The sequence below is a fragment of the Desmodus rotundus genome, chromosome 11, assembly GCF_022682495.2.
Source record: "Desmodus rotundus isolate HL8 chromosome 11, HLdesRot8A.1, whole genome shotgun sequence".
Lineage (NCBI taxonomy): Eukaryota > Metazoa > Chordata > Mammalia > Chiroptera > Phyllostomidae > Desmodus > Desmodus rotundus.
This window is the reverse complement of record NC_071397.1, coordinates 15,200,784-15,272,872: the sequence shown is the minus strand read 5'-3', so window position 1 is coordinate 15,272,872 and position 72,089 is coordinate 15,200,784. Positions and strand designations below refer to the sequence as shown.

Genomic DNA, 72,089 nt, shown 5'->3' with positions numbered 1-72,089 from the left:
CTATAGGATGCTCCATTTTATAGACATGGTGTAGAAAGGAGTAATTGGCGAGCTGAATTGAATATCATGTCCATCTGTCCCTGACAGAATAATCCTTATCAAACTAAGAATGGCAACTTGTTAATATAATGACATAAATATGATTAATTATATTATTAGGTAGTATTTTATAACACACAAATATGGTATATATTTATACCAGTAAGAACATATTTCCATAATTTGTTGTTAGAATAACAATCTCCTAGAAAAATGGAATGCATTTAGAGGTAGTATTTACCTGAGTTGCTGCCAAATATAATTTCTAGATCCTCTATAGACAGAGAATGGACCAGGCATTGTTTCATTTGCTGAAATAAGTACACTTCTTAATATACTTTTTAGTTTCAAATTTTGTTTGTTGTCAGAGCTATACATATTAATTAAATTAACTATATTTTTAAAGCAATTTTAGGTTTATAACAACATTGCCCAGAAAATACAGAGAGTTTTCATATACCCTGTATCCCCACCCAGACACAGTCAATAAATAGTCCACTAGCAATACCACACAAGAGAGTGGCACACTTATTACAATTGATGAACCTACACCGACCCAATATTATTATATTATTTTTATTTTGTTTAAAGTTCAAACCACATAAGTACTTCAACAGCACACGTGAAGTGTTAGGCAAAAAGTTGACAAACTTGTTCACAATGAAACAAATAGTAAATATTTTAAGTGTTTTTCTGTATCATAACTATTCAATCCTGCCATTGCAAAAGCAGGATAAGCATGCCTTTTAAAATGTGGGCATAGCTCTGTTCCAGTAAAACTTGATTTAAAAATTAAGTGGGCTGGACTTGACATACAAGTTGTAGTTCGTTTACTCCTGCTTTAGAATGTGAACTAAGTCCCTAGACAGGTCCTGATTTCCAATTTCAGCTCTCCTGCACACTAGCTGTGTGATGCATGCGGAGCATGTTTCCAGTGTGTCGTTTTGTTATCTCCCTTAGTCCTCCAAATAACCTCTAGAAATGTCTTAATCTCCTGGTAGCACAAGTGAGAATTGATAGCTCATAGAGGTCAAGCCATGCCCCCAGAGCTTCCAGGTATTGAGGAACAAATCTGGAAGTCTAATGTAAGTCTTTTTGAATCCTTCGCTTTCTGTTTTTCTCAAATATGGTGTTTTGTCTATAATTCTCATATATTTTTGGAATAAAATTCTAGGTCAAATTTACAATCTTAGAGGGCAGTAAGAAAAAAAAAACATGGGTCAGAGCAATATTTATGATTCAGGGGAAAATGTGCACTTTACCATCAAAATTGCTTCTTCTGTTGAAAACACAGGGTTCTCACCTCCACTAACAGTGATCGCCTCCTACAATTAGCCTGGGAAATCAAGGACAGGGTACAAAAAGGGAAGAGGAAATGTGCCTCCTAAATAATTGTTAAATTTTAAGAATGGTTCTCTCAAAAATTCAATGATAGTTAATTTGTAGTGCTTTTTAATTTTTTTATTGTTGTTCCACTACAGTTGTCCCCATTTCTCCCCATTACTCTCCCCTGCCCAACCCCCCCACCTCCCACATTCCATCCTTGCTCCCATGCCCTGTTGTCTTTGTCCATATGTCCTTTACACATGTTCCTTGACTTGACCCTTTCCCTTCTTTCCTATTATCCCCCTCACCCCCTCTGATTGTTGTCAGTTTGTTCTTTATTTCCATGTCTTGGGTTTTATTTTGTCTGCTTTTTTTGTTGATTAGGTTCCACTTATAGGTGAGATCATAAGGTATTTGTCCCTCACTTCCTGGCTTATTTCACTTAGCATAATGCTCTTCAGTTCCATCCATGCTGTCATGAAAGGTGGAAGTTCCTTTTTTCTTTCTGCTGCACAGTATTCTATTGTGCAAATGTACCATAGTTTATTGATTCACTCATTTACTGATGGGCACTTAGGCTGTTTCCAGCACTTGGCTATTGTAAATAACCCTGCTATGAACATTGGGGTGCATAGGTTCTTTGGAATTGGTGACAGGATTCTTGGGGTATAATCTCAGCAGTGGAATCACTGGGTCAAAAGGCAGTTCCAGTTTTAATTTTTGAGGAAATTCCATACTGTTTTCCACAGTGGCTGCATTCCCACCAACAGTGTGCTAAGGTTCCCTTTTCTCCACAGCCTCACCAGTTCTTGATGTTTGTTGATTTGTTAATGATGGCCATTCTGACTGATGTGAAGTGGTATCTCATTTTGGTTTTAACTTGCATCGCTCAGATGGATAGTGATTCTGAGCATCCTTTTATATGTCTCTGGGCTCTCTGTATGTTCTTCTTCGAGACGTGTCTATTCAGGTCTTTTGCCCATTTTTTAATTGGATTGTTTGTCTTCCTGGTGTGGAGTTGTGTGAGTTCTTTGTATATTTTCAAAATCAAACCCTTCTCTCAGGTATCCCTGGCAAATGTATTTTCCCATATGGTTGGTTCCCCTTTCATTTTGTTGATGTTTTCTTTAGCTGTGCCGAAGCTTATCAATTGATGGAGTCCCATTTGTTTATCCTTTCCTTTATATCCCTTGCTCTAGGGGACATATCAGTGAAAATATTGCTGAATGGAATATCTGAAATTTTCCTGCCTATGTTGTCCTCTAGGACTTTTATGGTGTCACAACTTATATTTTAATCTTTTATCTACAATGATGGTTACTTTTAAGTGTCAATTTGACTAGGCCCTAAGATGCCCCAATATTTGGTTATATTATTTCTCACGTGTCTGTCAGGGTGTTTTCTGGATGAAATTAACACTTGAATCAGAAGACTGAGTAAAACAGAATGTACTTTCTAGTACGGGTAGGTGTCATCTAAGGTGTTGAAGGCCTGAACAGAACAAAAAGAAGGAAAGGAGAATTTGCTCTCTTTCCACCTGCCTACTTCTGAGCTGAGCTACAGGTCTCTTGCATTTGGACTAGATCTTATATTACTGGCTTTCCTGGTTCTAAAGACTCTGAACTGAAACTATATCACAAGCTCTCCAGCTTACAGACAGAAGATTATGGTACTTCTCAGGCTCCATAATCATGTGAGCCAATTTCTTATTAAAAATCTATATAGAAATAATAATAATTAATAATAACAACATAAACAAAATTTATTGGTTCTGTTTGTCAAAAGGAACCTGACTAATATAGCATTATGTAAACCTTCTTTCTAAGTAAATCATGACTAAAGTTTCCTCCAGACTGGGCCACATGGACTGTCTTAATCTCATGGAACTATATACCCAGCATCCTTCTCTGGATCAGTGTGGAAGGTGTAGAATCACTCCCTTTAGAGCACAGACTTAGGCAGACTGCAAGTGTTGCGTCTTCCAGCCAAAGATTCATCTGCAGAAGTAGAAGCGGTGTCCTCAGGTAATGTGCTGCTGCTCTACCTGTCCCTCTTGGACAATTCAATACAATTCAATTCAATTTGAATCCCTAGGTATGAATAGAGCATCTGTTTTGTTTTAGGTTGAGTGGCACAGAGGATTCAAAAAAATATAAATCCTAATCACTGTCAACAAGGAGACCATGATAACACAATTTGTAAACAACATAGGAATAGTGTGATAACATGTTTAAAATCAAGAAACATTTTGTTTAGCATTAGATAAGCACATTTTTAGTATTTATGAAATACTGCAAGTTCTCTAGATACAGTCATGAGCTAGGCAAAGAGAAGTGACATATCTCTCTCAAATCTCTTTCTGTGCCTCAAACGGGAACTCTCTGGAGCCAAAAAGGGCTTTTAACAGACTCAAAGTGAGTTTTGAAGATGTTGTGTTAGGACATGAGAGGAGCTATAGGTTGAAGTGTGTGTTCCATAAAGACATATTGAAGTCCTAACCTCTAGGACCTCTGAATGTGACCTCTTTGGATACAGTATCATTGTAGATATAACTAGTTAAGGTGAGGTCATTTTGGAGTGAAGTGAACCCTTAGTCCAGTGTGACTGGTGCCCTTAAGAGACATCAGGGAAGGACAGCCCTGCTCCAATGGAGGCAGAGATTGGAGTGATGTATCTGCAAGCCAAGGAGATGGAAGGGTTGTTGATTAAAATCAGAAGCTAAAGGAGTCAAGGAACAATTCTCTCCTACAGGTTTTAGTGGAAACACGGCCCACCTGACACCTTGATTTCATACTTGTGGCTTCCATGATCATGAGACAATTTTTTGTTGTATGAAGCTACACAGGTTTTAGTACTTTGTTATAGCAGCCCTAGGAAATAAATACAGGGGACGGTAAGATATAGGAGTGATAGGCCTAATTTTAAAGCCCCATTAATCTGGATTAAAAGCTCAGCTTCATCATGTCCCTTATGTTTATTTCCTCATCTGCCTAATAAAAATTCCTCCCAATGAGAAGTTCCCTCAGAATTAATATGGAGTTTAGTGCCAACACACAGCCAATGCGAATGTGCTCCAAGATACCCTGATGCATTGACTAAACCTAGATTGACAGTCAAGGCTACTGTGGGGATTTAACAGAATTCCGACCTCCTTCAGAGTTGGTCCCTGAGTATCCCAAAAGTACAGTGGCCAAAGCAAAGGTGGAAATAAGCATGTTTTCAATTTACCTATTGTTTTCCAAGACGATGAGGCATACAAGTTTTCTGCCTGTGAAGACTGAAAGTTGGGAGTCACTTACATTGTGACTGTATATCATTTTCCAAATCCAGAACAAGGACGCATGTTTATGGAGTATGAGTGAACCTATGGTAACAATGCAGCTGATATCTGGAATCAGAACTGATAGGTACTTTGGGAGTTCATGGCACTACATAAATGGACCTGTGACCTGGACTTCAGTAATCACCCAGGAACTCAGGAAAAACATTCGTTGTCTGTACAGGCTATCAATGTTGAGATTCCAAAAGAGCACACTCTGTGTAGGCTTCGGAGGCTTACTGCAGATCAGTGAGGTTATGCTTCCATAGGCCAGCTGCAGAGACAGGAGAACCGCCATACATTCATATCTTCATTGGTCAATGACTTTAATCGGTCTCCCACTTTTCAGGTACTATATACTATGCTAAATAGAAAACCACTTATGTTCAAAACGTGCCTCAACTAATCATTATTTTAATATATCTACCTGGGATACCTGCCTACAATAGTTCTATAGAGAGGATTAATCACTTTTTAAAAATAATTCACTCTGAAAGGAAGAGGCTTCATAAACACAGAATATAATTTTATAAAGACAAAGTCCAACTGGAAGGAAAGTGGTAGAAATAAGGCCAGGAAGTTCCCAAGGAGAGGAGGACCCTGGACTTTCTCCCAAACCTCTTAGAAAAGCCACTCGAATCTATAAATTCAAATGATGTTAGTGCGAAGCAGAAAGGAGAAAAACTACTCCCTCTGAGGGGCCAAAAAGAGGACAGAAAACACAATTATGTTTAAAGGATCTGCTAAAGTCAAAACTGGGTTTACATTCCACTTCAGTAATGGACACTAATAGATACTTTTACAGGCTCTAATTATTTTCCAGTTAAAAGTATTGCTGTATATAAGATAACTGTGTGAGGCAGAGTTTGGAAAAAGAATGGAAGGACTGAGTTAATGAGGTGACGAGTGAAGGTTAATAAATTATTATTCAGGTTTTTAGATAATTGGCATCACTTGGGAGCAGGAGAAAAAGACTGAACCTGGGAAGAGGTGAACTACTGTGCTAGAACACTTTAACAAATGACCCACTTAACACCAATTATCATGCTAGTTTGCCATTACTCCTAGTTTTGTTAACTATCTTGCTATCCTTTAGGAAAATGTGTCACACAAATGACACAATGAGATTAAGTATAATAAATTCAAGACAACACTTTTGAAGCCAAGCCTCCCTTATTAGGGCTTATTTTAAATAAACCTACCAATTTGTGGTTCGTGGTTAGGCACCCTTGGCAAAACATCGCATTTCTTTGAAAGCTCTACTTCCTTTTTTGCCCTTCTAATGTACACTTGGTAAAAATTTTAGATGCTAACTTGTTTATTTTTTAATTCTTTTTAAATTTTATTTTCAAGTACAGTTTACATTCAATATTATTTTGTATTGGTTTCTAATATGCAACAATCTTTATTCCAAAAAGCATTTATTTTGGCTTCTTTATCGTGCTACTTTAAGTGATCTCTTTAACTAATAATAGTGATTGCATGAACTTTATTTTAGTATTTTGTTAATGGCTACATACATATTTAAATGTATTATAAAAATTCTAACTCTTGGGTTATCTACCCCCTTCCCAAAAAGATATGAAAATTTATAAATTATTAAATATAGGTCATCATACTGAATCTTTGAATACTGATTTAATGAATCCTCTTACTTTTATCTAAATTAAGCTAAGTTGTTTTGTTTTGTTTTACTGAATTGGACCTCAGCTCTCTATGCTGGTAGAGAAGGCCAGTTGGAAAGGTTTTTTTTTTTTTAATATATTTATTGATTATGCTATTACAGTTGTCCCATTTCCCCCCCTTCACTCCACTCCATCCTGCCCACCCCCTCCCTCCCAAATTTCCCCCCTATAGTTCATGTGGGTCATACTTATAAGTTCTTTGGCTTCTATATTTCCTACACTATTCTTACCCTCCCCCTGTCTATTTTCCACCTATCATCTATGCTACTTATTCTCTGTACCTTTCCCCCCCCCTCCTACTCCCCTATTGACAACCCTCCATGTGATCTCCATCTCTATGGTTCTGTTCCTGTTCTAGTTGTTGGAAAGGTTTTAACACAATCTTATCAACATGTGCAAGGCCATAGAGCTTACCCATAGGCCGACAATCTACTTCTCACCTTCCTTTCAAGTCTGAGTTCAAGAAGCAAATCAACATTATCGTTTGTACATAACAATGGAAGTTCCGCCTTTGAACACACAGCTCCTGCTTTTAAGGCTTACAGGAGCCACATTTGGAGAGACACAAGAGGGGAAACTGGAAATCCTACCAATTGAAGAGGCTTGTAAAATTAAGTATTGCATTCAGTCACTACTGCCACTAAATTCTACAACTTTATATACTGTGGATATCTGCTGGGATTAGGAGGAGTTATTGTTTGAGGTAAACTAATCTTGGGACTCGGATTTCATGGAACACGAGAGATCTTGACAGGCTCCATAGGCTTCTTCTCCACCCTGATCATTGTATAAATATGTAGAGCAGCCTCTCCATTAGTGGGTGAATTTATGATAATTTTCTCTCATTCTTTCTTTCTGAACCCAGCCTCCCAAAGAATCTGATGACCCCAGTCCCAAGAAAGTATCATTCAGAAGGTTGGAAGAGTTTGAACTCTGCACAGAGTCTGGAGTGTAATAGATGTTAAATAAGTATATGTGAATTATGGACAGCATGAAAGACCCACAAGGACATCTTCAAAGTCCATTATAATGGGTTGCATACAGGTGTTTTCTGTTCGAATGCTCATTAGGCAGCTTTGGTTATTGTTGGTATTGATTTATTTGAACCGATTTCCTCCTTTAAATTAGAATTAGAAATTCATTGAGAACAGAAATTGTTGTATACACTTTCTATACGATCCCATTGAGTTGGATTATAAATAGCAGTATCTCCAAAAAGCTTAGAGGAGGAGCTCAGGTGGTTGGGCATTGTCCCGCAAAGCGAAAGGTTGTTGGTTCCATTCCTGGTCAGGGCACATGCCTGGGTTGCAGGCTGGTCGAGGCACATGTGAGAGGCAACCAATCTCTCATATATTGGTATTTTTCTCTCTCCCTTTCCCCCTCTCTAAAAATAAATAAATAACATCTAAAAAAACCTAGGGGAGGTTAATTGATATGGTTCGAATGTTTGTGTCCCTCACAATTCATATGTTGCAGTGCTGATGCCCAGTGTGAGGTCACTAGGATGTGGGGGTTAGGGAGCTCATGAATAGAATTGGTGTTCGTATAAGAGGAACCCCACAGAAGTCTAGCCCCTTCTGTCATGTGAGGACGCAACAAGAAGTGTCTATGACCCTGAAGAGAGGCCTCACATGCCCATGCTGACATCCTGAATTTCAAGCTTCAAACTTTCCAAACCGAGAAATCAATTTCTGTTGTTTATAAATATCTGGTCCGTGGTATTTTGTTATAGCAGCCTGATTGCACTAAATCAACGATGACAAGAGCTAATGTCGGAGTGTTTTCTGTTTGCTAGGTTGATGTTCATGGGGATAATAACGCCAAGGATGACTGAGACTGAGGCCAAGTGCATAAATAACTGTGATAATAACTCATTTTTATAGATATGCTAACACATTTAAGCTGTGAGAAATGTTATATTTAAGATGAGAATAACTTGAAAGGAAAATGGATGCCCTCCCACCCCGAGTACAATATCGACTTAACTACTAACTAAATAATGGCCTTTATTTTCTTTAGGTGAATCCAGAAAGTCTCAGTATCTACTCCAAACATCCAGATTCTAACCCTTTCAAGCTCTCTACATTGCTATAATGTTTCAACAACTTTCCAGTGGTAAGAGCCTCATTTTTTTTTTTTTGCCACTGAGATCTTCTCTTTCTTGTCTAGAAATTTTATAAAGAAAACATGATTGGATTAAGATTTCCAAAAAGAAAGAAAAACTAATAAAAAGAACAAAGAGAGAAACTAATTAAATTTACGCATATATGTAGCAAAGGGTAATGTCCTTTTAACAGAGTGCCTTTCCTTCAAGTTTATCAAAAGTAGCTTCTCCCCTTTGATAGGATGCTTTTGGTTTAACACATGCCAGTCTGGCCACTCCGTTACAGAAGTGACTTTCAAATGTGCAGCAGATGGTAATCAAAATTGACTGGAGGCTTTTGAGGATGTGTGTTATGATTAACAAGACATGGACTGCACAACTCAGAAATTAAGGAGTGTCAGGGGCTCTTAAAGAAGGATCCGATGATAATTTGGAGTGCTAAGATTAGGTGGCAACACAAACCACTTCCAGAACAGCCTGGAATGTGACAAGACAAGACATGCGCTGGGATGATAGAAGTAGTTACCAGAGTCATGTATGAATGACACTTCCTGACTTCTCACGTTACCCCTGTGACATGTTAACATACATCTGAAATATTATAACGCCTGAATAATGTCCTTCTGACAGCTCCCAAACATCCACGTGCAGAAGTGCATTTGCAGCTCCTAAGTGTGCAAGAGGTGGGAAGGAGGGTAGCTGAACCCCGCACACGCTCCCGAGGGCTGCCAAACCTCCTCATTGTCATCAGGATATGAATAATGGCAGGCATCAATCATGCAGTTCTTACAGCACTTTGACAAGAGTGGTTTGTTGCTAGTTTTCTGTGTGAGATTATTCTCCCCACACTGAATGTCCTGCAGCGTTCAGAAGAGTCAATGGGCTAAGACAGTGGGGAAATGAAAAGAAGTGCAGCATCTTCATTAGCATAAGTCTTGCCTCCAACTCCTGGAATTTCAACTGGGAACTCATGAAGCAAAGGCATATATATATACACATGTGCACACATACATACATATGTGTGTGTGTGTGTATAAAATCTCCACTTTCCCTGAAAATGAAAGAGAAAATGTGGTGTTCGCTGATTTGCTTCCATGCTATTATTTGAGATGTCAGAACTTTCTCAATTCTAATTCCTCCATTAGTTCATTCAATTCTTTTCTTCCAGTTAGATTGCTATAAAAAGGTTTCTGGGGTCCAACCTCAGGCCTCATGAATAAATATTAGACTAATAATCAATGGCATTTATTAGAAGTGTATTTAGTGCAATATACCTTTCTAAATACTTTGCAGTTTCTGACTCATTTAACCCTAACACTGATCCTATAAATTAAGCATTGATAATTTTATCACCATTTACAGATAGGGAGACCAAAGCACATAGCAATGTAAGTTGCTGAACTGTACTTAACAAGGTCAAATTGTCTCCTTGACTGAAGTCTTTTAACTCTTATGCTTTTGTGTAACTCCCTTATTAGTCTGCACTTGCCCCAAGAGGAATACCAGCTGCAAAGTCCCTAAAATCAATGTTCTTTACTGTTATAGAAGGATGTATTGAACTAATAGGTGAGTGAATGGGACTTTTGCAGAGTTGTGTTGATAGTAAGGGGAAGGGGGCCACAATACTCATACTGAACCTACTGAACTTGTCCCATAACACCCCCAGTTACTGAAGGGACTTGAACAAAATTATTTCTCCCATCTGGAATCCAATTTTTCTTCATCTATACATAAAAGAGACTGACTAGATTATTTTTATGGTCACCTGTAAATCTAATATTCATATAAACATAATATTTTATAGTAAAGTGAAGTATAAGAATCTTAATCCTTTCCTAGGTCTCGGCTAACAAGCAATTTTCTCAGAGATGCATCTAACACTTTATATAAAGCAGGTATCATTTTATCCATCATTCCAGTCTTCGTTGATGGTAGATATGTATTTATTTCTTTGTTTTATTATCGGTTTATTATTTGTTCTATTGTTAGTGAAAACTATATCACTTATAAAGAATTGTTACACTCATTAGCTTCATAATAGCCACAGTGATAACTAAGCTATTTTTTAAGTTTGAAAACAATCGTTTGTTGTAAATTTTTTTAAATGTGTAAAGAGCTACAGGCATTTTTTCTTTCTTTGTTTTTGACTAGATGATACCATTTTTAGCATCTATAATTTTACTATTATCTATGTGGTAGGTTGTGAAACAAAATGGCCTCCACAGTACTTTTACAGTTCGTGCAAAAAAAAAAAAGGTGGAATCTGTTTCCTCACCACTTGTATCTGGGAAGGAGAGGTAGGGGTGTTAAGATTTGTATTAAGCGACAGAAACTGACAACAGTGAGATTGTGCCAGTTCCAAGCCCAGACCATAAGAGGCCTTGCAGCTTGTTTTCCAGATACCTCTGGGGAAACCAATGCCACCATGCTAATAACTCGTGTAAACCTACCAGATGATGAAAGACCCATGGCCCAGTCACTCTCGTTGTCCCCACTAATGGCCAGTCAACTACCAGTTATGTGAGAGAGGACTTCTGGGACTGACCAGCCCTAGAGAATGTGCCAGCTGCCTATAGATGCATGAATTACCTGGTCAAAATCAGTTAGAGTAGGCCAGATCAGAACTGCCTAGCGGAATCATGAGCTAAATAAGTACTGGTTGATTTAAAGCCACTCTGTTTTAGGGTGGTTTGTTACACACACAAATAGATAAGCTTACATACAATAATATTCTGTAAGCTTACTATGATGTTTTGGTCATTTATCTCAATCAAATAGGGGCAAGAACTTCACACTAATTTTAATTCTTGTGACAGTATTCTGCAGATTTTATTTTCTTTGTCTTTTTGCAGAAGTTGATATGAGGTTGTAGGCTCTCTCTAGAAGCCAACACTTTCCCACATTTTTAAATTATATGTTTAATATGTAACATAACCGGCTTTGTTGTAATTATATATTTTATAAAACAAAAAATATCTTTTACACGTCTTTGAAAGAATCCCTTGTAATTAAATTTGACTTTTAGTAGATGGCTTTTGTGGCATCCCTTCTGAATGATGGCACTTGTTTGCTTGTACTTGCTTTCTTCCAGACTCTTGATTTAACTCAGTGTTCTCGGGTCACCTGAAAAATGGCATCTGCATGAACGACTGTATTACATAGTTGGCGTCGGATTCTCTGTACTTGGATTTCATCAGGCTATTTCCTTTTATATCATGCACTTCAAGCTCTCACATAGAAAAATTTAGCATAAACTGAATTTTGTTCATTCTTTGGACAAAGAACCTTACTAAATAATTTTGCTCCAGCTTGGAAGGCATGCTTTAAAAAGCATTAACTCTAAGACTCTAGTAGATCAAACAGAGATACAAATAGGACTAAAAAAATTGTGCATATCGATACTTAGATTGTAAAAATCAACATAAGCAATGTAAGTTAGAAATGAATGAATGAACGAGTGACTGAATAGGTCTCAAGAATAGATAATATTGATTCTAATGCCTTCCTTCTCCAGGGCCCGGTATTTCTTTTGATGTGGTCACTTTGCCAACATTATAGCCTGACGCAGGCTCTGAGGTACACTGGTAAAGTCATCTGTGTTACATAATATTTTAAATGCGGGTCTCAGCAGGCTCACAGCTTTTCAAATTCCCTGACAGAAAGTTAGGTTGACACGAGACTGCATGATCAACCAAAGAAACTGAGAGGAATTCTATGAATATCTGGATAAAGAGTTCACAAGGGAACATAGTCGGTCAGGAAGAGATTCCTAAAGTGGGAAACGTTGCACAAGAACAGACTGATCAGTTTGATTTGGTCAAAACTGAAGGAAAAGTTTGAAAGAAGTGAAAGGGTAGGAAAGGCTAACATAGGTATTTTTTGAGCAGTTGACTGAAGGAGGAATAAATGTAACTAAATCATTAGTAATTCTATCTGTAAGTCTGAACAGAGGAACATCATTAGAGCAGGAAGTGGGGGGATGATGGGGAGTTGGGAGGGATAGCTTAAGTCAAGGGGTAGTGAGAGGAAGGGTGAGAAGCAGTACACAGAGCAGTGAATAATTGTTGGCTGAATAGGATTTAGCTAGAACTTTGTTTAGAACCTAAAAGTGTTTCACTTCCTGCTAGTGATATGCAATATTCATCTATTTTTCTCTCATTTTGGGTTTGTGTGCAATCGTCATTGTAGATAAGTCAACCATGTCATAAAGCTGTCATTGCATAAGGTAGTAAATATAATTGACTATGGAAACTGTAAAGTGCTGCAGAAAATGTATAACAGTCATGGCAAAAATAAGCGTACATTTGGCTATTCATACTCCAGAAATCAGTCTGTGTGATACGGAGTGGTAGGTACCTGTCATTATATGTTTGTCCAAGCCCATAGAATGTGCAACGCCAAGCGTGACCCCGAATGTGAACGACGGGCTGTTGGTGAGGATGATGTGTCAGTGTAGGTTCCTTGGTTACAACAAATGCACCACTGCAGTGCCAGGTGTTGCCAGTGGGGAGGCTCTGTGCATGGTGGCTGCAGTGCGGAGATGGGGACTGCCTATGGGAAATCTCTGTACTTTCTGCTCAATTTTGCTGTAAACCTATAACTGCTCTAGAAAATATAGTCTATTTTTTTAAAAGTAAATAAACAGAGTAGTACAACCAAAAAATAAAAAATAAACATTATTTGTGCTTTGCATAAATTAAAGGGGAAAACAAATAAATATGCAGTGAGACACCACAGGGCCCACTCAATCCAAGGGCCCCGTCGGCATATTCCTTAGCTCTCACTGAGGACAGGCCCTCCCAAACAACGGGCAATGTGTTCGTGTGCTGAGTGTTATATTTTTATGTTGCTGCATTTGATGGGGTCTTCTCTTCCCTCAAATATCCATCACAAACAGACACTAGAAAGATGGATGATTTTTCTAAAAGAATTAAAATTTCTTTATCACTCTAGGCATCTTTTACTTTGTTGTTGTGTCTCTCTTATTTTGGTGGTTCATATTGAGTGGTTTCTCAGGCAAGGCTGTGACTAAAAATAATGATGAACCTGGAAAAAGAAAATGCTACCTGGATATGACTGTAATTCATGTTTCTGATGCTGTACTTCATGGCAATTTATTATTTTTTTATTGTAAACTGCTGGGAGTGGAGAAGCACATATGGAGCTTAGCGAGAATTACTGTATCCAGGAGTGTCTTTGACATTGTTTTGAAGTTTGTTGTAAGTGTTATTTCTATGTTTAAAAAGGCACATCAGCCATAGACAAACTTAATGAATGCCGCACAATAGGGTAAGTTGAGATGTCTGACTCACCCTAACTTCAACCGTGTGTCTGGATTCCAGGTTGTTGAATGGGAAGTTTACATTCTTTTGTTGGGATGCAGTGATTGAGAAGTGACCTTGCCTGATTCTGAGCTGCGGCGTCCCTACATCCTTAAGGACTTTTTTTTTCCTTCCTGAGTCCAGAAATTAACCACATTTTAAATTCATTTATTGTTGACCCAATAGCCTTTTTGAACTTTATGGAGGAATCAATAATGAGCTAAAAACTAAATCTGGTAATATAATCTAGATGTCTTCTAACACTGGTTTCCTAACTAAATGGAATCCGCAGTAACATTTTGGGGGGTGAGGGTATTTTATCACTGATATTGTTTAGAATCACTGGCACATAGTGATAATAACAAGCAGATTGGCTTTTGTTTACTGTTGCTTTTAAACAATCTGCACTCCCTGCACCCCTCTACTGCCTGCACCCTTCAAACCACGCCCACTGACGTGGCCCTGACATTCTATTGCTCTATTGCTACTCCCAATTAATAGCTCCCTTCCTGCTTTTGTCTCTTGCCTAACTAATTTTAAGTTTATTTCTACAATAGCTAACTTCCACTAATCCTTCCTGTCCTTACTTCGTGCGGGAGTTTTCAGTAGACTAGACTCCTTGGGTTATACTAAGTTAGAAGCCTGATGTTATAAACTCCCAGTGCCTGGAATATGCTGTAGTTATGTGACAGATCACCCTGCCACTTTTTAGTGGTCAGTTTGCTAGTGTATCTTTTATAGTACACTAGAGACTCTGTGAAGGCAGGGACTACTCTCCGTTCCAGAAGTAGTCAGTCACTAAGTAGTTAAGTTAATGAATTTCCTCTCCACTGCTCAGTCAAAAAGTAGCCCTAACAAGTATGGGCTGATTTGCTACTTTCACTCCAACACTGTGTCAGGATCTACCTTTCAAATTCTCTGGTTCAGAAAAGCCTACTCAGGTTCTATTGTGCCCGCCTTTTGTGACTGGGCCACACAACATGAGAATGGATCATCACGGGCAAATACTAATCAGCAGCCCTGTGTCTGCAGAGAGAGAAACTAGGGGTGGGGAAGGGCCATGCTAACAAAAGATGCTTGTTCCTGTTCCCTACTCAGTCAGTAACGTGTTCTCTCTTTTCCTTAACTGATGAAAAATTACTCACACTGCAAGCTTCAGGGAAACTGTCTTTTCCTTCAGAATATATTTCCAGGCTTGCCCTCAACATTCCTTGCCTCTTTTGAGTATTCTCAAAATATTATTTGCTGACTTTTTGTGTAAACACGTCATACTTTATTAAAATCTTTTTTATTCCAGTTTCTTCCACCAAACCATAATCTTTTTAAGATTATGGGCCTATTGTTAATGTATTTATGAATTCCAATATCCTAATTTAGCACCTGTCCATAACAAATATAAAAAAATACCTGTTGAATTTTACAAAGCAGAACTGAAGACTGTCCACATATAATGTTGATTGGAGTGAACCTTGGAGGTAAACACTGGACTATTAGGTGGACTGTCCTCAAGCCATCCCTTTTCGACTACTGTGATACCTTTCTTAAGGCAACCCCTCTCTCGATAACTTTTTCGGTTTGCGTAACCCCTGCCATTCGTTCCTATTTCATAACAGGTAACTCTGTGGGACTTGGTCTCTGAGGACTTGTGTCTGAGGCAGATGATTCTTGCAAAGTGAGAGATAAGCAACATCCCAAAAGCATTGTCATGTTCTAGATAATATTTCTATTTCTTGTGAGAGACCCTGTATCTTTGACTGATGTTTTTGATGCAGGGGAGACCATGTATTGTTTTATTATTCTTTTCCATTACATCTTGTAGAATGGCAACCCACCTAAATTATAGCATCTCTTACTTTCTTTCTAACAACACAGTCTCACAGAGAATGCACTCTGAATTTTTGATCTCAAAATTTACTCCTTGGAAAATAGTTCACAAGAAGTCAGCATTTCTTCACAATTTATAGAAAATAATTCTCCTTCCCCCTGAGCCATAGAATATTTCTTCTTAGAACTTTTACATAACTCAGTGCTCAGTCTCACATGGGGTCCTTTCTGCTCTGAGATACCTTGAGGAGTGAAAACTTTTATGGTCTCCTGTACATGTTAGAGGTTATAAAGTTATATGAATCTAAATTTCCCTTCCCCAGAAAATGAGAAAACAGAATTCATCACTGACTGGCTATCATGGTTAGGGGTGGGGTTCTTAGCTATATATGTATCATTATCCAATTTGAAAACTCTAGCAAAGTACAGGTAGACAACACTTATCTATATTAGTTGAACAATAAAATCCAAAATAGTACAAAAAACAATGGTTAAAGGAATATTGTTTATCATACATTGAGCATTTAGAATGTTCACTCCATACTTTAGCGTATTCCTCAGCAAGATGTAAATAAGGAACTGAGGCACAGAAATGTTGAGAAACTTTCGGAAGCTCACACAGCAAGTGAATGACACAAACCAGGATGAAACTTATATATATTCCAGAGCTCGCCTTCTCGGCCTCCAACTGTAAGGTACCCACACGGTACAGCACTTTCTGCCAGTGAATGTCAGTTTCTGAATACCAAAGGCCGCATCTTTGCTCCCCTTTCCCCATGCAGTGCTCAGCCCAGGACCGTATGATTCTTAATTACATTTTTATATCATAAGCAAAAAAAAAATATTGGAAGTATATTAAATGAAAGAGCTGCCCCATATTCTATAGCTCACATGATACAAGTAACACTGAACTTTTTCTTCAATTTTAGATTTCTTTAAGCTTACTGAAACAAAGTATTTAGGAAAAGCACTTTAAAGGATATACTCTTCATTAATGACAATTTTGGAAAGAATATTATGCTCAGAATGGGACAGCAGAAGGAACAAAATGATACGAGCCAAGATTGTCACGGATTATCCCGTGTTATTACAATGATCCTCAAATGCAAATGCTATCGCGATCTCTAGTTTCACTGGTCATGAACTGGTCCTCGGAGTTACTAGGTAGCTTGCTAGTTTGCAAAGCTAGCAAGTAGCAGGGCTAGGATAGAATTTAAGCAGCCTGTTCAAATTGCCGGCTCTCTTCATCACACGCTATAATACAACACGGAGGAATGTCCTCCTCTTTTGTGTTAAATAATTTAGATTGTTAAAGACCCACCATTTGTTTCATATCCTCTATAAATTTTATACAGAGTAAAGTCCCATGGATCTGTTTCATTCAGACAGATTCTGGCCTTTCCTAGGTGCATATTCCTTGTTGATCACTAGAGGGCGACCGTCATGGATTTAGGGTGGGTTCATTCCAACCAGAAGTGCTGACTCCATGCAAATTAAAGTCAAGCCACCACTTCCAGTTCTGAAAAGGAAAATACAAAACCAATTTAACAAGTATTTTTATGTACCACATTGGAGACAAAGCCAGAAGCACTCTACTCCCGAAGTTCATATTTGGGGAGAGCTATGCATGTATAATAAAACTAAATAAGTAATGGGGACAATAAAATCTGTAAGTTTAGAAGAAGATATTGTGAGCCAAAGAACTACTATGGAATGCTTACAGATTTTTAACATTGCAAAGTTTCGTTCCTGCTTACTTGATTCTGACATCCTTATGTGGGAAGTAGAATTCTCTCCACCTCACAGATGGGGAACTTACCCAATCGTTGGTTTGCTATTAGAACTGCTGAAAATTTCATTTGCATTTTGTAGCCTTCATTCAAAACATTGCTCTTCTTCCCCACACAGGAGATTAAAGTGTAACCGATATAAACTGACCATTGCTATCCCCCGTGGCATTTGGGGTAGTTGCTCTTTTCTTCATTTTTTTCTATCCATCTGGTTATAGTTGGTATAGTTTTGTTGTCTGCAGAGTTAAAGCCTAAAATGGCTGAGTAGATCAAACATGTGTATGTGTGTTTTTAATTTCATTTAAGAAAAAAAAAAACTCGAGTTCTATGCCTCAGACCTTGTTTGCCAAGTATCAACAAGGAGAGAATTTTTATGGTCAAATTACAAAACCCTGCAAATAGGACTTTGTAATGGAAATGCTGATACAACCGTAACTATTGTATTGCAATCGCATCACTCTAAGCAAATTGGTTTATATAATATACCCTTCTGGAATGAATGCCATTCTAAATGATTGTGCATCTCCATAAATCTAAGCTAACTCAGTAATTCAAAATTACTAAGATTTAAGTTTATTACCAATAAGCAATAAACTTATGGCTACTGCTATAATAACTGTTGGTCGCTACACCCTTATTTCCCAGCAGGTGGTCTGCTCCATGCTGGTTGCAGACCGAATAAAATCAGACAACACTTTGAAACTAATTCCTGAAGTTGATAGAAGACTTTACAGTCATTTCAACTGGCGAAACAGTGTTGTGTCTCGTGCACTTTTTTCTTTCTAATTTAAATGCTCTGAGACACTTGACCTTTCTAACGAATGAAGGGCAGACAAAGATTTGCTCTCATTTCATGTCACAATTGTATGTCTCTAGATATTTAAAATTGTCTTGAGCAGATTGTTTTTAGTTCATAAGCCATTCTTAACACAATGCCACTATTATAAAAAGAAAATAACGTCTCATTGAATGGATGTCTTTGATGCAAAAAACTGAGAGTGCGCCGTAGTCAGTCCATCCATGTTTGACTCCGGACAAGCAGTTCAGGAGATCTTGCTCCGTTTTGTTTCTAATCTCTTCATAAAACCATCGTATACTTTGTATAAAACATATTTCCAGGTCTCCCAGCGTAAAGTGCCCTGTTTTAAATGATGAAGTAGACATTCTGCAAAGGCTTCCTGTCCAGTTTCTTAAACATGGAAAATAAGTAATATCTGCATGCAATCGGTGATTGAATCCCGGGTTTCAGATCAGAGGTTTCCTTGTCAATATTGTTGAAGTTTTCTGAATGATTATACCATTTATTAACAAATCTCTCTTAACATCAGCAGTATATCTGACTTAAAGTTTGGCCTAGGTTTGTATGATTTCAAACACAAAGAATCTTCTAATAGTCACTGAATAAAGACTTTTCTCTTTCTCTTACTTTGAAGAAAATAGGGTACACTTAAAGGAGAAACTGACATTGAAGATAGAAGAGAGGAGGTGAACTGTGAAGCCACACTCCGATGGCCATTATTGAAAACAGTAAAGAACATGGGTTAAAACACGAAATGAACAGTAATGTTAACTGTAAAATGAAAGAATTCAAGCATCGTGCATTCCCATGACACAGTAAATACGGTGTGAAATGGTTTTACAAAAACCTCAGTAGGAAACGATATTCTCTCTAGCTAGAGTTTTTCACTTCAAATGCAAGCTATTATATATTTTAATCAATTTGAATGTTCACCCTAGCATTCGTTAGCAAGACTCCAGGCCTATTGGCTAGATGCCTCCTGTACCCAATTATTTCTGAGTAGCCTCGCAAACTTTTCCTGCTGTGTTCTGCTCTGCCTCAACCACCTGTAAACTGCTTATTCTCACTTCTGAAACCAATCCCCCCTCCCCTTTCTCCTTTGACCAAAAATATCTTATATACTCAGTGTTGCCTCATTGTCTTTGGAATCTTTATGCCTATGTGAGTTTCTGTGCACATGCATATAAATATTTGATTTTCTCCTGCTAATCTGTCTCTGCTAATTTAATTATTAGCCCAGCTAGAAGAACTTAGACTGTGGCAAGGAAAGCATTACTATGTTTTTAGCCCCCACAGTTGCCTTAGTGGAATCTCTTCCTTAGGTGTTGAAGTGGCAGTAACACCTCTGTGCTCTTGGTTATCTCGTGGCTCCATCTGGCCGCATTGGAGGCTCTGAGGGGAAGTTCGTGCAACAGAGACCTCTCCCCTAACTGCTCTTTGCTGGTATGATTTTGTTTTACATTTTTCTGGAGCCAGAGAGAATCCCCTGGATTCTTAGATGGAGGCTTTGTTGGAATGACATTTTGAGCTGTCTCCTTTGGGGAGGGATGAGGTTGTTCTACATGTGGCACAAAGATTTCAATGTGTTTTGATGACTAGAAAAGTTGAGTGTGCTTGAGACTGGCTAGCTGCTCCCAAATGCATTTTCTCTTACTTCTGAGATCACGCTAAAATGCATTTTTCAGTCTAGTTTAGAGTTAAAAGCAGCCGCATGACCGGTTTCTGGTCAAAGGAAGTGGTAGGCACCCTTTTTAGGAATGGTCCATAAAATACTCCCATATGGATTCTGTTTGTCTTGTCCTTGGTCACCTTGAAACCCACATGTTGAAGGTGACAGAATCCTAAGATGGAAAGTGACCTGGATCCCTGAATAAGTTGTTGGAAGAGATCCTAGTTTTTGTGTGCTGGTCTTAGCCTATCGGCAACCAGTGTTGTGGATGAACCAGCCCTTGTGGCTACTATGATTGCAAATACCCATTACCAATAACCATCAGAAACATTTGGAAAAAAAAGATTTATTTCTTACAGGATACACCTGGCAACCACAGACTGAGAGGTTGGAGGATAGGAGGGAGGGAAAGAAGAGAGAGAGAGCAGGCCTGGGCTTCTCCTATTACTGAGGTTGAATGTGGAGGACTACGATTTCATGGGCTCACTCCTTATTGATAAACTTGAACATAAGAGTAGGAATTTAAAGTGTGGGAAGGGGGAAAAAAACAAGTGGTCGGTTGTTGAAATCAATGAAAATCTCTAAAACTAAAGAGCCTCATCGTGGGGAGGAAGCCCGGCTGTTTATGTAATGTGTGGCTGGCAATGTGTTTTTTCAAGATAACCATCTTTAAAGTGGATGCCTCAGCAAAAAGAAAGTAAACAATCAGAGCTTACAAATCAGTATCACCCATTTTGACATTAGAGAGACAAGAATGAATTTCTATCAAGTTTAAGACATTATTCATATCTGGGTTGCTTTGTAATAGCATTTAGCATAACCTAAATGATACATCTTCTCGGAATCTAAGTTTCCCTTCTCTCTAAATGGAGATAGCAATAACCATCAGCAAGGTTGTTATGAGAAATGGACCAAACGGAAAGTGTTTAGCATGGTACTCAGCATAGTGATGCACAACCAATTGTTTTTCTTTCTATTTTAGGAATAAAAGCGGCATTATATACCCCTTACTAGCTGATTCCTCCACTCTCAAGGAGGGCACTGAGATGCATGCAGGACTATTTTATGTACACACACACATTTTTGTGTTCTGGGGACCAGAAGTTAGTGTTTCACTAAAGTTGTGAACATAAAATTGTGTCATAATTAAGAAAAAGAAATTAATTTTCACCAAGGCTTTTTATTAATCCCCCGAAAGCGTCTATATTATGCAAAAAAAAAAAAAAGAAAAGAAAAAAATAAGGCTTGATGGACATCATCCTTTTCAAGTACAAGGAGGCCATTTCCTTAATCTTAAGTAACATTGTTAAAGGGAAGTGGGAAGAAGGCGACCGTACTGTGGCTCTTTTGCTTCCACCCTGAACATTCTGGGCCTTTCGCTGGTGTATGACTCTACTCCCCTATGGTTCTGTGACCATAAGCCGAGAGAAGTTGCTGCAGTAACTGAAGAAGCAAGGAGGGTTCTCGGATAAATACTAGCTGCACACAGAAAAGCCCTAACACTGTTTCATGCCTTATTCTACAGTCCAGTTCCTTTCACTCCCAGCATGAGTATTCATGGAATCTGTAAGTCAGGAAATGTTTAATAACCACGAGTTTCATATTTTATATTTTCTCCAAGCCTTTGTGACCTGATTGCTTTGGTTTTCTTTTTTTTTTCTTTTTGTCTCATGCAAAGACATAACTTTTATTATTCCTACCAAGTAATAAAATTCTATCACTGATCTAATGACTACCACTGCTTAGAATATCAGTGGAGCATAAATTGGATCAGAGGGAGTGCAGCATTTTAATGAACTGTTTATTTTGAAATAGCCATGTGATCAGGCCGAAATGTTACAAGATGTTCAGTAAGAACTTTCAATCTCCAATTTATTTTGTTATCTGTGCTTGATATTACAGAGTGTTCCTAGGTCTTCATCCTTAGTGATTTCACTTTGTGGTCGCAATGAATATTGTTTCCAACTTGGAGATCACAAGAAAGCATTATCATTTCATAGTCGCCTGAATTATACTCCTTCCTGCTACATCAATTCTGGGCAAAGTTTCCTTCACCATGAGCTTATTTCTCATTTGATTACTTTTCCCCTCATTACCTTACTGTTGCAAAACCTCCCGTCTTTACTCCATTTGACACCCTATCTGCGCTAGCCTTTATTTAAGGAAAGTTCTTTCTCCCCCATCTGCAGATTCTGTGAAACTCTGTGGGAGTCATGGGCATCTTCTTATTTGAAATGCACACATCACATTCTTTATCATCTATTCCTTGAAAACATACTCATCTCCATTCAAATCTTAAAGTCTCGGTTTGTAGTACTTTCCCACTATTTTCCTGCCATAGACCTAAGAGGCTATCATCTGTTCTTTGAGAAAGACGTCCTTGGGTTGTAAAACTAGCTAGACAGGGAGAATATTTACATTTCAAAAGGGTAGAGATAGAATTTATAATTGCAAATTTTCTAAAGTAAATGTTTTAGGAAAAGGGATGTCAAAAAAAACGCGATCTGAAATGTAGTCGTGGTGAGGGGACATTCATGTCATGTCGATCAGGGGTCTTTGTGCAGGAAGAACGTGTCCTCCCTGTTTGCCAGGACAGAAGACCATCGGAGTTGATATGCTCTGTGTCTCTGGTGGTCTAAATGAGCTCTTCAGATAAGGCATGTTTACAGTCTCTGGACTATCTGGAGAGAAATAGAAAATAAAAAGAATAGAAAGGACTCTTAACCCATAGTTTCTCTTCAACTGCCTTGTGTTTTTATTTGTAAAATTATTTACTATAAAATCTTTTATTAGATTTATAAATTTCTTTGTGCTTCTGGATATTTTCAACATAAATTAAAAAAATGAAATTTTGAAATCCTACTTACAATGACACAAATATCTGAATTTATCAGAAATAAAGTTACACAGTCTTTATAAATAAAATATACAAAATATTGCTGAGATTAAAGAACTCTAAAATTAATGGAGTTATATACCATATTTATGTATTAGAAGACATAGTATTCTTATATCAATTTTCCTTAAATTTATCTGTAGATTGGGTGCAATTACAATAAATTTCTCCCTTTGGGCACCCCCTCCATTGTTAAGGGTTCCATTAGAGAGCCATACTTCTGAGCTCTGACAATACCACCTCCCTTTCAGCCCTACAGGTGATGGAAATTCTTACTGTTGCTAATCTCTGTGCTGTCTCCTCATCTCCTAGTTAACTTACCTCTTATTTCAACTGTATAACCAATCTCTATGTTACATTCCCTTTGTTTGAAATTCCTGAAGTGGTTTATCTTATTCTAATTGGTATCTCACATATATATTTATAAAAATAACAAAATTCCAGCACAATTTGACATATTTTAAAAAATGTTATGGTTCATTTTGGCTCAGTGTGCATTTCAGGCCAAATCACAAGCAGATAAGAGACTTGTCATTAGAATAGGTATATATTCTCTAACACAAATAGGTGCAAACAAACTCACTCATAAAACCCACTTTAAACAAAAGCTCAGAAAATGCTAACACTGAAAACTATGCTAGTGAAGTTCTGGTGCCATATCTTCATTCTACAAGTGATGAATCTTGAAGCAGTGAGGTTAACTTTGTCCAAATTTAAAGAAACTGAACTGAGTCTAAAACAGGAATATCTCATTTCTGGTCCAATCTGTTTTTATTGTGGCCTATTCCTTCAAAGAATATTTTAGTGGAAAGATAACTTGAAGAGTCAAAGCTAATAGTTGACATTGACAGAGTAATATCAGGAATATTTTTTAAATAGTGGTGGTATAGCTTTTATGAACTCCTAGGTCTTATATTTTAAGGCAAAATCAAATGACTTTAGTTTGACTTTGTATCTTGAAGGCCATGATGGCCCATGCATTACTGCGTACACACCACTGGTTGGGCTCTCCACACAACACGAGTGCATATTCATGTACAGCGCTTAAGGAAACGGGCTATTGGTTCAAAGTCCCATTTTAAAAATTGACATGTTTACTGTCTAGGTAACCTTAAGAATATTAATTTACTAGTTTGGGTCAGTGCTCCTACCTGAGTTTTAGAAAGAGTTACAGTATTTATCCCATGAAATACAATATGAGGTGTTTTAAACAGTGCCTAATAGTACATGGTAAGTGCTCCATTGAGGTTACTATTAGAGCAGGTCTACACTTGAAGTCATAAATGTCTATGATGTCTTCAGACGTACAGATGGCAGGGCAGCTGCTGCTATGCAGTTACTGAGCCTTAAGTAATGTGTAGGACTACTAAATCCACTCTCACCCTGGTTTCAGTCAGTGCATGAGTCAATCAGACAGAGAAGGGGATCTGGAGACTCAAGATTTTATGTCCCATGGAACTGAGGTTCTTCACAGTGATAAGTAAAACTACGTTAAATAGTTTTAAAGAGCACCTGATGGTTGTCTGGCTCTTTCACGTCATACAGAATTAGAACACTGAAGTTTAGATGATAAATGACAATGGGAAAAAATTGCCATGTGTTTAATAAAAAAGACAATTGAAAATGAGCATGCAAATGAATGCACTCAATCTCTCTCTCTTTCTCTCTCTCTCTCACACACATTTACAAAGAACATTGGCTTCCTGTAAGATCAGGGGTTATAACAGTTAACTTCTGCTCTACCTTTAAACATTCTTTCATTTGTTTACTTTACACAGACTTGTTGAGAGTCTTTTTTTTTTTTGTAAATTCTTGATGCTCAGAGAAATACAAGGAATCAGAGATCATACTTGAGTTCTTATTTTGCAGAAAAATATATAAGTAAATAATAATATTATAAGAGTTTAGTTTGGTAGATAACCAAAGTCGATATATTGTATTTTAAATCTTTTAGGTAATGAGTACTTATTATATACAAATAGTTACTATATAAAGAAACAAATGAGGAGTGAACAAAATCTGTTTTTACACTTTAAGATAAAAAGCCTGAAAAAATAATATAGTAATATTTATCTTCATTGCCTATAAACACTGCTTCTTCAATTTTTGTAATATTTTTATGTGTCTTTGAACATGTTAAATACAAACTCAGAATCAGAAATGGATATCAGACCCTTGGTACTGTGAAAAAAACAGCTACAGTTGATGGCTGCCGGGGAAAATGTGATGGAAAGATTGACGAGGATAGTTTACGCTTTTCGTTTCTTCTGCCAATAATAAATCCATATGGGGTGGCGAGGGATTTCTCATTGATGGTGCCCCTTGATTTTGAAGATGGGTAATGGAATGGTTTGGGCCCTTCAATTCAACAAGGAACAACTTGTTAAATTTGTAATTCTCCATCTCTCTTTTCAGAACTATTTTTTAAAAGTTAATTTCTTGGTTTGAATTTTCTATTTTCTTTACTTCTTTCTCCTAAAGTGTTTTAAAAATTAAAAATTACTTTTAATGATGATTAAAAATAACAAAGTAATTTCTTAGGAATAAGGGGATACTTACTTGGGGAGATTTTGCTCCTGAAGAGAATGTTGTCAGTAGTCCAAAGGGGAATTATTCTCCTTTTCTTGACAAGCAGGGGGCGGATACTTTTGGTGCATTTTAACTACCCAAGATCATGTGTTTTTTGATAAATCTAAATACTGTAGACCCCAAACCACTAATTGAGATAATAACTTGCTTCTCTATAATTTAATAAGGAGAATTAGGAAGTGAAGAGAAAATGAAGCAGGACAAAATACTTAATGTATTCAATATATTATTTTTTGCTTTAATTTCCTCAGTCTATGCTTTTCTTATTAGATCCACAAAATTCCTAATCTGGAAATAATTAATATTCAGTCTTCAATGTTGGACTTTTGTGCTATAGGAGGGAAAAGATTATACTCAGAAGACACATCAGAAACTATTTTTATACAATATATATAGCATTGAACCTATTGACTTGTCATACACTTATTTGCATGTCTTTTCAAATGTAATTTGTTTCTCAGGACATTGACAAAATCTTTTTATCTGTTTGACTCCTACCGCCTGTATCTGAAATGACCATGGGCTCATCAGAGAAAGGTGATCCATTCCTAAATTCCTAAACTATCCAGTTGTCTAGGATTTAGAATTCTTCAGATCTGTGAACAAAATATTTAAATAATGTATATTCTCACATACAAAAAATAAATGTTGAGAGGAATAGTCAAGTTCTGCTTAGTGATATAGATTCTACAGAATTTTATCATGTTGGATATCCAGAGCAAAAGACTGAGATGATGTTAACCTGTTCGAGAAAGACAGTGGGTTTCCAGGTCTCCATGAGACCTGGGTCACAGAGTATCCTAAGTGAATCAGCAGTAAGGTTTTTATTTTGCTGGGTTTTTTTTCCTTTCAGATTTAATAAAGGCATTTTTCCAGAATACAGTTCTAATTGGTTTCAGTCCTTGGAGGAAAGCAACAATGTTTCAGTTTTGTCATAGCTTTGGAAAGAAATAGAATAGAAAATCAAACAGGAGTTCTGATAATGGAAAAGGTACCAATAAATTATTTTAATAGAACTTGAAGTTTAATTTCAGTGACTCAACAAGTACCTCTTTTTATCCACAACAATCAAATACCCTACCTTCTTCACAGTTATAATACAGCAACTAGAGCAACAGTAGGCATGTGGCAGGTGTCCGATTAATTTCTGTTTAATTCATCCTAAGTGAAGACTGACCTAAATGATCTTTACTCTGTCCAATGGTGGTGAAATTCTCAATCATGTTCTAAGTTTTCAATAGAAGTACTTGATTTTAAATTCATCTTTTGTCGGGTGAAGAAATTGGTTGTAGAAAGAAATAATTCTTGGACAAATCTCTTTTATTTTCCTTTTTATCGAATTTATTGGGGTGACATTGGTTAATAAGACGATGTAGGTTTCAGATGCACAGTTCTATAATATATCCTCCATACATTGTATGTGTGTTCACCACCCCAAGTCAAGTATCCTTCAACTACCCTTTCTCCCCCTTACCTCCTTTACCTCCCCCACCTCCTTTTCCTTCTGGTAATCATCACACTGTTGTCTGTCCATGAGTTTTTCAATACCTTCACCTTTTTCAACCAGCCCCACAACCCCTTTCCTTCTGACAGGTGACATATCTCTTTATTACTTTTTTCAGGAAGACTTGCCAAGATTCAGAATATTGATAACATGTTGTAATAGCCAACACCTCTGTTACTGTAGAATAGGGATGATTAATGTTCACTGGGACTCTTTGATGCCCAGATTCTTAGTGCCCTCTCTGGGTGTGGTGAGAGAGAAGCAATAGACTGTTCCTCCTAACATCCGCTTGTGAGGGCTGGAGAACATTTTCACCTGCTTCTCTCTACTATCGACTGTAATAGACTGCAGAAAACTTGCAAATGGAGTAAAAAATAAGTCCAAATTACACAGATAAAAATAAAAGAAGTGTAATCTGGCATTAGAACATGGAATATTCATGCACCGACATTTATGAATCATACCTGAGGCCACAGACTCTTCGTCAGGTACAACTACACTATATAAGGTAATTTCCAAACACATCACTATGCTGTCATTACTTGTCGTCATATACATATTTTAAATAAAAATGATATGGAGTATGGGATCATCAGACCACTCTGAATCTCAACACTTTGTGTGTAAAATGATATATTCTCAATGGTAATTTCAGTTTAAAATTCCATTTTGAATTTCTCGTTACTTTGAGATGCATTTCCTTATATTAGGGACATTAACATATTAAGTGTGATTATATAAAACACATACTTTTGGAATATCATGTGAATTGCTGAAAAATTAATTTCAACCTAGGTCACTCAGCAGTTTATACCCACAATACTGTAACTGTTAAAGTTTCTTAGAGATACTGACTTCAAGAAGAATCAGCAGATGACATTTTTCTAGTGACATTTTTTGTTACAATGTACCAGCTTTTTCTAACCACCATCTCTATGAATATAGCACTATTCAAACAAGCAAGAAATGTTCTTACTCTTAATAAACCTCAGTAATCAAGGCTGTGCAAAAGAGTTCCATAAATGAAATGATTCTTTTAAAAAATATTGTATTGAGTATGCTATTACAGTTGTCTCATTTTTTTCTTCCCTTTATTCCTTGATGCCCTGCACCCCTCTCCCACCAACATTCTCCCCACTCCTTAGTTCATGTCCATGGGTCATACATATAAGTTCTTTGGCTTCTCCATTCCCCATACAATTCTTAACCTGCCCCTGTCTATTGTGTACATGCCATTTATGCTTCCTATTCCCTGTACCTTTTCCCCATTCTTCTCCCACCCCCTCCCCACTGATAACCCTCTTCTAATCTCCATTTCTGTGATTCTGTTCTAGTTGTTTGCTTAGTTCATTTTTGTTCTTGTTTTTTTAGGTTAGGTTGTTGATAGTGCTGAGTTTGTTGTCATTTTACTGTTCATAGTTTTGATCTTCTTTTTCTTAGATAAGTTCTTTTCACATTTCACATAATAAGGGCTGGGTGATGATGAACTCATTTAACTTGACCTTATCTGGGAAGCACTTTATCTGCCCTTCCATTCTAAATGATAGCTTTGCTGGACAGAGTGATCTTGGATATAGGTCCTTGCCTTTTAGGACTTTGAGTAGTTCTTTCCAGCCCCTTCTTGCCTGTAAGGTCTCTTTTGAGAAATCAGCTGACAGTCTTATGGGAACTCCTTTGTAGGTAACTGTCCTTTTCTTTTGCTGCTTCTAAGGTTTTCTCCTTCTGTTTAATCTTGGGTAATGTAATTATGATGTGCCTTGGTGTGTGCTTCCTTGCGTCCAAATTCTTTGAGACTCTCTGGGCTTCCTGGACTTCCTGGAAGTCTATTTCCTTTGCCAGATTGGGGAAGTTCTCCTTCATTATTTTTTCAAATAATTTTTCTATTTCTTGCTATTCCTCTTCTCCTTCTGGCACCCCTATGATTCAGATTTTGGAAAGTTTCAAGTTGTCCTAGAGGTTCCTAAGCCTCTCCTCATTTTTTGAAATTATTTTTCTTCATTTTGTTCTGCTTGAATGTTTATTTCTTCCTTCTGGTCCAAACCATTGATTTGAGTCCCAGTTTCCTTCCCATCAGTGTTGGTTCCCTGTATATTTCCTATATTTCACTTAGCATAGCCTTCACTTTTTCCTCTATTTTGCGTTCATACTCAACCAATCCTGTGAACATCCTGTTTACTAGTGTTTTGAACTCTGCATCTGATTGGTTGGCTATCTTTTCATTGCTTAGTTTTATTTTTCCTGGAGTTTTGATCTATTCTTTCATTCGGGCCATATTTTTTTGTCTTCATGTGCCTGTTACGTAGTAAGTGGTGGAGTCTTAGGTATTCTCCAGGGCCAGGCAACCCCCTTTGCTTTGTTTTGGTGCAGTATGTCAGGGAAGTATTGTCCCAGAGGGAGCAATGCCCTTTGCTTAGCTCTCGGCCAGCTTTTGTTCACTTTCTCTGCTACCCACAAGCCAATTGGGCTCTTTTGATGCTGATTGCTAGGTGGGTGGGTTTGTGTATGTTCTAGGACCCTGTGGGTCTCTCCAATGAACTCTCCTGTGAGGCTGGGATTTTCTCTCCCTGTAGCAATCCCCACAGGTTTTACAGACAGAGGTTTTGAGGCTTTCTTTCCCCCCACTGGAACCCTGGGTTGTATGGTCTGTCTCACTTCCCAGTTGTTCCTCCTGGTTTATCTGCACTCCAATGTGGAACCACCTGGTTTGCCATCCACTGCCTTGCCACCGGTCCTCTCCTCCCTGGCTGCCAGTCTCCACCCCTCCCACTGCTCTGGATGCATGTTTCTTCCTTAACTCCTTGGTTGTCAGGCTTCCATACAGTTCAATTTTCTGGCAGTTCTGGTTATTTTTTTTGTTTTTAAATTTGCTGTTGTCCTTCCTTTGGTTGTGAGGAGGCAAAGTGTATTTACCTACGGCTCCATCTTGGCTGGATGCTTGTTGAAATGATTCTTTTCCTTCCTATTTCAACAACACCCAAGTTAAAACAGAAAACCCGTGAACTGTTTTCTCCTAAGAAACAGTTAATAATGAAGATTTTTCTCTTTTTCTTTATTTTATTCCTTGTTGCCATCTTCATTCTACCAGATAACATGAATATTATTGTAAGTGAGGTCAGCCCAGAAGGGGAAAATGGGTTCAGAATTTTTTAAGCGAATATTATTAACATTATAGAAACATTCCAATAATACCATCAGCAAGACCACATTATATTTATTTACAGCTTCTACATGGAGAAAACATGTGAATACATTTTCAGGGGCAATACACTAGTAAAGGTCATAATGCACTTTCTTTGCATGACATTATATGTATGAGTATATCTATATACATAAGTTGGATTAGTGCTACATTGAATCAATCCCTGAAATGTGCATTTATTCAATATTCAAGTTCTACTAAATTTAATATACTAATAAAATTTTAATGGGAATAGAATAAATTTATGCTTGGAAATTATTTATACCACACTGTAATATTGATAGCAGAGGTTATGTGAGGTTAAATTGTTATCTAAAAGTACAAGTTTTATTATGTTTAAAACTGAGACTAGCTGTGCATTTACTCACTTTCAGTTAAATTCTTCTTCTTTATCTTACTACTTTCCCCGGATTACCAAGATATCTGTTATTATTGAGTTCAAATGAGGTCAACATAAAATAAATCTACTATATCCTATTCTTTCATTTCTACCCTGCTCTAATAATATGCCAACATAACTAGCTTTTAGCTGAAAATTTCTCACCAAAAGAGGACAAGTAGCTAAACTTTAATTAATATTGTAACTCATGTAATTCAAGAAGTTGGAAATAACTTAAATAAGAATAATTATTTTCTTCATCATCTTTATTAAAATTTCATTAGAACATGCTCATTAAAATTCCATGCATTTCTAGAAATTTTCTGAGATATTATCTAGATTTATCTAGATTTCAATATGGGCCTATGCTTTTTTTCTTAATAATGACTTTAATAGCCAGAATCTCTTCTGCCTTTTGTCAACATTAATTAATTACTCCTTACAATAGCCATGTGAATGAATCATATTAGTCACCAAGACTTTCATTTATATATTCAGCCCAATTTTAGAGAAATATGTACCACATATGTATCATTTTCTAAAACCTCTTATTGTATATAATATCATGATATGAAAACAAATATATTAGTGTCCTTATTTCAAAATATCTTTTTTCTTATACTTTTGAAGTAACTTTTTTTATTTTGCAGTGGGCTCTGGCCAACCTGTTAACAATCCTATGCCATTATCAACAATCATATACAGACAGAAGCTCGAGAAACTAAACTTAAAGACACATAATTCTGTCACAATATTTGAAAAGGCACAAAATGGTACAGAGCAAAACAACACAGGTAAAATAAAACAAGTAGAATTATATATTGTGCATTTTAATTACTATCTGTCAAGTGCAACGAAGAAAATAGCTTAAATATGTTCTCTGTGCCAGTCCCTATGTATTTAGCTCTTCTCGTCTTTCACCTTCCCATTTAATAAATGCTGAATTTTATGTTCAAAATGAGAAAGAATTCTTATTTTAAAGTCTTAGGTCTCACTTTTGATGAAACTCTGTCTAGACAAATGTCTTTACTATTTCTGGGAGGGAAAATTCTGTAGCCATTGCTCTCAGCATTTTTTTTTTTAATGTTGTTAGTGCTGTTATGCTTAGGAGTCAAATTGCTGTCTCACTTTTCTTCTTAATTTTTTTTTTTTGCCAGTCACCATTGTCCATAATCCTGATATCTTTGGATACATAAAAATATATTGTTACATAGAAAAAGTAATTAAGGTGTTCTTATTAATTCCAAGGATTTTATAATTAAAATAACTTGAAGTAACTTGAAGAGACATTTGAGCAACAAAAGTCCAGGCTGAGAAACATTAAACATTCTCTCCTAAACACAACAGTTACCTCTCCTAAACACCACAACCGGGGACCAAACCCACAAGCTAGGGATGTGCCCTGATCAGAAGTGGAATCTGCAATCTTTTGCTTTGCAGGATGATGCCCAACCCAGTCAGTCACACCCGTCAGAGCTGTTTTAGTCTTTATCTCAATCATGAAGTCACTAAGTTTTTTTCCTTTTCTTCTGTGATCTGTGTTTCTTTGTGTCTTCTATTAAATCTTGGCATCTCGGATTATTAATTCCATCCACTCTTGCCTTCTTTCAACTTCAAGTAAAGATCATCATGCTATCTTTAATCATTTAGATGCATATAAAAAGCTGTGGTCAATGTAAGAAGCAATGTGGTGAAAAAAAATTCAGGATGACATACTGTGTAATATCTGCAGTTCATTGCTGCATAAAAGAAGGTGACCCTGTGGAGTAACTGGAGATCCCCATTCACAAAAAAGAGGACTAATATTAACTGCCTTTCATTACTTTATTACTTCTCTTCCTTCATTCATGGCCTAATATTCCTGTTCATACATGTCTCTGATGAATGAAGAATTAAATACAACGTATCTCAGCCAAATAACTTATAAACATTGTGTCTTCTTGGAAGACAGACTCAGAATACAGAGTGGAGTTTTGAACTCAGGGGCAGAAGCAGGTGAAGAAGAGTCTGTAATGCAACTGTGTTAAATGAGATTGTGGGGCAAATTCTACTTTTGGTATGCTGCTATAAAGACCTCTGTGCAGGTGTTTGGTGTGGACATAGGTTTTCAACTCCTTTGGGCAAATACCACAGACTGTGATTCCTGAGTTGTATGATAACATCATGTTTAGTTTTGTGAGACACTACCAAACTGCCTTGAACACAGCCACTCCATTTTGCATTCTCACCAGCAATTAATGAAAGTTCCTGTTGATCCACTTCATGTCTTCAGCATTTGGTTTTGTCAGGGTTCAGTTTTTGGCCCTTCTACTAAGTGTGGGATGGTATCTGATGGTTGTTTTAATTTGTATGGCATGTAATTTAGAAAATATTTTTGTATGCTCATTTTCCATCTATATGTCTTCCTTGGTGAGGGGTCTATAGAGGTCTTTTGCCCACTATTTTATCAGATTATTTATTTGCATATTGTTGAGTTTTAAGAGTTCTTTGTATATGTTGAATAATAGTCTTTTATGAAATGTCTCTTTTGCAAATATTTTCTCCCACTCTGGCTCTTTTTTCATTCTCTTCACATTTCCTTTCACAGAGAAAAAGTTTTTAAATTTTATTTTATTTTAATGAAGTCCAATTTATTAATTATTTCTTCAATGGGTTATGCCTTTGATGTTTAGATATCTAAATTCTCATCACCGTACCCAAAGTCATCTATGTTTTCTCTTATGTTCTAGGAGTTTTATGTTATCTTCTAGGAGTTTTTGTGTTTTACATTTAGGTCTGTAATCCAATTTAAGTTCATTTTTGTGAAGAGTACAAGCTCTGCCTCTAGATTCGTTTTTTTGGTTTTCGTTTTTGGTTTTGGTTTTGGTTTTGGTTTTTTGCATGTGGATGTTCTAGTACCATTTGTTGAAAAAACTATCTTTACTCCATTATATTGCCTTTGCTCCTTTGTCAAAGTTTTCTTGGCTATATTTATGTGGATCTGTTTATATGTTCTCTATTCTGTTCCATTGATCTATTTGTCTATTCTTTTGCCAACATCCCCATTGTCTTGGTTTCAACAGTATGGTTTTATAGTATGTCTTGATGTGAGGTTGAGGCAATCCTCTACTGTTATTCTTCTCCTTTAATAGTGAGTTGATTGTTCAGGGTCTTTCCCTTCTCCAAGTAAATGTTTTTAAAGCATTTTTAAAAGATTTTACTTATTTATTTAGAGAGAAGTGAAGGGACAGAGAAAGAGAAGGAGAGAAAGCTCAATGTGTAGTTGCCTCTCATGTGACCCCCACTGGGGACCTGTTCAACAACCCAGGCATGTGCCCTGACTGGGAATTGAACTGACAATCTTTTGGTCCTTAGCCCATGCTCAATCCACTGAGCTATACCAGCCAGGGCTCCAAATAAATTTTAGAAACAGTTTGCAAATATCTACAAAACAACTTCCTGGGATTTTGATAGGAATTATATTGAATCTATAGAACACATTGGGAAAAGGTTACATCTTGACAATTTTGGGTCTTCCTATCCATGCACATGGAATTTATTTAGTTATTTAATTTCATTCACCAGAGTTTTATACTTTTCTGAACATAGATGTTTTACTTTTTTTTAGATTTATAGCTAAGTGGTTCATGTTTGGGGTAAACAGTATTATGCTTTTACTTTCAAATTTCACTTATTTATTATTGGTGTATAGAAAGTGGTTGGCTTTTATATATTAATCCTGTATCATACAGCCTTGCTATAATTGCCTATTAGTTCCAAGAAGGTTTTTTGGGGGTTGGAGGTGAGAGTATGCAGAAACTTCCTTTCAGATTTTCTACATAGTTGATTATGTCGTCTGTGAACAGTGACAATTTTATGTCTTCCTTTCTAACCTGAATACCTTTAATTTCCTTTTCTTGTCTTGTTGCATTAGCTAGAGTTTCCAGTATGATGTTGAAAAGAGGTGGTAAGAGGGACATCCTTGCCTTCTAGTTCATCTTAGTGGGAAAGATTCAAGATTTTTACCATTATGACATTAGCTGTAGAATTTTTTTAGATTTTTAAAATCAACTTGAGAATGTTATCCTCTACTCCTAGTTTACTGAGAATTTTTATCATGAATGAGTGTCAGATTTTGTCAGATATTTTTCTGCATATGTTGAGATAATCAAATAGTTTTTCTTTTTTTAGTTATTGATGTGATAGATTACATTAATTGATTTTTGAATGTTGAGCCAGTCTTGCATACCTGGGAAAAATCTCATTTGGTCATAGTGCATGATATTTTATACAGTGTTGGATTTGATTTGTTAATATTTTGTTGAATTTTGCATCTGCGTTTATGAGCAATATTAGTCTATAGTTTTCTTTCAATGCCTTTGTCTGGTTTTGGTATTAATACCCATTTTTGAACTGATAATGTTTTTTATATCAAAGCTTACCTCAAACATTATATTTTACAGTGGAATATTAAAAATTTTTCTCCAAGTTCAGAAAAAAATTTAAATGTCACTTTAACAACACTTCCATATATTATACTTCTCTAGTGTTATAATGTAAGAAGAATAACAAGTAGTATAAAAACTGAAAAGAAAAATATGAATACATATCTAGCAATTTTTTAAAAAAATCTATAAATTACTAGAATAAATATATCACTTTAACAAAGTTACTAGACAAATTTAATACTAAAAAGTAAACTATATTATTGTCGATCAGAAACAAATTAAAAATAAAAACTTTAAATTATGCTCTTTAGAGTGACATTACATAGCTAAGAATATTTCTAATAAAATGCATCCCATCTATAATAAAAACTATAAAATATTACAAATAGAACTTTTAAATGTAATCTAAGCAATATTACTTGTTAATGTATTGGGAGAATTTTTTTTATTTTCTGCAAATTGATCTATAGATTCAAAGAAATTACAGTTAAAATTTCAGCAGACTTCCCCTCACTCCTCAAAATGACAATTTAAGCCTGAAACATGTATGGAAAATGTAAAAAGCCAGAAAAAGACAAGATATCTTTGAAAAGGACAAAGTTGAAGAACATATTCTACTCAATACTCAGCCCTAATATAGCCATGGTAATTAAAAGAGAATGATATTGATGCAAGGATTTATTAAGAGTTAGAACAACATAGAAGTCTAGAAGTAGACCCATAAATTTAGAATCACTTGATTTATAACATAGGTGAGATTACGAAGGATAGAGGAAAAATGAACTTTTAATAAATATAACTTTTACTTGAATATCATGTGGGAAAAATTGTATATTAACTCCCAATTCATAACATATACCTAGGAAGTGGTTCCAGATAGAGTATGTATATAAATGTGAATGGCAAAACAGTAAGCAAAGAGCATTTTGATGACCTGGAATACCAAATATATTATTTAAAAACTCTGAAAAAATAATAGAACTGTGTATTAATTACCTATTTTCCTCCTAATCAATTTTCTTCCTTTTTTACAATTATACTTTATTGATTATACTATTATAGTTGTACTGATTTTCTCTCTTTGCCCTCCACCCAGCACCCCCCACTCCCTCAGGCAATTCCCCCACCAGTGTTCATGTCCATGGGTCATGTGCATAAGTTCTTTGGCTACTCTATTTCCTATACTGTACTTTATAACCCATGGCTATTCTGTAACTACTTATTTGTATTTCTTAATCCCCTCACCTCTTCACCCATTCTCCTACATACTTTTCCCATCTGACAACCATCAAAACGCTCTCCATATCCATGATCCTGTCTCTGTTCTTGTTTGCTTAGTTTGTTTTTTAGATTCACCTGTTGATAGATACGTATTTTTTATTGTTCATAGTTTGATCTTATTTTTCTTAAATAAGTACCTTTAATATTTCATATAATAATGGCTTGGTGGTGATGAACTCCTTTAGTTTTTTCTTGTCTGGGAAACTCTTTATCTGCCTTTTGATTCTAAATGACAGCTTTTCTTGGTAGAGCAATCTTGGCTGTAGGTCTCTGCTTTTCATGACTTTGAATATTTCTTTCCAATCTCTTCTAGCCTGCAAAGTTTCTTTTGAGAAATAAGCTAACATTCTTATTTTTCAAGCCCCTTTACTTACTGTTTTCTAAGTAAATTCAGCCAACTGAAGGCACCACAGGAAGAGTGCATGCTGGGTGAGAAAAGCCTGGATATCGTTCCTTCTTCCCTGTTTCAGGGCAGGATTTCCTGGCACTGCTGGCTAATTTTCGCTTTGGTTACAGTTCCCCCTACCACTATGGTCTCACCTCTTTTTAAGTAATTTCCAACATAGTTCTAGATCCCAGTGAATAACCAACTATAGCTTTTGGATTATGGAAATAAAACTTCTGCCTCTGTCCCCAGCCTCAGGCACAGTACCCGGCACCTGCTATTGCGAAGTTTTGAATTGTATTACCATTCTGCTTGGCTTCTCAACTTCTCCATCCCCAGTGTAAAAAAAAATTATGTATTTTAAATTTCCAGTTGATTATTTAGGTTATTTATTTTAACTATTTTTATTTTCATGTGTTCTTAATTTATTTTTTTAAATTTTTTTCCATCACCATTTATGTCCCTCATACCCTCGTCCACCTCCACCCACTCTCTTCCCCCTGTAATCACCACACTGTTGTCCTTGTTCCTGAGTTCTTTCTCTGTTTTTCTTTTTTGCTCAATTCTCTCCACTCCTCCCAGCCCCCCCACCTAGATGTCAGTCTTCTCTCTAACTATAAGTCTGTCTCTATTTGCATTATTTAGTTTTATGTCTCTGATTAGAAATAGATAAATTATACTAAAAACAACTTTAAAAGTAACAATTAAAAAAAGATGATTAAATAGATATAATTACATTTCAAAGTTCTCTAGCTTTTAATATGTGTGCACAGACATACTTATATTCCTACTCACACAAGATATTTTGTTAGACTTTATATTTCATGAAAAGTTACACTTAGACAGTCCTTCCATCAAATTCAAAATGTTTTCTCTAATGAAAATAAATTAAACATATGCCATGCACTTTCTTCAGAGAAAAGCCTCAGAGAATGTGAGATAAGGGAAGGGAAAAGCTTTAGAAGTATTTGTTTCACAAAATCCTCCTTCTAAAAATGAAGATCTTGAGGATTGAGGAGATAAAGAATCCAGACACCAAAATAATTCAAGGATATTCAAATTCATAGTTTAACATGCTGTCATTACAACCTTCCGCCTCATGAAATATAAGAGCTGACGTAAACCTCAAGTCCTAAAACCCAGAGAAGTCCAAGACAAGGCTGTGTTTACTGACATACTTAGTCAAGCATGGATAATGCATCCTGTTTATTACAAGTTGCTTAGTCCTTAAAATCAGATAAATGAATTTTGAAAAACCTTTGCATTACAATGACCATACTGACCTACCACTGCAGGGAAGCACAGTTCACTGGACAGAAAATTTTCATAATGGACTGTTTCTTCACCTATTAATAATTATTCAAATCTGAATACATGTAGCTTTTATATTCAGGTCACCCTGGGTTATCAGTTGAAGGATCAGAGATAAATGTTAGACCTGGTTTAATAATTCCATGATGCCTTAGGAATGCTTCCTTTGTTTATAATTCTTCAACGTTGTAAATAACACTCCCAGAATTCTCCTTGTAAGTTTCTCCATTAAGTGGGACTTCGGTTACTGAGCGAGCGCCAAGACGCGATGTTCAGTTGGTCCAGCACTCAGGAGTGGGCAGTGTAGTATGTTAATGAGGTAGATGACTATGCCTTAGATTTCTAGATTCCAAATGGTGGCTCTGCCATTTACTAGCAAGGTGACCCTAAGCTTTTAGACCCTTATCTTTATCTTCCATAAAATGGAGACAATTATAGTATATACTTACAAGTATTAAGTCTTAGAAAAGCACAACATACATATCATTTTAGTGGTGGTAATGGTAGTGATAGTATTAGTGTAAGCTGGTCTTAATTTGAAATCACAAACCGTATGATACTTTCAGTGTGGTTAAATAGCAAAATGATGCTTATCTACTTGAGTTAAGTAAATTAAATAAACACCAAATATAGGAGATTTATAATCCTTGGAGATAATGTTTTTAATAGTATGAGTCAAGTTGGGATATGACAGACCTAGGCAGGCCTAGGAGGAATGGAAAGTCACCAGGCTGGAAAATGGCACCGTGGGAAGCCTGCAGACCCTACCCAGGAAAAACAGATGAAGATTAGAGTCTGGGGTTGGCCTATCCGGCATAACAGGATGCATTTTTAACTTGAGCCTGCGCCCAGCAACCAGCTCTAGCCAATTAAACTCTGATACCCTTCCCTTAAAAACACTGACCTATAACAACTGAACAAGTTCCAACCTTCCTTGGTTGACCCCACTTTCCTCTTACCCTCCCTTGGTTGGCTCCACTTTCCCTCTTATTCCTGCTAATAAACCCTGCTCTCCTTAGCTCGCTGCCTCTGTCTGGTTTCTTAAGTGACCCCGACCTAATAGGATGAATATGGAAAAGGATATTTGGTAATATCTATACTCTTCCCTTCCTACACACAATCATCACCTTTAAAAATTCTAAATAATTTTTGGTCAGAAACCAAATAATCCTCTCTGTTTCTCATTTTTTAAGTTATGTATTTAAAATTTTTTCTGATCCATTTTTTAAACCTGAAGGAGAAGAATAGATGAATGACAAAGTCAAAATTGGAGGTTGTGATAATTGTGCCCATAGTAGATCCTGTTTTCAATCAAGAGTTAGTCTATTGCCTCACAGAATCCCCAACCAAGATAGGATGACAGGGACAATGAGACAAAGACCTAAGGAGAGACAAAGGCAGGAGTAGCCATGCTGGTGAGAAGGCCCTGGGGAAATTTTCCCAGAAGACAGAATACTGGAGCAACACTGTTGTTTATGTCTCCCGTGGCATCTGAAGCCCACCTTGACCTCTGGTAGATTCTTAATAAGAAATTGCTGAATTAATAATTGAAAGGGGAATTTAGTAAGGAAAAATGAAGACTGAAGAACCAAAATTGTAATCTTGGGATGTGCTTTCATTTTCTCTCCTGAAAATACTCTATCTTATTAATGCAAAAGCCTAAATCAGTGGTTGGGAAACTTTCTGTAAGGTGTTGAATAGTAAGTATTTGGGGTGTTACAGGCCACTGCTATCTCTGCTGCAGTTAGCTGTGCTACAGACAGAAGCAGCCATAGACAACACATAGACAGCTGGATGTGGCTGTGTTCCAGTACCACTTTATTTACAAAAACCCTTAATGGTCTGATTTGGCCTGAGAGCCATTTCCGGACCCCTGATTTAAAATCACATGGTTTAGGACACGTCAATGGCATGGCTAGATTACAGTTCCATCTACTTTTTCCTTCCAGCAGCCAGAAGTAGAAAGCAATGTCACAGCAACATGGTCACGAATATGAATTACGGAACTTTTCATGGTGAGAGTGATATGATCTGCAAATAGAAAAGATCTCTTTCTGTGTTGGATCTGTGGCCTCTTTTGTAGGCCGTTATATGAGTAATATAAACAGAATGAAACAAAGAGATATGTGAAGCTAGGATAGGGTCATTTCATAGCATCATTCAGAGGTGAGGACATCTGCTCACGTATCTTTGTGATGAGTAAAGAAAGGAAATTTAATGTTAAAGCATGAACAATTCAGAAAGAATCGTCAGGAAGTGACATGGTGAGTTAGCATTGCAGTCCTCCTTCCGGGATTTCATGTGCTTGCTCACAGAGAGGTGATTCTATGGCAGCATATTTCCAAGAACCAGTTGTATTTGCCATGGCTTCAGTGGCTCCAAGTAGATCACGGTGATCCCTAAAACAAGCCCAAAATTTGGAGGAAGCATAATATTTAAGAGCAAGCTTTCAGTAGTTCTACTCTGTCAGATCTCTTCAGAAACATCTCTGAGATTAAGAAATGACTCTAGATTTAGGAAGTTTCTGACAGTTCACATGGTAAAAGCAGATGACCTCATGAGTGACCCCGAACACATGCAAGAAAACTGAACAAATGTAAAACACTTGCGGTATTTCCCTGTCCATTATAACTGCGCATAGATATGTGCAGGAACACTCAGTTGAGAAAGGTATTGCTATTAAGGGTTCAAACTGACGAGGACAACGCTTGGGTTATATCTCCAGAAAAGTCACTAATGTGCTGATGTGATAGCTGAGCATGAAGGGTATTCAGAAGGGGCAGTGGAGGAGGGTGAGGATGAGTGCCGGTTGAGACCCAGCAATGAATAACAGCGATGGAGACTGAGGTTTATCCCACTATTATCCTTTCCCGAGTTTGCCTTTAGAAAGAAGGATCCATGAGAATCAAGGAGGAGCAACTCTTTAAACCTAGAGGAAGGAAGTTTACATGACACATGTGGCAGGTTTAAAGGGCCATGAGGAAGTAACTATAAGTAATTAAGGGCCCCAGCTGGTGGGCTCTGAGACCCATCCCTGCATTTGTGCTGAGGCCACTCTCCACACACTGCTCCCAGTCAGTGGCTGGCTGGATCGAGTAAGGCTGACCTTCTCCTGAGAGACACAGGATTGCTCGGCTGGCTGATTGGGTGGGGAGTACTCTGCCATGACTTTGCTGAACCTATTTTAAACCGCACATCCACCTACATCTTTTCTCTTTGCTTCAGTGGAGATCAGCCTGGAATCACAGACCCATGGCTCTCCTAACTGACTCTCTCCCTTCTTTTCTCTCACAGGCATCTCCACTCACAAACTCCTAGCACATTTAACTCTATACGGGAGTATTTCTTGCACACATGGACTGCACATATTTTACTACTTTAAATAAACAATTTAAAGGTCATTTACTATCTTCATTTGCAATATTGCAAAAACAGTTAAGAAACATTTTTAATTACATACCTAAAAATAACAGGTAATGCACAGCTAATGATGCATTCTGACATGCCAATATTCATTATGCCTTCATGGCAATAAACAGAAATTAAGAGCATACATGAATATGTCTTACTTGCAGTAGATATGGTATTACTTATAATTTCAGTGCAAAGGGATTGCAGAACTGAAAAAAATAGTCAAACATTTTGGATCAAAACTTATAATCAAATGTGATCTAAATCCACCCAACAAATGACATAAATATAAGCTTATATTAGTAGACAATAGAAAAATATTATCAAAAAGTACAAAATATTATAACCAATATTTCAGCATAAAGTTGAAGTGATTTAATAAAGTGATTAATATTTTGATTTAAAAAGAACAAATCAGAAGTTTAAAAACTCAAAAATTAGAGTGCTTAAATACAAGTAGGTATAAGTGTAAACTGACCTTATTTATTTCAGAAATAAATGTTTTAAATTCAGAAATAAAGTCAAAATTATAACAAAAATATAGCACATAGAAATGATACATATGAATAAAGGAAAATTATACATATATAAAGAAAACTATTTTAAATATTCAAAATAAAATAATATATATAAACATAAGCAATAGGCATTTAATATATATGTAATTGGATTTTTCCAAAAAGAAAAACAAAAACTGAAATCAAATATTAACCATTTGAATAAGTATATAAATCTCCCAGAATAGCAAAACAAGTACAAAAACAAAAACCACAGAGAAACCATATTGTAAAAGAAAGCATAATATTCACATGAACATATGTGGAAAATATTACATTAAAATTAGCATTCAAGACCAAATAGAGAATTCTGTGATAATGGAGAAGTAGAAACACCAGAAATCTTTCTCCCCACCTGGATCATAATTGCACTGGCAGAATCTGTCTGATACACCTGTTTGGAACTTGAAATAATCAACTGAAGGCTGCAACCTCCAGGAAAAGCTTGGACAGGCAATTGTGTTTAATTTCAATCACTTTAAGCTCATAACACAGGAGCAGCCAAATGTCTCCTATGCAAATGGCCTTCTAGGTTCTCAGGAATATGTCAGAATTTTTCAAAGTCTCTATACATATCTTCTTCCTCATCCTTTCCTTCCAAACATTTTAGTTAGCCTATTGTTTGCCCGAAGTGTTTCCACAGCCTGGAAAACAGTAACTGAAACACTGGCCTGTAAATGTTTCTGAAAAATTCTCCTTGGGAGTGCCTTTAGTACAGCACATGTTCTGGGTCAGGAAAAATAAGGATAAGCCTTTAAATGGGGTCTCCCAGGAAACTACCATACCCAATAAATTCAGACAGTTCTTCGGGAATGAGAATTTGAAGAACCCCAACCATGTCCCGTTCCACCAGGTACCATGAATGTGGACCATTATTTTTCAAGGTTTCTGCTGAGCTGAGGCCTAGGGAATGGGGCTAGAATATGATAAAATGTCACAAAGCTCACTCTTCTTGAGGGATTGGTCAACTTTTCTAGAATTAGTACTCTCTGAGCTGTTGTAAGCCTTTGCTTTATTTCCAGAGTTCTGACAGTTTTCAGTAGTTTTCCACAGTTTTATTTTGGGGGTGGGGGGATGGACAGATTCTCAGAGGTCCTTACCCTATCGTTTTGGTTGATGTCACCCACCAGGTTAATATTTTTTAATTATTAATTTTTTTGAGAGAGAAAGACAGAGACAGAGAGGGAAAGAGAGAAATATCAATTTGTTTTTCCACTTATTTATACATTCATTGGTTGATTCTTGTGTGTGCCCTGACCAGAGATTGAATCCCCAAACTTGGTATATCAGGACGATGCTCTAACCAACTGAGCTACCCAGCCAGGGTCCCCAGGTTTATACATTTACACTGTTTTTTTTTTTTCCTTGAAAATGCCATCAGCTTGTAGCAAATTCCAACTTGGCAAATTTCAGTGCTCAATAAATATTTGGTGAATAAATGCTACATAGTGATACACCAAAGTGGTCTTCTTCCTATCTGCTGATGCTAAATTCTCATTTTGTTCCTTTTCCAGAAAGAACACTTAGCTAAATCAGGGCTCTCACATTTTATTTAAAGTGAAAAGTTTCTATTTGTATTTTGTAATTTGAAATTTATTTTTTGTAAAAGACAACAATTGTTAGGCAAGCAAGTTAATTTCTCTCAATTTCACTTAACATCAGTGGACTTGATTAAAATCTCTTAAGAAGTCCCACATTCTTTACTAACCTATGACATAGATTCTATCAGTATGTAATTTATTTTTCTGATGTTTTATAGCACAAATGAATCAGGTTTCTTGGAATACGTGGCCCTGTTGGCAGTATTAGCATTTCAGGATTTTGTTAGAAATGCAAAATCTTAGACCCTATTCTAAACCTACTGAATCAGACATGCTGTGGGAGGAGTTGTGTGATCTTTTTTTAACAAGCCCTCTAGGGGATGGTGATGCAGCTCATGTTTAAGAACCACTGTCCTAGGAATTCTCTTGACTCAGTGGTAGGAGATAATTGATGAGGGGTCCTCTGACTACAGCATCAGCTTCTGGATATACTGTGAAACTTGCAGCTCTTCTGCATGTATCTGAAATAATAAACTTTGCTGGCATGCAAATTGGATCAGAAATCACTTCCAGGTCCATAAACAGAATTAAAAACACCGGACCTAGAATTGTGAAATCAGGTAACTTATTATAAGAATTTATTTCATACTGGAAAACCTGTTGTGTAAAGTACTTCCCATATTCATTAGTGAATCCAGAATTTCATGGTTATGTCACATTTAAATGATTACATATTATATGAATTGAAATAAAACATTTAACCTTCCTGGTTCTCATTGTTTTCAACTGTTAACAGAAGTAATCTCAAAGAAAACTTCTAGCTATAAAATTCTATATTATTGATTCAGACATGTATTAATTTAATATAAAAAGCATTCAAATATTTGTAATTATATGTAACGTATAAGAAAGGATTCTGTGTCTGTAATATTTTTCACTGTGATGTTTTGGCAACCCAAACTCATATCTTTTAAAAGTCCCTTAAAGATTGTGTTTCCATGACAGTGTATCTAAGGTAACATAATCAGTCATTACTTTCATGAGGAAATTTCACACTAATTTTTGTGACCGTGTTCTTTGAACATTGGCACAACTCAATCAAGCATACAAATGTTCTTGCTATTGATAAGCCTTAGTAGTTAAAACCACTTCCCAGGAGAATCTATAAATAAAAAAGGGTTCTCTGTTTCCTTATGTGAAAATCCTGACTTAAAAAAGAAGATCTGTGGACACTTTTTTCCTAAGAAACTCTCTGCCATGAAGATTCATCTCTTTTTCTTTATTCTGCTCCTTTGGGTCACAATTTTACCAGGTAACTTAGAAACATTTATGGGTATATTTGTACTAATGAATTTGAGGAGACAATCAGTTATTTCTTGTTAAAAGCATGGTAAAAACATAGGGATTAAAGCATTTTTTATACCAAAAGCATTGTGATACTCTAGAACAGAAAAATAAAGGGGGACAATAGTTTGAAAACAGGTGAAACATAAGTGAAGTCTATAGTTTAGTTAATAGTATTACATCAATGACAACTTCTCAATTTTGATAAATGTGTTGTGGTTAAGTGGAATATTAGCAGAGGGGAAGTTGGCCTTTATTATTTTTGCAACTCTCCTATAAATCTAAAATAATTTCAAGATGAAAAGTTAAAAAGAAACTTATAAGATCAATACATCAGTCTCATCAACTTCATCGTGCAGCAACAGTAGGTTACAATCTATTCTTGCTGGAAAAAAAAATATTCTTTAGCAAAATCAACTGGTAAGGAGTAGCAAACAGTGTTCGGGAATAATCTATTTACCGTTTCCTTTTTTAAAACCTATGCTAAGCATACTACTTCCAATGACTAGAAAGCCTTTCTTAATATTCTGTTCTTGGTATTACAAGCAAATCATGTCCCTTCTTGGCCTTTCTTTAAATATTTCTAGTCACTACTCTTGTATATTTGAGTGCTACAGACCACACGAATATTGAGTATAATACCTAGTGTATGAGCTCTACTTTTCATGAGAACTTTTCCCCCTCAAGGACTGTTTCTTCACATCAGGTACGTAACAAGATTCTCTTCTCTGAATTAACGTGTAAGTATTAAGTGCACGTAAGTAGAATAATAAGTTTTGGAGGTGGAGCAACCATTGAGTCTATTCCCTTCCTCTTAAAGAGCATAAGGTGAGAGGATGGGTTCGAGTCTACCCAGTTTATGATGCTGGCACTGAAACCAGACTCAAATTCCCTAACTCACTGGAAAATATTTGTTTTTAGTACCTGGATGACTTTTTTTAGACCTAATAGAAGTCATAACTGAGGTCTAGGAGACTAAATTAATTTATCTTTCATTATGAATATTAGAGAGTCCATTATAACAATCTAAATGTTTACACATAAATAACTGATCAATTATCACTTGAAGATTGCAAGTGGATAAATTCTAAATAGGGCCCAAGCATCAACAAAGTTAACAAAGTAATGCTGTTGTTAATTTAGCTAAGAATAACTTCCTCTTCCTTCATTTAAAAATTGTTAGAAAAAGATCTTTAGTTTTTTTCAGTTCTAGAAAGAGCCAAGATAAAATTCTAATAACATGGGATAAATTTTATCTTTTTAATTTCATCAATAGCTAACTAACATTAATAATATCACTATGACAAGTGTTTTTATGCTTTATTAGCTTATTTTTCCTTATAACAGCCCCATCATATGTCCCTATGATAACTAAATTTATTCATGCACTTATCAACAAACTTAAAAATTTGTGTGTCTTGTAGTCTTATAAATTACAAACTTCTTGGGGATATAGTGACATAGATTACAGCATCAAGGTTAACTATATGTATATTTTTATTATATTTACAAAATGACGTCATTGTCCTTGTTAATTGCAGTGTGCAAAAGTTTTCGGTAACTTTCATCATTATCAACCAAAAAAATCCCAAAGCAAAAGAAGTATATCAAGATATATGAGTATATTTTCCCCACAAAATTATAAGATGTGTAATATAGAATATAGACATTTTAGGAAATAATAAAAATCTTGCCTTTCATCTTATAGTTAGTTCACCAGCATGTGGTGGTTGAACTGAATTGCATGCGATTACATGTCATTTGTATGTCAATCTTTTAGCATTCCTCAGTTGTTTTTAAAATCTCACCTCCAAAGGGCAAAAATTCTTACTCAAAACTGAGATAAGTAAACTTATTCCCACTCAAGTGCTTTACAGATGAAAAAATGTCTAGATAAAAGTCCTTAAATTTTCTAATCAGGGAAATTTCCAGTGAAGTCACTTAGTTTTCTTCTTCATTTGCTAGAGTTTATGAATACACTCAATGTCTAGAAATGAGGTATTATTTTATTATCACCTATTGTCTCATTTTATCTGTCAAATTGAAAAGTGTGCTTTTGCCAATAATCACTTTTCTTTATATTTGGTATGTACTCTGATTATAGGGCAGATCGTATAGTTTTGTGCTAAAAGGGTGAACACCATTGTCCCCGTTTCCAAGGAGGTGAATGGTAGACTAAAGAATAAAATAGCAGATGAGTAAAAATAAGAAATTATGGGTTGAAAATATTTTAGGAATTATCTAGCTCATTTCTAGTTTATGTATTAACTAGGACTTTATATATCGTTTTAAAGAAGTCCTCTAAGTATGCAATATGAATGTTACAGATGAGAATAATGAAAAGAGAAATTACTCTCTTGAAAGTGATCAGCAGATTCCAGAGAGAAGATATTGTATTTGAACAACATATCTGAGGGGAGAGACAATATATGTTTGGCTTAATCACAGCATCACAAGAACAGTGGTTTTAAATGAGAGTCAGCTTTGCCCCCGAGGAAATATTAGGCAATGTCTGGCAACATTAGGCAACCTTTTAGGTTGTCACAACTGGTACTATTGGTATTTGGTGGGTAGAGGTCAGGGATGCTGTTAAACATCCTTCAGTGAACAGGAAGGATAGTATCCGACAGCAAAGAATTGTCCAACCCAAAGGTCAATATGCTTAGGGTGAGAAGCCCTGCTCTAGAGATGGGCAGGGAACTTAATGTGGAGTATACATTTGCACCCTGAACAACACAGGGTTGACTTGTGTGAGTCCAATTACAAATAGATTTTTTAAAATAAAAACAATGCACTTTTTCATCCTATGATTTTCTCAATAGCACTTTTTCTCTAGCTTACATTATTATAAGAATACAGAATATCATACATGTACTATTCCAAATACGTGTTAATTGACTGTTTATGTTACTGATAAGGCTTCCAGTCAACAGCAGGCTATTAGTAGTTATGTTTTGGGAGAGTCAAAAGTTGTATTTGGATTTCTGATTTTGTAGGGGGTTGGTGACCTTAAACCCTATCGTGTTCCAGGGTCAGCTGTACTTAATTGTTGAATGAGTGGATGCATGCTTGCGAAGATGAATATTAGTGATCCAAAGACACTTATATTGGGGAATACTTACACTTAGAGGTCAGAGAGAGAAGAAAAGAGACCACAGTTTTAGAAAGGTGAAATAAGACAAAGAGTTAACAAGAGAGGTGTGAGGTCAATTGGACTATAGTGAATATTGAACAATAATGTCAAATATGACAGAGCTCTGTCTAAAGTGAGTAAAATTCAGATTTCTGTCACTAACAAATGATATATAGTTTGATAATAATAATTCCTAAGAAATTGTACACTAAATAATAATACTTACAAGTGAACATTTAATCTGTGTAGAATAATAATTTTTTTTCTGCTATATGCCATATTCTGAACCTCTACAGTTATAGTGAGAAGAGAGCTCCTTTTAATGGAAAAGCCAGGTTTTATATCAGCTATTTATACCAACCATACAGATAATGTGGCTTGAGTCTGGGTTACTAATAAGTATGATTACTCACCACCAACTGTTGGAAATGCAGACAGAATGTCTAGGAAGAAAGGCCTGGCCTTTAAAGGGACTGATTGGGATATAAAACTGTAATTAATGGTAGAAACTAATGGAAAAATGTATTTGATTTCATACCACAAATATACAAAAATACTTGAGTCTACTGTTCGGTCAGACACCTGCAGAATTTAGAATTCTCCCATACCAGTTGCCCTTAATCTCACTGTATGAGTAAGGCCATTACTTATCAAAAGTGATGTGTATACAGAAAAAAAAAAGATGCCAAAACAAAGGGATTCTGAAAACGCATGAGCCAGCCTATAATGAGAAATATAAAATTAAAACATATTTGTCTTGGAATAAATCTTGTAGCCTTTCAGACCCATCCCCCAACTCCCCAAGTATCTTCAACTATCCTAAATAATGAACTTGTATTCTGTTAATCTCCAAGCTGCAGGAAAAAACACGTAGCCTGGAGCCCCGGTAATTTCAGAAATCAGGTTATGGTGAACATTGACCACACCTTCTAGACATTCCCGTTTTTTTAAATCTATGTTGTCATCAGACATGTGTCTAAGTTAGATCATTTCTTTTTCTTTCTTAATTGATTTTAGAGGCTGGAGGAAGGGAGAGAGAGGGGAAGGCATCTCTCCCTTGTTTCACTTATTCGTGCATTCATTGATTGATTCTCACACGTGCCCAGAGGCTAGAACCCACAACCTTGTCATGTAGGGTTGATACTGTAACCAGCTGAGCTAGCTAGATCATTCTCTGGGGAAGTAAACCCTAAAATACCCACGAGAGTTGTAGAAAGTCAAATTGCCTAACGTTGCCCCTCTCTCAACTTTCTACTTTATTTTTTATCGAATGTATTAGGGTGACACTGGTTATCAAAATTATATAAATTTCAGGAGGACAATTCCACTACACAGCATCTGTACATCGTATTCTGTGTTCATGACCCCAAGTCAAGTCTCCATCTGTCACCATTTTCACCCCTATTCCCACCTCCACCTCCCTCCACTCCACTTCCTCCCAGCAATCTCCGCACTGTTGTCCCTGCCCATGAGTTTTTTCTTTTTTTCCTTTTTGGCTCAATCCCTCCACAGACCCCACCTAGCCCAACCCCCAACATCTGTCAGCCTGCTCTCTATCCGTGAGTCTGTCACTATTTTAGGACAATCATCTAATTGTCCATTCCATCTAAATAATGTTTGTGAAAGCAGAAAAGGGGATTCCAAATACAATTAGAGGATTGTAAAGGCTAAACCTGACAGAAGATAAATTATGGACACCTTCTTCCTGTTGACTTTGGGAGCTATCTTTCAATTACTATCTGGTTAACTTGTAAGGCAGCAAGATGACACACCTCACTTAGGTCCAAGATACTGTCTGACTTCCATGATCGACCTTGCACCAATGGATGAGCCATCAATTAGAAGTGCGGCCTTTTGCTCTGTTCTATCAACTTTTGCCTCCTGAACTTTCTCCTTTTAAAACATGGGTGTATCATAGCTAGGTTGCTAATTTCAGTCCTTCTTTCCTTCTTACAGCCAGAAAGAAATATCCCCAGTATGGTAGCTTGGATTTGAGGAGAGAGTGCAAAAAGGGTAATGGTCGGTGTAAACATGAGTGCCACGAAAATGAAATTAGAATTGCTTACTGCATGCGACCTGCAACTCATTGCTGCTTGCAGAAGTAAAGATGGCAGAAGAAACGAAAGAGACACATGGTCCATGAAGAGAGGACCGATGTTATTAAGGCTTCCCAACACATCTTTCAAGGCCTGTGTATCTCTGTAATACACAAGGAATTAAATAAAATTCAATATTGAACCATTCAGAAGTGGTTCTATGTCACACACGCATCTGGTGCCTTTACATTGCATGTTCGCTTGATCGCTTGGTACCAGAGTAAGCAGAATGTTTTTGTTTTTTTTATGGACACTCCTCAGCAACTATTCAAAGTTCTATGTGCCTTGTGTGAGTTGACATAAATAATGTGAGAAACCCTAATCAAAGAAATGGGAGGAGCATATTTCTGATAGAAGCTTTCAGTAGAAAAGTGCTATTATTTTCTTAGTACATAAAATACTTTACACTGTTCAATAGATAATCCCAAGAAAAAATGTGAACCCATGGGGCTTGAAACAGTAGACACTGAGAATGCAGCTCCTTTTCATGAGACACACAGATCTTAAGTCAGAAAATGACTTGGAAGAGCAGAGGGGAATCACAGCAAACTCCAATTTCTATTATTATTATTTATTATTATTTAGTGGAGAAAAATATGTGTATCAAGAAATAGAAGAGGGAGTAAGAAAGGAGGAGAAAAATTTCAAAAAGATGAAGAGGCTATATACATAATTCAATTTTTCTAAAGATTTTATTTATTGATTTATTTTTTTAGAGAGCAGGTAAGGGAGGAAAAAGGAGAGGGAGAGAAACATTGATGGGAGAGAGAAACTCAATTGACTGCCTCTCCTATGCACCTTAACTGGGACCTGGCCTGCAACCCAGGCATGTATTCTGACAGGGAATCGAACTGGCAACCTTTTGGTTTGCAGGGCGATGCTCAACAAACTGAGCCACACAGGTCAGGGCCATAATTGAATATTTTGACAAAGGAAGCCAGGAACTATGACTAATAGCTGCATTCACCTCTCTGTCCTGGGAAATGACCCTGACTGAGGGTACAGACAGCAAAAGAAAGGGGGAGTAATCTTTGCTCTTCAGCTCTACTCTTCTTCCTGAGTTCATCTCCACAATATTCTCAATTGTACCTCTGTATCATACAGTTTCTGTTCAAAAAATGCAAAATCTGCTTCTTTTATCAGTTTAGAAATACAATTTAGTAATTTGTATTAATTCAGGTTTTTAAAAATCATCAATACTACAACATAGTAATAGAAACAGTTAGAAAATTCCCTTCCCCCCAGAATAAAATTGAAAAAGAAATTGATAACTTAACTAAAGAAAAAGGATATTTTTTGAGTGAATACATGTGGATCAGACTTGGACTCAGATAAGAAGTCAAAGAACTTCCAGGCCCCACCTACTCTCTTGATATTTACATCACATTCCATTTTCTAAACACAGGCATGAGATCTAAGGATCTATTTCACACGAACCATATCAATTACAGAGACATGCACAGAAAAAGAATATGTTTCATTTTGATAAAGTTTCTAGATTATTTCTGTCACAGGAGACCATTTAATTTTTAGTTTTATTTTAATAAGTGCAGGAATTCCCACTAGGAAGCAGCTCTTTGCTAAGCACACCTTGGAGCCCCCCATGCGTGGTCTTTCACCCCTCTTAATAACTAAAACTAGACCTGGTCTGTTCCCTTGTAGTGTAAATATCTCCAAAATCACTTTTACAATATTCGTTTAAACAGGGTTTCCCAACCTCGGCACTGTTGATATTTTGGCCCAGACAGTTTTGTTGTGGTTGTGCATTCTGTCTCTAGCTGCGGGATGTTTCCCTGCATCCCTAGCCCTTACCCACAAAATGCGAGTAACACTCCTTCCACTGATTGTGACCGTAAAAGTGTCTGCCTACATTGCCAAACATCCTCTCTGAGGGGCCTGGGTTAGAACCCCTGGTTTATAAGTTAGGCACTTATTGTCACAGAAATTTAAAAGTGAAAATGGACAGAAACGTTGTCAGGTAGTAAATACATTTTCTGTTTCTTGCGAGAATAAATTTCTATTTGAAATTATCATGTGTTAGTATATATGAACCAGAGAGGATATATTGGTGACTCCAGAAAAAAAAAAAAAAGCCTAACCTTTGGACAATAAATACACCAGCCATGTTGAGAAGGAGATTAGTAAAATTAATTGCTTGTTATAAAAGTTTGCTTATTATTTATCCTACCTAAGCAGACTCCGGACCATTATTACATCAAGACCTACAAAATAGAATTGAGAAGCCTAATATACTATTAACGTGGGGCAAATAAGAATCGACCTTTTCAGTGGTCCCTGAGTACTGGTAAATGGTGAGAGGTGTGCTGGAAGGCACTCGAGACATCTCTGCACATGAACTAGTCTGTCCTGGCAGACCCTCCATCCTTCAGTGTTTGACAGACAAAACTAAAACCATCTGAAGTTCTGTGCTGACTTCTTGTATAGTCCAGTGTATGTTCAAGCCACAGTCCTCTGCCTTCGGTCCAAGGGACAAATGTGACAAACTTGAAAGAGAATGTGAATCTATAAGCATCAACTATGCAATTAATATCATTCTCTGGAGAAATCTTTTACGGGCTGTGTGTGATGATATCCACTAAAAACTCTAGATGGCCCTTTGATGAGATTCTGCAGTCTGTTCCTTAAAGAGAGAGCAAGCGGTGTCACTAATTATTCATATTGCCTTCAGCATTGATTAACAAAAAATTTTTTAAGAAAATAAAAGGCAAATACTTATAAATAGGGAGATTTCTGGCAATCTTCTTTCTCATATACTGTAATTTTCATTGGACTGATTGACAAAACAGTTAGATAATATTAAACTCATTAACTAAAAACCTGAAGTTTTGCATTTTCCCTTCGTTTGGCCCAGAATCTAAATTTCTATGGCATTGTGTATTTCCTTTCACTTTTAGTTTTCTGTAAGTCTTGATTAGCATTGACCTTGATGAACTAATACCACCCAGTGTTGGGCACAGTGTTTTATTGTTATTTACACAATACACACTTGAATCCATTAAAAATATTATGTTGAAATGAGGTATATCACCATCAAACCCAGCACAGGGCTGGGAGGAAAAGAATTAGAATTCAACCAGATTCCAACATTCAAACCCAACCCATTTCAGGATTTATTTTAACTTAATGTTTGGGGGCAATGACAATAACTAATTCCAATTAGGAATTTATTTATTCAGACAACATTTGATTAATGACTTCCCTCTTCCCAGGTATAATGTCATGGGTTTTGGATTTGGAGATTAAAACATTATAGTTCCTGTGTTAAGGAACTAATAGTTATCCCTCAGAAACTGAATTTTAAGTACTATCCTATTTGATAGAGTTAAAAAATGAATAAGACCTAGGATCTGCCCCCAAGAAGATCGATGTCAATTCTTTACACTGGTAGTATATGAGTTAGACACTGCATTCCACACCCTCTCCCTCATTTATTCATGAATTCAGCAAGTACTCATTGAGAACTTACCACGTGTTTGCCAAACTATAAGATCAGAACAAATCAGTAAACAAAGCTGGCAATATTTTCTATCTTTGTGGAGCTCATATTCTAGATATAGAGAAAAATGCAAACATAAACATAATAAATAAGCAAGTTAAGGCAGAAAATAATAAATCAAACAGAGTTAAAGGACCCAAAAATGATGGTGGACTACAGCAATCAAATAGAATTTTTCAGGGGGCCCTTACTGAGAAGGTGCCATCTGAGCAAGTAATAAAAGAGGCAAAGAAGTGGTAGGAGCACACTGAGGTCTGTGAGGAAGTGGGTGAGGCGAGGATGGCTGGACCAGAGTGATGGGAGGGTGATTCATCGGAGAGGGAACATGTTGCCAGATCATCCAGAGCTTTGTGGGAACCAGAATGGCTCTTGCCTTTTATTCTGAGACAAACCCAATGGGTTTTAGTCAAAGGAAAACATGATTTAGATTTTGTTTTGAGAAGACCTCTCTGAAGTGCTTTCAGGAATTAGGAAGCATTGAAGTAATACAGCTAATACATTATGGTAGCACCGCCCAGGGTGGTAACAAGAAAAATAATGAGGAATGGAATGGCTCTGGATGTATTATAGGCAGAATTAGATTTCATAAGAGATTTTTTTTTTCTTCAAGCTACTTTCTGATTTGCCTTATTCTGTTCTTCACCAAACATCTTGATAAGCAGCCTAGACCCATTGTCTCCAACTTTATCAACTCTTACACACTCTTCTGCCCAATACACTCACCCACAGCAATTAACAAAATCTTCTTGTGAATGATATTTTTTCTAAAATCAAACCCCTCGGCCAATTTCAATTCTTCTGAACAGCACTTTAGTCAGTCACTATTTCGACAATTATTAGTTGAGTTCTCCATTTTTGATAGTCTTTTAAATGCAGGGACCTCTAGTGTTTTGTTCCTGAATCCCTTTGCTTCTTGTTTTATATGCTTTCCTGAGGTTTTTTGTTTAGTACAATAACTTCTGCTGTCAGCAGCTGTTTTTTTCTCAGTCTCCTTCTCAAACCACAAAGCTGAATTTATTACAAGTCATAGAACTTACTTTTCTGGCTGGTCTCCAAATTCTTTAATTGGGATATGTCCCAAATAGAACTCACCTTACTCACAAAGGTTAAAGTCTGTCCCCTTCTTTTTATTCTCTGTTTCACTGATTGTTATTATCAAACACACGATATTAAGGGCTAAAAGAGTTGAAATCATTTACTTCCCAGAACTCTTCCCCCAAATCCAAACATTAACTGGGCTGCTTCTAATTTATAACTATATCCTAAGTTCACTTTCTTCTCTCTTTTTGAAATACCATTAATTTAATTATGTTTCCCATTATGTCATATTTAGAATGTTCTAACAACCCACCACATAGCCTCTCCGCTACAAAAATTTTGAGAAAGTGGTGCTTAAAAGCCTTATAGTTTCTCTGCTCCATTCACAATAACATCCGACTCCTCAGCTTTACAGGTCTTTTGCCACGTGTACCTAATTTGACTTTGCTGTGTTTGCTGAAGCCCATGTCCCTATCTCCTCAGTCATGCTGAGAGTCACAGAATTCTTCATTGCCCACAGATTCTTTCAAAATTCACCACATCAGAGTTTAGGCTTCCCCTCAATCCCTTGAAAAGATGTTATTAGCTCTTCGAGTAGCAACCCAAAGTCCCATGTTCCTTGAGGTGCTCGAACACACAGGAAAGGAACCCAGAGTCCAACACGACTACCTGTAATCCTTTCTCCTCTTCTATTCCCCCTGAAACCTTGTTCAAGAGCTCCTCACTTCAGTTGTTCCGACGGGTGAAATGAGAATGGTTATACCTATCTTAAAAGACTATTAGAGCATTAAATCAGGTAATAATTTGCTCAGTAAAGAATCTGAAACCTAATGGACACTTACTAAAGAATAGCTCTTAACAATGACTGTGGTAGCAGTAGCTGCAGTAGCAGAAGGAACAGTGAAAGAGAGGTTTTCCAGGAAGTTTTTGCAGTTCTTTGTTTTGTGCTGCAAGGACCTTTTATTTATATATCAGACCTGTCTTCACAGGTGATACTGTATTGCTTCCACTTCTACATCATCACCTCCCAGCAAACATTGTCTGCCTCTTGGCGGGTAAGGCACTTAGTTTTTTTTATTCATTTTTGCATTGGTACCCAGCACAGGGCTGAGTAGAACATAGTTGCTTACTAAAGCATAGGTAGGGATCATGAGAGAAGGCATTTCCTTCATGTAATAGTGAAAATGAAGAAAAATCAGTGAGTTACTAAATGGTAGTTTATAAAAATCCGCCACAAATCTATACATCACTCATATTGATGCCCACATAAACTTAAATTCCTTTTTCCCAAGATTTTACTTATTTACTTTTAGAGAAAGGGGAAGGGAAGGAGAGAGGGAGAGAGGGAGAGTGTGTGGTTGCCTCTGGCATGCCTCCTACTGGAGACCTGGCTTACAACCCAGGTATGTCCCTGACTGGGAATCGAACTGGCAACCCTTTGTTTTGTAAGCCAGCACTCAATCCAATGACCTCCACCAGCCAGGGATAAATTAGATTCTTATCTGTGATAACATATTGTTCACTCAGTCATTTTGTCAATTAGCTGCAAATTGATTATGTTGTTTCAAGCACTTTGCTACATGTTAAAATAAGTCAGTGAACAAGGCAGACAGGAACCTAGTGCTTTGAGACTAGTCTGTGCTTTCAGCAGATCAGACCGTAAACACTACTACCAGTGCTTCACCCGGGGCACTTTTAGGTGTGAATCCAAAAGGAAAGTCAAAACAAAGGATATGCCAATAACTTTGAAGACATTTATTTTCTAACACTGTAAGAGAAGTGTACATATTTTCTCATTATAGCTTTGAAAAGTTCACAAAACCTCAATTTCATGAGGAAATTGAAATAGAGTGAACCAAATCATTTGTTTGCTATATCACAGCCAATGAATAGAGTATACAGAATTGAAACCTACTAGTATTTGATTCTGTAAAATCATACCCTTTCCGACATATTCTACAAACTTCCGCTGAGGCCTTGCTCCTATCTTGACTTCAGATTGGACCCAGTAAAAACTGACATCTTCCAAACCTACCTTCCCTGCCTCTCTGTTTGCAGGGAGCATCAGGAGCTAGGCAAGGAAGTCATCTGCAGATAACTAATTTGCTAGGAGATGGGGAGATAGATATATGCCAGACATTTCTCCTGGAAGGAAGGAGAACTCTCCACAAAGCCTGGGAAAGCTAACATGGAACCAATGTGTGGGGGTCGCTGAACATTTAACCACTGGTTTCCTGACAGAGAGCCGTGCGTGTCCCTGCAGGACTTGGTACGTGCTGCTGTCCACAGCACGCCTCCACCACGCCTGTACCATGTCATTCTTGTCCAGACTCCCAGAAACCTTTCTGGAACTTACATCCCTTTTAGGGCCCCACATCAAGGCTTGCATTTTTCTCTTTACAGGAAAATTCGTTAGGACAGGTCTCATTTCAGCAGCAGGGTTGAGAATGTGCAAGGGGTATCAGTAGATGAAAGACGTGTTATGTGTCCTTCCTCCAAACAGACATTCATTTTTGTTTTTATGTGGCATGTCTTAACTAGTTTTGATCACCTCACATTAATGCTTATGTACCCATATATGACGTTTGTGTGGCATTATACAGTTTATAACATATAACATAGCCAATTTTCACAAAAACACTGAGATTATGTTATTTTCACTCATAGTTTTCACATGACATAGTTGTGATTCTAAAATGATACTTCTTTGCAAATAACTAAGATGTGATAGAACCAATTTTGCTACATTTACTTTTTGTTTCCAGATCATATGGTTTTGAAGATTTCTTCATGATTTAAAACATTTCTATCCTTTGAAATAATGAGAAAGTTAAAAGGACATTAGTATATTTTTAATTTTACTGGTGGTGATTATAAATACATAATTCTCTTTTCTGAATTTAACATATCTTAAAGATCAGCATGGATTTGGTGGGTTGACAAGACAGTAGGGTCTTAGGAATGTTGATTAGTTTAAAAAGTACTTACTCCAGCAAAAGTATTTTTTTTAAATTAAGTGCAATAATACATCACCCTCTTTCTTACTTTAAATTATGTCAAGCATGGTTCTGAAATAACTGTAGATTTCACCAATGGCCAGGAATTCCCCAGTGGCCAGGAACTCTGTCATCACAAATTAGTTTCCCATTCCCACAGGAGATACGCATACGCACATGTCAGAACCCATGTGACACTTTCTTGCACTTTAAGCTTAACTTCCTTCTCTTTTCTTCTAACTTTATTAACGATAATAAAGTATGCACATCTGAATCCTCTCTGCATTCTATACATTTGAAGTTTCTGTCCAGTTCTCAACCTAATGCTTAGAGAAAATTAGGTACTCAAATAAACACCTGGACATATGGAATTGAAATGAAATCATTCTGAATTTCAATTAGGTATGAGGCAGGCAATTAGGTTCTATGAATTGACGTTATATAATTTTAATCTAAATCATATAGTTTATATTAATCTATAGTTTAGATTTAGATTATAGTTTAGATATAATTTTAATCTAAATTACATAGTTTAGATTAATTAATCTAAATTACATAGTTTAGATTAATTAATCTAAATTATATAGTTTAGATTAAATAAATTTAATCTAAATTATAATCAATTTAAGTCATTCTCCACATTTTAATGAAATTATTTCTCTTTATGTTTCCTAACACATGCAAAATTTAATATTCAAAATATATTGTGACAGCTATGTTTATTCTGTTCTGTAGGTAGGTGGAATGACTTTATCCAAGATACATCAGGCCTATGATAACATTTGGGGGCAAATAAATAATCCTGACTTCAAATCTCTTTATTTAAATGACTTGGTTGCTATTGAATCATTAAGGAAAATAAATCTTAAAGTAACAAAAATATTTACTTCCATTTATTATAATTTAGTGTATAAAAACAAGGCTGTGAGTTCGGAGTCTCAGAACATGCTTCTTTGCATTATCTTAGGTGATTCACACCAGTATAAAAGACTAACACGGGGCTCTTCTTTCTACTAGATGCTTAATTTGTAACAAAACTGTGTTTCCATGTGTGCAAGTATGTCTAAAGTGTCCTCAGTAAATTATTGTCAGTGACTATCTTCATGCCCCCTGTGTTATAACTATTGATTGGGCTGTACTGGGTAGGAGGTGACAAAGAGTCAGAGCACGTCATACCTACATTTAAGGGTTTATATTTAGGCTGCAAGAATAAAAGTATAACAAATGTTTAAGAAAAGTACATATAATTTAGTACTAAATTATGTTATCTTACGTTATTCATTCATTACTTGTAGGCTGGCAAAAGGGGCATATCCATTTGTTGTAGTAAATGAAAGGTTATTTCAATTAAGAGGGACATCTGGAATGGAGAAGAAAGCATTGAACAATGATTCTGTGAAGAGGCAACAGGAGTAGGTTAAAACACTGAGAACACATGCAAATTAAAATTGTTTGAAATACTGTAAGCATCATCTTAATGAAGACACGTGTGAGTAAAACTGGTCTTAATAAAGTAAGAAAAAAAGACAGGAAGGCAAGAGGCCCTAGGAACCAGCTGAAGTTCATTACTGATGTGAGACGTAAGATAAGGACATACACATTTTTTGGAAATAAACTGTAGCTTGGTCACCTTCTCAAACAAGTGATAAATTATGTTATAAAATGACCTGACATCCCAAAATCTCCATCGTCCGCAAACATGATCTCATGCCTTAGAACAGAGATTTTTCTCCGCTTAGTAAGAAGATCCTCAAATGAAAAACTGGATTGGTGACTTTATCTTTCTTGATTGCAGCCAGAAGTAACTTTGAACCAAAGTATAGATTTGAGAGGTGCGAAAAAGTGAAAGGAATATGTAAAACGTTTTGCGATGACGATGAGTATGATTACGGATACTGCATTAAGTGGAGAAATCAGTGCTGCATATAAACTCTGGATGCAAGAAGTGCTGCCGAGCAGCCCCGTTTGGAACCGAAATACATTTTCTGAACTCGAAAGTAGGTAGAAAGAAAACGTTTGCAGTATTTACTGGAAATATGCTATTTTAAATCCTGCATAGCACTGTTTACATAAATAAAAATAATTTTCAGTCTTTATTCATTGACTGCTCACTTTCTTTGTATTTCAGATGGATGAACATGTTAATTAAGCAAGGAAACAGACTCTAATTGATAGGGGACTCAAGAGTTGGAAAATTTTAGTTTAAGGTAAATAGTTATAAGCCTAGTAGGTAATGTATATGTTAAAGCTTTTGTTTCAGAAACTACAGATAAGGCCCATCCTGCCTCCCCGCCACCCACCCACCCACCCAAACAGCTGAGCTCCTCGGGCACTGCTACAGATTACTGCCTGGGGAACAAGTAGAAGCAATCTGGGCCATTGTGTTCCAGGGAGAGACAGACAACCACCCCCACAGCTGAGAACAGCTACCTGCCCAGGGCGAGAATGCTGCAGGGGTTTTTTTACCTAATTTCCCCTGAATTTCAAAACCCCTCACCGCTCTTTGTTCTCTGTTATAAAAAGGCTGGCTTGGAAGGAAAGGTAAGATGGTCTGTTAGGGTGTGAACCTGCATCTTCTCAGATCACAGGCCATCTGAATAAAGCGCCCATAAAGCTTCAACCCCTGTCTCTGCTTGGTCGGTTTGGTTTGTGACAAACAGCGGGAATGCTGGGGTCTTTTCCGATGTCATAAAGGCACTCTGCACCTAGATATGCGTGCTACTTATCTGAGTTGCTGAGCTTCCTCTCTTTATATACATGTGACCACATTGCCACTTTAATATGGTAATCAGGGTTTACTTCACACAGCCCTTTGTTCCACATCAAAATCTCTCTGTATGGAGCCTAATTCTTTCTTAAAAGAAAATGCATGTTTTCTCCCTTTCAAAGGAGAAGCCTTCAATCTTGCCATGCCTAACGTTTTTCTGTGTGCTTAAACCAGCTCCTGTGAGAGGGCCATGGTATAATATTCTTTCAATAGGGCAATTGCGTGCCCTTTATGACACACACAGCAAAGGGATTACTAACCAGAATTAAGAGAAAGAGGGCTTTTTTTATCCACACAATCCTTTATTCAAAAAAAAAAAATCCCACAAGGAAACTCAGTAATAGCTGTTCTTGTCCCAGCAATGTAGAACTTGCATATTCGTTGTTATTATTTCTTAATCACTTCCATAAATTAAACAAAACATTTCTAGACAGTTATGTTCTCTCTTTTACTTAAGGCTGCACATACCACCTTTAATTTTCCATCTTGGTCGGTAAAGGCAGGCAGATTTGCTCTCTACAGAACACATGTGCTCACCTTACATTAAAAAATCAGTGGGACTTCCAGGAGCAGGATGTGATTCTTGACGCGTCGGTCTCAGCACCACCTGAGAACTTGTAGAAATCAGATTCTTGGGATTCAGACTTACTGAATCAATAACTCGTTGAGGTGGTGCTCTCCAAGTGATTCTAATGCACTGAAAAAATGCTAACCGGTGCCTAAAAGTGCTCTTAACTATTGAATTCTGAAGCAAAATCATGGTGTTAATTTTTTAGTGAACTTGGACAGAACTTTCAGAGACCCCTTGGCATTACTGATAAAAACGTACTCGTGTAGCGGAAAAAAGATGTCAAGTAACATATTTCTTTCTTTGGAGAAGATATAGGCAAAAGAAAAACATAAAAAGAATATTTTAGATAAATTAGAATTCATTCTTGCATGTTGGTCAGTCAATAGGTGTTGCTTGACCAAAGGGAAGTAAAAATAAACCCAGTGTGTCTTTTTTCTGACAGTTTTCTCAGTTGTTCTTACCTCTCATTCTTGGAGTGTTCTGGGACATGAAAATTCCTGAATAGAAGCTCAATTTCATCTCACACGTAGAGCTATATGAAGGGAAGCTGGCAATAAAACTATTTTTAAATTTTCTTTGTGTGGAAATTTTCATAGAAATAATCTTCCACGTCCCCCTCCCCCCTCACTCTCCTTCTACTTTCTCATTAGAATTTTAAGAATCAAAATATTGAGAACTGGTAAAAAGACAAGTGCTGATAACCCCTTTCCTTTAACTCTCTCACATACTTTGGACACAAAATATCGTTATGTTGTGTTGCAAGTGAAGCAGGGTGCAGCCAAGAGGAGGGCCCCAAGAAGGGATTTGTAATGGGGTCCAGGACTCAGGGTGTCCAGGAAATATTAGAAAAATGTATGTAGGATGTCTTCACCCCCACAGGCCTGAGCCAAGGGGGATGGGACACATGGAACAGGGCCATTCAGAGTTGTTTTGGGTAGCAAGAGCTTTGCAGCTAACCCCTGGCACAGTCATTTAACATATCTATAACCTTTAACTGGTTTCATGGATGTGTTAAGTAGCTGTGGCCATGCTTTGAGCCAGGGGGATGGGACCAAATTCCACCCAGGATGGGACTGGGAAGTAACTCCCCCTGGTTACAGGGCCTGCGTGAGAGCGTGGAGATGATTGGCTCCACGCCATGGGGCCACACCTGCCCAGACTTACTATGGCAGCCCAGTAAAGCTGGAAGAATACAGGGATGCTGGCAGGTGTAGCTGACTGTAGGAGGAGTCAGAAATGGGGCTGCAAAGGAAGATGGGCACTGGGATTTAAACCTAGGCCTGGCAGCCATAGAAAGAGGAGAGACCACACGGCTTCAAAGTAGTGGGGAGGACCACAAGGTTTTAGGAGAGAAGAAGAGACCACGAGGCTCTGAAGTAAATGGGAGAACCACGAGGCTCTGAAGCAAGTAGATAGATAGAGGTCCATGTGGTTCTGAAGTGGGGAAAAGAGACCCCGCGATTCTGAGGGAAAGGAAGAGGACCACGAGGTTTTGGAGTGCTTCTTCTTGCCACGCGGCTTAGGCAGCAGGAGAGACTTTGCAGCCATAGAGAAAGGGGAGAGAGGACTCTTGCTGGTGGGCCATGAGAAGGTGCCACATGGCTTTGGATTAACTGGAGATTGCAGCAGCCACACAGCTGATGGTGCTGGGAGCCTGAATCACGGACTTCTACATCTTTTCCTGAGACACGGTACCCCGGACTGGGCACAGGGAGAGGGAAGGACTGTGCATCTGTGGGTATTCTAGAGGACTTTAGTATCTTATTGAAGACATTAGGCCATTACTCTAAGTCTGTGTAACTTTTAAATAAACAATTCCTTTCCTTTTCACCAGTCTCTGGCATTGAGAGACGTCCTTCCTCTGGCGGCGGGCATTGCGAACCTAGCAGGTGGGCGTGGGGGGAAGGAACCTGCAGAGACAGAAAGGTGGAATCCTTTCTGTAATAATTTATCGTGAACCACCACCCCTCCTGCTCTGTAACACAAGGACAGTCTTCCTTTTCTTGCTGGTTTCAAGAGTGACATAACAGTCACCCGGAGAAATTTGATGAAGACAGCCCAAACGTCCCCGGGAGCTTTGGCTGAACTTCAGGTAATTTCTTCCTGACCGTAGGCCCTAGACTTCACTTTTCTTACTACATTTACTTTAGAAAACTTGCAGTTGTAAATTCTTTCTCTCTTCCTTTGAAACGTATGTAAATCTCCCCTTCCCTTGTCAGTTTTACAAGACAAGAAATGTTTTTCTCAAGGACTAGAGAACAATCCCTTTGAAATGTACATTTCAAAGGGCAGCACTCCCATCTCTCCGTCTCTGTGGGAGGCTAAGAGCCCAACGTCAGTGGGTGCCAATTATCAAACACTGTTGGCCTAATTACAGAGAAATGCATTAGTAAACTCAGGGATAACTCGGAGAGCTCAAGGTAGCCACCTCCTCCCCTATTGTCATTCACTGCTTTTCCATTTGCTCATCCTAGAGCTTAGAAAACCTCCAACCTTTTGTTTCATTGGAATTGAACCCAGTCTCTCTTTTCTATTGCAGTGGCCTTGAATACCGGCTCGGACTGCGTAATAATTCTGGAGTGCAATTTTTTAATTTGACAAATAAAATGACAGAAATTGGAACTGTGGGCTTGAAGGGTTTAATTAAGAAATACCCTTCCCAATATTGGTCTGATATCAACCAGACTAAAGATATTATTTAGAGAAATTCCCTTTATGGCAGAATGCTGAAAATACCTTATGAGGTATGTTGTAAGAAGGCAATGGATTTTTATAATAATTTTCTAAGTGTGACCAGGGAAGACCACAGGTAGAAGATGATATGTGAGGGAAGGGACAACTATGTGTGTTTCGATTATCAGGTATCCCTAGGACCTGGGACAGAGACTGACAAAGACAGACAATACACGTTTTTGAATGGGTGTATAGCTAGGTGGGTGCATGCATAAATAATGAAGACCCAAAGACCCTACCTTAAAACAATCTCATATATCAGAGCATAACATGGAAAAATAAGATGACAGGAAGTTTTCCACGACTTATAATTGAAATAAAGTTAGAATTAGAATAAGCATCCTCAGGAGGAGTGGTCATAGATAGTGCTCAATAATATAAAATATCTTGGAAGATGTGGAGTTTTGGATAAAGGGAACATACAGTATATAAATTATTGTAACAAAGATTAAAATTCAATGTGAGAACATAAATGCTAATTTTCAGGGCAGGGGGGTGGAATCTGATCTTTCAGCACAATCCTCTAGATGAATTTTATGCTTGTCTTAGCCAGGCTGGTTGTCCTCTATTAACTAAGACATAATAGTAAAAAAGCTCGTGAAAACTGCTGGTAGCCAAGGTTCTTTCGATCATTTTGTATGTCCTATTGCTGATGGTATTGAGCTTTTCTTACTTTGTTAATGCCCATTGATTTTTAGCTCATTGGATATTTAGTATATACACTTTTTAATTAAATATCTTAGGCACAGTAAATTCTTTTTTGTCTAGATCGAAAATTTAAGTTTTCATGTGTTTAAAAAATTTTTAAAACATCTTTATTGAAGTATATTTAACATAAAATAAAATGCTCAAGCCCTGGTTGGTGTGGCTCAGTGGACAGCGTGCTGGCTGGCAAACCAAAGGGTCACGGGTTGAATTCCCAGTCAGGGCACATGCCTGGGTTGCAGACCACGTCCCCAGTAGGAGACTTGTGAGAGGCAACCACACATTGATGTTTCTTTCCCTCTTTCTCTCCCTCCCTTCCACTCTCTCTAAAAATAAATAAGTAAAATTTTTACAAAAATAAATAAATAATAAAATGCTCGTGTTTAAATGATAGTTTGATGTTTTGCTTTATTATGTGCCCATGAAACCATCATCAAAATCAAAATAATGAACTTGCCAATGACCCCTAAAAGTTTCTTTGTGCCTCTCTGCATTCCATCCCTCCTATTGCTTTTTATCTCTTCACCCCCCCTAACCATTGATCTACTTGCTTTTTTTTGATACTTTACATTAGTCTTAGTACAGTGAGTACTTTGAAAATCTGATTAATTTTACTTAACATGGTTATTTTCAACTTCATCTGCACTGTTGTATCGATATTTTATTGTTTTGTTGCTGAAAAGTAATCTATTGTATGAATACACCACAATGTATTTGTCTATTCATCCCTTGATGCAAACCTGTCTTGTTTCTAGATACCGGCTCTTGTAGTTAGAGTATTGTGAACATTCCTATAAACTCCATAATGTGAATCTACATTTGCTTTTAATTCTCCTGGGTAAATACATATGAATAGAATGGCTGAGTCAGGTAGGAAATAGGCATTTAATTTTTAAAGAAACTACTAGCTCTTTTCCAGAGTGTTTGTAAGATTTTGTATTCCCACTGTTAGGTAAGAGAGTTGCAATTCCTCCACATACTCGCCAATACTCAACCCTTTTAGGATTGTAAATTGTACTGTATTGAATCTATCAATCAATTTGGGAAGAATTGATGTCTCCAAAACTGAATCCTCTAGTCCATGAGCGTGGTATAATTTCCATTTATTAGGTCTTTTGAAATTTCTTGGGGTAATGTTATATACTTTTCAGGGTATAAGTCTTACTACATTATTTATCAGATGTATCCCTTCTTCATATTTCTGATGCTATTTTAGTAATATTTTATTTTAAAATTTTTGTATTTTCCCTTTCTATCATGTAAAAATACAGTTGTTTTTTGCATGTTAATCCTACAAACTTACTAAGCTCAATTATTTGTTTCAGTAACTTTCCTATGTATATCATAGGATTCTCTAAATATTTCGTTATATAGTTGTCAAATAAATACAGTTGTTCCTTTTCTGTTTCAGTCTGGATGTCTTTTTTGTTAACTTTATTGCCCTTCAGGACAGGGTTGAATAGAAGCAATGAAAGCAGACATGTTTGCCTGGTTCCTCATCTTAAGGAGAAAACATTGAGGTTTTCACCATCTAATATACAGTTAACTGTTGTTTTATTTAATATGATATTATCAGGCTGAGTAAATATTTCTATTTTTCATTTTCTGTGACAGTTTGTCAGAAATGGCTTTTGGACTTTGTGAAAAAAAATAGTATCTATCAAGATGATTTTATATATTTCTTTTTTATTCAGTTAATAAGGTGAATCATATTGATTTATTTGTAAATGGTAAATCAATCTACATTTCTGATAAACTTAATTTGGTCATAATATATTATCATTTATATATATATATATTCTTTATATTCTGGAAGAATTTATGTTAAATTGATATTTTTCTTCATTAAATGCTCAGTAGAATTTTCTAGTAATATTATCTGGGAATGAAGTTTATTTTATGAGCAGGTTTTTAACTACAAGTTTTTAAAATTTACCTGGGAACTTAATTTTACACGTATTTTGTGCATAAGGAAAAAGAAAGTGTAAGAAATGAAAGATTCTCTTCTTGGTGCAAAAAATGTTTAAAATTTACATATCACTCAAGAAAATTTTTTTCCTTGGTTTTGGCTTAATGAGATTCAGATTTCAATGGGAGGTTCTAGACTCCCTTCCATTGCAGAATTTTCCTGAAGCTACTGATTTTAGTCATTTCTCACAGTACTTTCACTTCTCAGGTATATTTAAGATACAATGTTTATTTAATTGAGAGAACAGCAGAGAGGATAAGAAACATAATAGAGAGCTAGAACTCTGAGGTTAGAATTGTTCTTTAACTTTCACACACAACTTTAAAAATCAAGTATATTTCTTTATACTTAGTCTACATCTCTCTGCCCTCAAGCAAATGTGAAAATAAAAGAATTTATAAGAATTTATTGAAAGTAATGCAGCTTTGGCTGGTGTGGCTCAGTGGATTGAGCACTGGCCTGTGAACCAAAAGGTCACAGGTTCAATTCCCCACAGGGCACACGTCTGGGTTAATGGCTCATCAATGTTTCTCTACTTTTTTTTCTTTCTCCCTTCCACTCTCTCTAAAAATAAATAAATGAAATATGTTTAAAAAAGTAATGCAGAGGCAGAAAATGCTGATGTATAGAAAGACACACAAATATCAATTTTCTCTTTTCTTCTCTTTTCTGGAAAATCAGGACAATTACTCCTTCCTACTGGATATAGACATATATTTACCTACCTGTTATATTTATCAGTTCTCTGGTACCATGTCCATGTTACACTGGGCCCTTTTGGGGGAATTTCTCCCATCATTCCAGCCTCAGGTTTTAATTAGGAGGTCAACACTTTCTTGTAATTCTTGCTCTCTTACCACAACAACAATAAAAGTTCAACTTCTAACAACTGTGGTACAAAACACACACACATACACCCACACTGCTATTTACCTGAAATTGTTAACACCTTCACCTCTATTTACACTGCCATTTTAAAGTTGGTTTGGTGTTTCTATCAATCAAACAACACCTTTCCCATAGCCTGACTCTCTGACACATTAGAGGAAGACCGTATGAAACTAATACACAAATAAACACAGGGGTGGGCGAAAGTAGGTTTATAGGAATACAAATAAATAACACAAGAATAAACTCTGCTTCCTTTACTCACAACTGTAAACCTACTTTACAACCTATGTGTATACATGAGAGTTACTGGAATATCACCGGGAGTGAGTTCCATTGCAATCTTTCTAAGGCAAGTTTCACAATTCATTTCTCCTTTTGTTTGGTTTAGTTGGTTTCGCATGAAATCGACTAAAGTGCACATCAACACTTGAGCTACTTTGAGTTAGATGTTTATTACTTTCAGACAGAACTTATAGCTCAGAGATTCCATCTGAATGGTGTTGGAGGATTGTAACCAAGCAAACTGCATCTCACACACATGGCGCCTTGGTGCATGACCCAACAATTAGTGTTGAGGGAAGCAGGTTCTTATTTTCAGGATTCCAGCCTCAGGAGGCTCAGAGCATTCCTGCTCAGTGCCCTGTTCTCCCGCAAGAACCAGCACATCCCTGGCTCCCCACCAGGCTATAAAACAAAACCATGCCCAGTAGTTCCCCGTATCCTTATCTGTTCTTAAGCCAGCTGCGCAAACAGGTCTCCAAACCCTCTGGAAAGTGTACTGGTGGGTTTCAGAGTTGCCATCCTCTTGCAGGAGCTCTGGCCTTCAGGATCTGGGGTACATCGTCATCAGCCTCCCTGTAATATTCTAGGAAAACACATGCCACATTACACTGGATCACGGTGAAGTCCAGAAAAGGCACATGTCCTAAGAAAGTGGCTTCTCTGTACATCCTGCAGAGGAGAAAAGTCAGCATTCCTGGCCAAAGGTCAGTTCAGCTCCAAGCACCTCCCATGGGTCTGTGCTTGGTTAGGCAGGCTCCTGCCATTCCTAGCTCCATCAGCTCTGCTGCCATGTTCTCTAGGCAGGTTTTCCTCTTTCTTACTCCAGCTCCTACTCCCTATGACCAGCCATGCCTCCTTCCTACACTGCAGCCTGCATGGTTGCATCTCCTCAGAACTGCCTCTTCCTTGCTTCACCCAGTTGCATGGTGGAATACTATCAGCCAGCATGACTTCTTGTTGCTTCCTCACTGCCCCACGGAGGACCAGCCCCTTTCTCTCTGCCCGCCCATATTTTAAATGCTGACTGGGAGCTTCCTACAGGACCTCATATCTGGCCCCTCTTACAATGAACTACTTTTTCCAGTTCCCCAGTGTCTTTTTACCTTCTTTCAGCTGCCATCTTTAGTCAGGGCAAGAGTACCCAGTGAAAGGGAGACTCTACCTCCCTGCCACTCACCCAAGTGTTGTATAAATCCCCTCCCCGCCTATGTCACCAGTTACTACAAATTCTGAAAGTCCATGTGCCTTTGGCCTGGAGCATAGCATGGCTTTTAACTTGCCATTGTTATGTAAAGTGTCTTAACTGCCATATCAGCCCTTTCCCCCAATCATGGGCTTCGGGGAAATTTCTCAGGGACCCCTCTCTACACCCCATTACAAGATCACATGAGGGTGAGTAACAATTAAAAACACTTTTGAGATATTGCTATTTTAATCATGGTAACTTGGAAAAAGTATTTTTTAATATTCTCTGAGCTTTAGTTTTCTCATTTTTAAAATAAGGAAATAGAAATAATGATTTTCTTTATAGCTGTTCATGGTTTTAACTAATATTTATTTCTGATTCCATTTTTAAAAAAAATATAATTTACTTTTTAGGCCTATTCTAGGTTCACAGCAAAACTGAGCGAAAATTCAGAAAGTTCCCATATATTCCTTGACTGTACACATGCACAGTAATCCCATTATCAACATCCCCTAACACAGTGGTATATTTGCTACAATCTACAAACCTATACTGGCACATTACTATGACCCAAAGTCCATAGTTTACATCAGGTTTGGTCATGGTGTTGTACATTCATCATACATTTGACACATGTATGAGGACATGTATTTGCCACTATAATATCATACATAATAGTTCCACTGCCCTAAAAATCCTCTGTGCTCTGCCTGTGCATTCCTCCTACCCATGGGAACAAGTGATTCTTTTACTGTCTCCATAGTGTTGCCTTTTTCAGGTGTGTGATTCCATTTTTAAAATCACTTCTAAGGGCAACATTTATACTTAATTTCTACATCATGTAGTTTAGGAACGCGAGGACTAATTTATAAAGAGTAAAGAAGAGGTTGGATTAAGTGCTCTAAGGGTACAGTGCAAGCCAATATACAATGTAATATATTTAAATATTTATATTTCAGACAAAATAAAAATGTTCCCTTTGTCACAAGAAGGGTGTAGGGTGACAAAAAGCATACAATATCTGTCCTTCCACTCCTCTACATACAAACATACACAGCTATAAATACATAAGACTGCTTAGGTTCAGGTCAAATTTTGGTAAATGTGATTATGTTAAATATTATAAAAGAAAAAGTAAACTGAAATTGGAAAATAAAATTAAAAAAAGAAAAGAAAAGAGAAACAACATTTCTCTTCCTTGTAGCAACTCAGTGGCTATGACTCTCAAAAACTCCTCTTTCTTTTTTTTTTTAAAGATTTTTATTTATTTATTTTTAGAAAGAGGGGGATGGAAGGAGAAAGAGAGGGAGAGAAACTTCATTGTGTGGTTGCCTCTCGCACGCCCCCCACTGGGGGACCTGGGCCACAATCCAGGCATGTGCCCTGACTGGGAATTGAACCAGCGACTCTTTGGTTCTCAGGCCCACACTCAATCCACTGAGCTATACCAGCCAAGGCAACTCCTCTCTTTTTTATCTCTACTTTCTCCTTCTCTACACTTGCTGATTTTTCCTAATAATGCCCTAGACAAGTTGCATATAACCATAAGAGCTTCACTGAGCCAGAGGCAAAACATAGACCCACACCAAGTATTTTAGTAAATCTCTGCCTTTGGCCGACAAGTTGGGTCTGTTGTCATGAAGGCTGATTCCACAGAGACCTTCAACTGTTACCTTATACAGCTTTACCACAGTTGTCTCAGAGGCAATCTGAGTCTACATTGTTTAGCACAGGAAGCCAATTCCATAGCTACCATAATAAATCATATTCTTAGGTAGATTAATCATATGTATTGTCCTGATAAGTGTGTATTTTCCCTGTGAGCAATATACATGGGAAGCCAAGTTATAAGAAGTTTCTTTCTGAGCAAAAAATAAGAACAGTTGGAATTAGAGCAGGGATTTAAATGTTAAGTAGCATCAAAATGAAGCCCTGATGTTTTAATATACAAAATAAGTTTACAGCCCCCTGGAAGGAACAACATTCACACCAATATACACATATTCTTAGAGAACTACTTTCCTCGGAAAAGTTATTTGACAGGTGCAATTAGTTTTTGTCTCATGTGACTTTGCTTCTTTTATACTTTCACCTCCAAGTATGTAGGTTTTGCTGAACTCTGTCTTGTTTCAGATGCATTGGCATAGAGAGATACTAGCTAAAGTGTCTGGGGCATGGGTGTTAATGTTATACTGCCTGGGGTCAGATGGTCCAGGGATAGTTGAGTCTGATTTTTTTTTACTAGCTGTGTAACCTTGAGCAATTATTTTACTTGCCTACATTTTGGTTCCCTTCTATATAAAATGGAGAAAGTAGCAACACCTAGTTTTCCAATTTGTAGCACATTGCCTGGCATATGAATCTGTCCAAAAAAAGCCCAGCTGTGGCTAATATAACAAGAACAGTTTTCGTGACATGGATGTAACCTGACAGCCAAGGAGAGTGGACTTAATGCATATATGTGAACAATGACAACTGCACTGTACTGGTCAGTGGGGGCAGTAGACACGATTGAGTGAGTGTGTGTACTGTGTGGCTGTTGAATTAAAAATGATTGAGCAAGCAGAGCAACAATTGTGCATCAAATATTACATTAAGCTTGAACATTCCCTCTGTAGAAACTATTCGGATGGTTCAGAAGGCCACAGCTATGGGGAACTGGTGATTGGCAGCTTCATCATGACAATGCGCCCTCTCATGCTTCATTTCTTATGCAGAGTTTTTTGACAAAACATCAAGTCACCCAGGTGCCTCAGCCCCCCTATAGTCTAGATTTGGCACCCTATGACTTCTGACTTTTCCCAAAACTAAAATCACCTTTGAAAAGGAAGAGATTTCAGACCATTGATGAGATTCAGGAAAATACAACGGGGTAACTGATGGCGAGTGGAAGAACTGACTGAAGTCCCAAGGTGCCTACTTTGATGGGGACTGAGGTGTCATTGTCCTGTGTACAATGTTTCTTGTATCTTGTATCTTCTTCAATAAATGTCTCTATTTTTCATGTTACATGTTTGGATGCCTTCTGGACATACCTCGTATGTCAATAAATCAGTGTAAACAGCAATATTTATGTTAAATCAGATTTTAATCACCTACTTGTCATTGGACATATTTTTGTTTCATTAATGTGATGGTGTATTTTTTATTCAGCTAAAGATAAATACTATATATTTCAGGGGGAAATATATTGTTTTTTAAAAAAATATTTATTGTTTGATTTGAGAGAGAGAAAGAGAGAGAAAGAGATTCATTTGTTGTTCCACTTACTTATGCATTCATTGGTTGATCCTTTCATGTGCCCTGACTGGTGATCGAACCTGCAACCTTGGTGTATTGGGATGAAACTCTAACCAAATAAGCTACCCAGCCAGGGCCAAAAAGAAAAAAAAAAGATATTTCAACCAGTGTTGAACATATGAGTTGAATGTTTCTGTCAAGTCAGGTTGGGATGACATGATGGTACATGTGCACAAGGACATAGGTAGCTGGCTGTGAGACAGAG

The 72,089-nt window shown here is 37.0% G+C and overlaps 1 protein-coding gene across 2 annotated transcripts; it reads left to right on the top strand.

The window, feature by feature from the left end:
- Nucleotides 1-44,560: 44,560 nt before the first annotated feature.
- Nucleotides 44,561-59,409, top strand: LOC112302060 (beta-defensin 110). 2 transcript variants are annotated; one of them, XM_024557592.3, is made up of 2 exons: nucleotides 44,561-44,668; nucleotides 49,790-50,078. In XM_024557592.3, the coding sequence occupies exons 1-2, from the start codon at nucleotides 44,614-44,616 to the stop codon at nucleotides 49,936-49,938; spliced, it is 204 nt and encodes a 67-aa protein (XP_024413360.1). In that variant the 5' UTR covers nucleotides 44,561-44,613; the 3' UTR covers nucleotides 49,939-50,078. The 2 variants fall into 2 exon arrangements, with proteins under 2 accessions (XP_024413360.1, XP_024413361.1); XM_024557593.2 differs by lacking the exon at nucleotides 49,790-50,078 and adding an exon at nucleotides 59,276-59,409 and having other exon boundaries at nucleotides 44,569-44,668.
- The last annotated feature ends 12,680 nt before the right edge of the window (nucleotides 59,410-72,089 follow it).

Bases quoted from the DNA above. Each gene is read 5' to 3' on its own strand.
- LOC112302060 (XM_024557592.3), top strand. From the start codon at position 44,614: ATGAAGATTCATCTCTTTTTCTTTATTCTGCTCCTTTGGGTCACAATT. The intron at 44,669-49,789 runs GTAACTTAGAAA...TCCTTCTTACAG, and splicing joins TTGGGTCACAATTTTACCAG to CCAGAAAGAAATATCCCCAG.